The 72,089-nt window shown below is 36.1% G+C and overlaps 1 pseudogene across 1 annotated transcript; it reads left to right on the top strand.

Annotated features, from left to right (window-relative positions):
• Positions 1 to 34,861: 34,861 nt before the first annotated feature.
• On the top strand, positions 34,862 to 68,287 carry LOC145566523 (ATP-dependent DNA helicase SRS2-like protein At4g25120; annotated as a pseudogene). The gene is made up of 29 exons (XR_014095439.1): positions 34,862 to 34,932; positions 35,682 to 36,360; positions 37,146 to 37,187; positions 37,309 to 37,472; positions 38,963 to 39,158; positions 41,190 to 41,246; positions 41,354 to 41,459; positions 41,543 to 41,676; positions 41,916 to 41,990; positions 42,126 to 42,251; positions 42,389 to 42,520; positions 42,609 to 42,692; positions 49,018 to 49,131; positions 49,269 to 49,369; positions 49,481 to 49,547; positions 49,859 to 49,909; positions 50,924 to 51,001; positions 51,124 to 51,333; positions 51,543 to 51,581; positions 59,168 to 59,239; positions 59,346 to 59,432; positions 59,510 to 59,566; positions 61,578 to 61,774; positions 61,996 to 62,089; positions 63,391 to 63,441; positions 65,696 to 65,758; positions 65,903 to 65,962; positions 67,225 to 67,287; positions 67,953 to 68,287. The product of XR_014095439.1 is annotated as an ATP-dependent DNA helicase SRS2-like protein At4g25120 (transcript).
• Positions 68,288 to 72,089: the final 3,802 nt, after the last annotated feature.

Raw genomic sequence — 72,089 nt, 5'->3', positions numbered from 1 at the left:
TAGTTATGTAAGCCTATTCGGATTATTTCTAGTTTTGGAAATCAAAATCACCTTCATAAAATGTTCTTGATGGATGGCAATGTATATGATACAACCTAAGAGTTTTGAATTCCAGAAATTCCTAGAAAGTTTTGCAAACTTTAGAAATTCATTTATGGATTGAAGTAAGCATCAGGGAGTTGGAATATTCATTAGGAAATCAAACAGTTTAATTACCTTGGAAGAATGAAAAGGAATCTTGTAGAGACAAGAAGTTTAGTGGGAGCAATTGGTCTTCTTAGTCTAGTATGTAGTTAACATACATTTCATATGAAATGATATATCAATGCTTGAATAAGTCAAGCAATAGTTAGAAAGATTGTTTATATATGAGAGACTTAGGAGATGTTGAGTACATATTGGGAATCAAAATCCACAAAGTGAATCTTGAAGGATGACTAGACCTAATCAAGAGACTTATGTTGATAAGGTTCTTGACAAGTTCAAGATGCAAGGTTCTAAGAGAGGATCTCTTCCCATGTCTCATGGTTTTACACTCAGTAAAACTCAGTGCCTTAAAAGCTAGTAGAGTTGAGTTGTAAAGGTAATGTACCTTATGCATTTGCAAAAGGGGCCATTACATGTGCCATGAAATGTACAAAGCAAGTTGTTACATATGACTTGTGCATGTGTAGCAAGTTTCAAGCAAATACAGAATAAGCATACGAAAGTTACCAAGAACAAATCCTTGAGTACTTGAGAAGCACTAAAGGAATTTTTCTAGTTTATGGTATTAAAGATAAACAAGTTGTCAAAAGATTTTACAAATGCAAGTTTTTCCAAACAGGCAAGATAATTCTAGACTTTGATCTAGATGCGTATTTTGTCAGTATGGAGAAGTATAGTGAGCTTGAAAAGTTCAAAGCAGAGCACTATTGCATGCTCAATGTCAGAATATGAATATTAAGCTATAGTCGGATAGTTTTAGAGGAAGTTTGGATTAAAATGTCATATGACTAAAGGGTCACCTTTGCCCAAGAACAAAGGAGTCAGGGTCACATCACAAATCCAAACAAATGAATATGAGATATCGCCTCAGTTATGAGATCATTGACCAGCGGGAGGTCATGTTCTGCAAATTTTTATTATGAGTGAGAAATCACTAAACCCCTTCCTTAGACTAAGGTATGAAAGTCATATTAAAGTCTTGGATTGAAGCTAATTATGTAATTTAAGTTGTGTATGTTTGAGAAAACATATTACATAAGAAAATACATCAATTTGCAGAATTATGTTTAAAACAGAAATTATTATTTCTCTTATTTAATTATGATTTTGAAATTAAATAAAATGTCCAAAATAATTATGAATTGATGAGCTCACTAGGTTGATGACCTTTTGAATGAAACCCCACAGGTGAACATAATTCATATATTATTTAAGTTCCTAGTTCGAAATCATTAAAATGGACATAAATGATTTCAATGAATGGACTAGCATGTAAGATTGATTGGATAGCGCAGTTTCATGGGCTATAGGGGCATAGTGATGCTCGGTCAATCACTTGGATATGCATGAATGATGCATGATCGAACTATTGACCTACTTTGAAGTTCAAGTATAGAGCTTCCGTATATATTAGTGGATTCCTTTGACATGAGTGGAACATTGATTTCATTCAATGGATATCATGGCTGTGGTACACTCAAACGTCTGCCCGTAATTGGAGATTATAAAGGGTGTTTCCCGGTCATTTCAGAAGTTGAGTGGGAGGCTTGTTGCCACAAGATTGGATAGAGTCTACCTATTAAATTAGGAAATGTGTCATGGCCGCTTGAAGAGGGAGAATTCAGAAAATACGTGGCCGCGTTCAAATGCATTACTTAGTAATCATTTGGTTTTGTAATTCTAACTCAGATTTCAAGAAACGATTTGTAGATTAATATGATCTCGACATGTGATGCAATCATATTATCAAATCGACATATACATTGACTTAAGGAATTTGAATATTGCACCCTTGTCTCAGACAAGTGGGAGATTGAAGGAGTTATGTCTTCGTCGTGTGCAATTACTAGATATATAATTGGATCAAATTATGGAGATAATTAAGTCCGGACATTTGGGTCGTCGTTTTGCCATAGCTAGAGGTACTTACGATCTTTGGACTAGTAAAATAGGCCAAAGCCCAATTGGACGGATCCTATAAGGTCACACAAAGGGGCTAGATTGAGCATTAGAGGACGAGGCCCATCATGGGCCTCATCACTCTAGGTGGCCGGCCATGTAGGGGCTTTAAGAGGCTATTGGGCTTCGTGCCCTAGTCTAAATATAGTGAGATTATAAATAGACTAGGTGCCTAGGTTTGCATGAAGGAAATTTACTGATCATTTAGATCAAACCCTAATTAGCAAACACGAAACCAACCCCCTCTCATACTCCCTCTCTCACGGCTCTCTCCTCCTCCTAGGCGCCGGTGGTGTCTCGTGGTGGTGGTGGTTCGTGCGGTGGTCAGTTGTCCGAAAAGGTGGTGATCGCGGTTTTCCTCAATCACACGACCAATCTAGTATTGGTGGACGGCTCATTCGAATCTCGTGGACTAAGTAGAGGAGCAACACTTGGGGCTCTATTCTCTCCCTGATTTTCCTGTCGAATAGCTTCGTGGAATTCACGCTTCAAAGGTATGATTATGTGTCTTGTGTGTTATGCATGCGATCCTTGGATTAGGTACTCTATTGAATATGATTCATATATATTATTTCCGCTGCGTAGTACCTATAAACTCCTACAATTACCACGTCCCCGAGACATGTGGTAATATGACTCCCGAGGAGATCGATAACCACCCCCAAAGGGGATACTTCGGGTTTCCACCCGGGTACAATGGTGGTTGGGGCACTAGTGATGCACCGGACTACGGTCATTACCGTAGTTGCCCCAACTATGATCTCCCTCCCTACGTGGATCAACCTTCCTTTTCCGGCGATGTAGACCTCAACTATAACTACATGCCATCGCCGCCTAGGGAGGATGATCGGGAGTAGCCTTTAGACATTTGTTTTTACCGTTCCCTTCTCTTCTTTTCCCATCATGTGTAACACCGAGGCCGGTGTCGAGTTCTAGGTTGGGGGGGGGGATGTTTCTCATTGTGTCCATCTATCGTGGGAACGGTAATCAAATCTCTAGCTTGGGGGAAGTCTTGGGGTCTTTGTGTCTAGGGTAGTTTTCGGTTTTGATAGGAGATGTGCTTTCTTGTGATGCTTTTTGTGCTATGTATGGAGAAGTTTGAGTTTGTATGTGGAATGTTTGGCATGAAAGGCTTTGTCTAGCCTTTGGGACTTGTGGTAGGATTCATATGGTATTATGTTCTAGTTTGCATGCCTATTTTAGGTTGGTTGTTGCCCTTTTCACGTTTTTATGGCATGCCTAGGCTAGAACAATTGCATATTGATGTTTTTTTTTGTCTCACTTCTCCTTATGTGTGTGCTATTTGGAGCATCTTATCTATGGCTTTGATATGATTATGCTTTGGTTGGTTTGCTTATTGGTTGGTATCATGGTTAATTGGCATTGTCCTTGGTCTTTCTTGATGATGATTTGTGTGGATTTATGATGATGGTTTCCCTTAATATCCAAATTTCTTTTTCTTATCCTCTAACCCCTCTAACATCCAAATCCCCTAATATCCAAAACCCTAATATCCAAATTCTTTAATTAGTTTCTCTTTCCCCCATTTTCAGCTTTAAAAAAAAAAAAAAAAAAAAAAAAAAAAAAAAAAGAAAAAGAAAAGAAAAAAAAAAGATTTTGTTTGCCTTTGATCGGTTTGCAATGATGATATTGAATTGTATGTGGTGGATGTTTGTTTTCTTTTCGTAATAAAATTTCGAGCATGGTTTAGATGCCCTTGGTTGAACATAGAATTGGTTAGTTTAGGCTAGTGTGAGAATAACTTTCCCGAATGTGCGAAACTTAAAGTCTAGGTTTGTGGTAAGATGGAGTCGCCCATATCAAAGGAATTTGAACCCCGAAAGGTAGTAATTGACCCCACATTGTTCCCAAAAGTGAGGTTGTAATATTTTTTCAAGCCTACTACATTTTGAATGAGTGGCAAGGATCCTATTTGATTTAGTACCTAGATCGAGAACTTGAGTCCTAACTCCCAAGATCGCGGTCTAAACTACTCTTAGTAATATGAAGGTTGTTATGTATTGTTCATTCGCACAAAGTTAAGGCATGTCATTCTTGTTTCCTTAGTTCAATCTTTAAGTTATTATAAATAATAGTTTGTGATGTAAATGCCCAAGTTTGAAAAAAAAAATGAGAAAGAAAGAAAGAAAAGAAGTGATGAATAGCCACCACCCTAGCAATTTAACAAGCTTGGGGGTGCGTTTTTGTTTCAAGTTTATTCATAGTTTGTAATTTGGGTCAAAATTAGAAACCTCTTTAGGTTTGCTCTTAGTGCTATATATCTTAGCTTGACTTTAATTGCAAAGCACTTCTAGTTTTCTCTATGCCTTAACTTTGTGCCGTAATCCTTGAGTCTTTTAATGTTAGTAGAGTATTGAAGCCATAGACGGTGGAGGGAGTTGGTTTACAAGCATATGGAGAGGGTACTTATCATTGAGATGTCGAGTGTTCTAAACCTTCTTTTGTCTATTTTTCTTCCGGCTCCTTCGAGGAGTCATATGACACTACCATTAGGGGGAATTTGAACTTTGTGTTGGGGACGCGGTAAGATTGGTTGAATGGACCAAAGTTGAGTACATTCGGGAAGGTTAGCTAGGCCTTGGCTAGTCATGACCGTGGTTGATCTTAGGCATATACCTCATGCTCGAGTTTTATTGCTTAAGGATTCTCATATCTATGCATGTGCTTTTCTTTGAGCGAATTGATCTTTGGGTTTGTTTTTGGGCAATGTGAATTGCTTGAGGACAAGCATTTGGCTAGCTTGGGGGGATTTGATAAGTGGTTTATTTGACCACTTATTGTGTAAATTTAAACTCGATTTTGCGATCATTTCCCCTCTTTCTAACCCAATTTTGAATGAAAATGTTTTGTCTCGGCTTTCCCCCTCTTGGTTTGTGTTTGTCCATGTTTTGCAGGTCTATGGACTCAATTTGGCAAGCTTTCGGTGCATGAATCGTGTTTAAGACAAGAGGATTGAAGATTGGAGAGGGCGCTCCAGGGGAGCGGGCGTGCACCTCTCATGGAGCGGGCGCTCCTCGACTTTAGCTACATTCTGCCCATGTTCAGGTGCTTTAGGAGCGGGCGTGCTCCTCACCAGGAGCGGGCGCTCCTCCCTTTGAAGTTGAATCTTCCCATGCTGCTGGAACAGGGGAGCGGGCGTGCATCATGTGAGGAGCGGGCGCTCCTCCCTGACACTTTCAAATCTGATCCTTCATTGAAGCTTTCTGGAGAGGGCGTGCAGCCGAAAGGAGCAGGCGCTCCTCATTGTGGAGCGGGCGCTCCTCGCTGGGAATCCGTTTTCTTTTGACGGATTTTCCTATGTGTTTCGGGGAGTATAAATACTTCCCCTTTAGGTCTTTTAGAAATATAGAACAGTAGCCTAGTTTTCAGAAACCTCTCTTAGTTTGAACATTCCTCTTAATTAATTTAGCTTAGTTTTCATCAAATCAAATCATTGTATTAGTGAAATTCAAGAATTATTCTCAAAGTTTGGCAATTTGTATTCAACATTTGAAGCTTCAATTAGTAATTTCTCCAACCTTTTTCTACTTAATTTCAGATTTTATTTGGTATTTGCATGTTATTTAAATCTTCTTAGTTCTTGGTAATTTGTTATTGGATGATAGTTATTTCAATTGTTAACCACTTTTCCCAAATTATTGAAGTAGTTAGAACCCTAATTGTTGATTGCATGTTGATAAACATGAGTTGTGAGTAGTCTTCTTGCTAGGGGTTGGGTGAAGCTCAACCTTTTGGGTTAGTTATGCAAACGTGGGAGAAACATTGATGTTTGTATTGCAATTAAATTGATTATATGAGATTGCTTGTTAGTTCTTCATGATAGGATTAGCTATCCTTGACTTAGGAGCTTGATAGCATGATATGCCTAATTTGACATGGAAGTGTAAATTGAGTATGTCATTACTTATTGCAATTTGATTATGTATCATCTATTGCTAGACTAATGAGGAATCTAAGTTTAGTAGTGTAAGTTGTTTTCTTATTGCATGAGGTTGATTTTACATATAGTCCTTGCTATATCTTGTCTATTTTACTCCCCGTTTGCCTAATTGCCTTGGTTGAGTGGATCCCATTCCCTAGTGTCTTTAATCCATTGATTTAGAACCATAGTTTGTTTGTCTACTTGACGAACCCCAATTCACCATTGACTTCGAATTAGCTTAAGTGTTAAGATCTTTAGCAACCATATCCCGTTCCTTGTGGACCGAACTCTTACTTGTCATTATGCTTGGTTTGTAAGGTTTTTGTTAATAAATGTGTTTGATTGAGTGTGGAATGAGCGACCGTTCGAACTCCCATCAGACATATATTTTATTTCATGAAGAACATGGATATTACTCAAGTTCAATTTGCTATGAATGGTGAAGAATTATGTCTTGCTGACAGTGCAACTACTCATACAATACTTAGAAATAAAAATATTTCTCTAAATTGATGATGAAAAGGATTAATGTGAGTACCATATCGGGTAGTACAAATATCATTGAGGGCTCCGGAAGAGCCACTATAAAATTGCCTTGGGGAACTGAAATTAAAATAATTGATGCTTTATACTCCCCATTGTCTCAAAAAAATTTATTAAGTTTTAAGGATATTCGCAACAATGGTTATCATATTGAGACAATCAATGAAGAAAATAACGAATTCCTTCAAATCACAAATATAACTCAAGGCACAAAACATGTTTTGGAAAAACTCCCTACATTCTCCAGTGGTTTGTACTACACAAAAATCAATACTATGGAAACTCATGCTATAGTAAACCAGAAGTTTACTGATAATTTTGTTGTTTGGCATGACCGGTTAGGCCATCCCGGTTCAATAATGATGCGAAAAATAATTATGAATTCATGTGGACATTCTTTGAAGAGCCAGCATATTCTTCATAATAATTTTTCATGTGCTGCTTGCTCAGAAGGCAAGTTAATAATTCGCCCATCACCAGCTAAAATTAATTTTGAATCAATTAGTTTTCTGGAACGTATACAAGGAGATATTTATGGGCCCATACATCCCCCATGTGGACCATTTAGATATTTTATGGTTTTAATTGATGCATCAACTAGATGGTCACATGTGTCTTTGTTATCAACTCGTAACCTGGCGTTTGCGAGATTACTTGCCCAATTGATTAAGTTACGGGCACATTTTCCATATACTCCCATTAAGACTATTCGGCTTGATAATGCTGGTGAATTTACATCTCAAGCTTTCAGTGATTATTGCATGTCCATTGGGATAAATGTTGAACATCATGTAGCTCATGTTCATACACAAAACGGTCTGGAAGAGTCATTAATTAAACGTATTCAGTTAATTGCTAGACCATTGCTTATGAAATCCAATCTCCCAATTTCTGCTTGGGGACATGCTATATTACATGCAGCAGCACTAATTCGCATTAGACCAACAAGTTATCACAAGTTCTCCCCATTACAATTGGTTTATGGTCAGGAACCAAATATTTCTCATCTAAGAATTTTTGGATGTGCGGTTTATGTTCCAATAGCTCCACCACACCGCTCTAAGATGGGTCCTCAAAGGAGGTTGGGGATATATGTTGGGTTTGAATCCCCGTCAATAATTAAATATCTTGAGCCTACAACAGGGGGTTTTATTTACGGCTCGTTTTGCAGATTGTCATTTTAACGAGTCACTTTTCCCAACATAAGGGGGAGAAAAGAGAGAGCTGGAAAAGGAAATTAAATGGAATGAATTATCATTATCCTATCTTGATCCTCGAACTAAACAATGTGAACTGGAAGTTCAAAAGATAATTCATTTATAAAGTTTAGTGAATCAATTGCCAAACTCGTTTGCTGACCCAAAAAGAGTGACCAAGTCACATATTCCAGCTGTAAATGCTCCATTTAAAATAGATGTCCCGGAAGGACAAAATAAATTTGCTAATGAGTCTAAACCACGTCAGAAACGTGGAAGACCAATAGGTTCCAAAGATAAGAATCCTCGGAAAAGAAAAGGAGCATTGATTGATGATGGTCAAATTAAAGAAACAATTTCCGAAGGATCTCTAGAAGAGAATTTAGACATGATACAAGAAGAAATTCAGGTACCTGATAATGAAGAAATTTTAAGAAATTATAGCATGTCTAGAATTACATGGAACCGAAATCAAATCGACGTCGAAGATGTTTTTGCATGCAATGTAGCATTAGATGTTATGGATAATAATGAGGATCATGAACCAAAATCCATTGAAGAATGTAGACAAAGAAATGATTGGACAAAATGGAAAGAAGCGATTGAAGCAGAATTAAAATCTCTTGGAAAAAGAGAAGTATTCGGACCTGTAGTCTGTAGACCTGAAGGTGTAAAGCCAGTGGGATATAAATGGGTCTTTGTGCGAAAGAGAAATGAAAAGGGTGAAGTTGTAATATATAAGGCACGCTTAGTTGCACAAGGATTCTCACAAAGACCTGGTATTGATTATGAGGAGACATATTCTCCTGTGGTGGATGCAACTACTTTTAGATTTTTTATTAGTCTGGCAATAAGAGAAGGACTTGACTTACGTTTGATGGATGTAGTCACAGCTTATTTATATGGCCCATTAGATAATGACATTTACATGAAGCTCCCAGAAGGATTCAAGCTGCCAGAAGCAGCAAAATCTAGTTCCCGAGAACATTTCTGTATTAAATTGTACAAATCTCTTTATGGATTGAAACAATCTGGGCGTATGAGGTATAACCGTCTAAGTGAGTATTTGTTGAAACAAGGTTATAAGAATGATCCTATCAGCCCATGTATTTTTATAAAGAAATTTGGATCGGGATTTGTTATAATTGCAGTGTATGTTGATGATTTGAATATCATTGGAACTCCTAAAGAGATTTCAGTGACTGTCAATTATTTAAAGAAAGAGTTCGAAATGAAAGATCTAGGAAAGACAAAATTCTGCTTGGGGTTACAAATAGAGCACCTAGAGAATGGAATCCTTGTGCATCAATCAACATACATAGAAAAGGTTCTTAAAAGATTTTCTATGGATACAGCACATCCATTGAGCAGCCCTATGGTTGTAAGATCACTTGAAGTAGAGAAAGATCCATTCCGACCTCGGGAAAATGATGAAGAAATTCTTGATCCTGAAGTACCATATCTTGGTGCAATTGGAGCACTAATGTACCTTGCAAGTCATACACGACCCGACATATCATTTTCAGTTAATTTATTAGCAAGGTTTAGTTCATGTCCAACCCGAAGGCATTGGAATGGGATTAAACATTTACTTCGTTACCTTCAAGGTACGAAGGATATGGGTTTATTCTTCCCAAAGTTGTCCAAAGAAAATTTGATTGGTTTTGCAGATGCATGTTATTTATCTAATCCTCATAATGGTCGGTCACAAACTGGATATGTGTTCACATATGGTGGTACTGCCATATCTTGGCGTTCCATGAAACAAACCATTGCAGCTACTTCCTCCAATCATTCTGAGATTTTAGCAATTCACGAGGCTAGTCGTGAATATGTATGGTTAAGGTCGGTAGTTCAACATATAAAAAAAGTTTGTGGTTTATCATCTAGGAAAGAGGCACCGACAACTTTATATGAGGATAACGCAGCTTGTATTGCTCAACTTAAAGAAGGATACATCAAAGGCGACAGAACAAAGCACATCTTACCCAAATTTTTCTTCACTCATGATCTTCAGAAGAATTGAGATATAAATGTATTGCAGATTCGTTCAAGTGAGAATTTAGCAGACTTATTCACTAAGGCTCTTCCGACAGCAACATTTAAAATGTTAGTTTATCGTATTGGATTGTGTCGTCTCAAAGATCTTCAGTGATATAATAATGAGGGGGAGTAATTGCGCGCTGCACTCTTTTTCCCTTATCCATGGTTTTTTTTCCCACAGGGTTTTTCCTGGAAAGGTTTTTAATGAGGCAGCATATATGCGCATTAAATCTATTTTAGATAATGTCCATCCAAGGGGAGCGTTATAAAATATGTTAATTATGGATGGCCATTATAGCTTGTAAATATCTCTTTTATGACTACCTTAAGTATGGTAGTAATAACATCCTTGTAACCCTCCATATGTCATTAGGTCTCATTAACCCTCTCATGAATGGACTCTTCATTGTCCATATAGGTTACAATGTTCTATCATGTATATATATATAGGTGACTCATGAAATGGATGAATGGAGACAACACAATTACCTCTCTGCATCTCTCTCTCTTATTCTCCCTTTCCCCTTATTTTATAATAGTTTAGATTTTGATGTTATAGTGGGGTAGCTAAGTTTGGTATTTTTTGTTATCGGATATCAAGTTTGTAGAAGTATAATTAGAGGGTATAGTTATTAACTTTTAACATTAAGGTAATAACTGTTAGTTTTGTTTGATATAACAATAAGATATTATAAGTATAATAAGAAATTATATGTCATTGATTTCATATAAATAATCATATTAAGGAAGTTGGTATATTATGCATGGTAACTGGTAAATAATAAGTAGTATAAAATATTTATATTATTTTATCACATATAATCTTGAATATTAAGGAAATAGATATACTATGGTAACTAGTAAATAATAAGTAGTTTAAAATATTTATATTATTTTATCACCAATAATCTTGATTTAGTTGATATATATTCAAGGGTGGAAAATAAAACAGGAAAAATTTTAACCATAAAGACACGTGTCAAAGTACAGTTCGAGTGTTATCTGTTTATGACAATCTACATTTTTTTTTTTGCTTTTTGACAATTATATTAAAACATTATTTAGTGACTTAATACTCTTAATATTTTCCCTATTCTAGATTAAAATATATTATTATAAATACATTTTAACTGCAGTTGAATATTTCACCTTTTCTCAATTAGTTCGTTGTTTATCTATGTCATAAGCTATAATATAATTTTAATGATCATAAAATGGTTCTACTTATCATTTGAATCTTCATTTTAATTTTAAAAAAAAAAAAAAAACAACTATAACAACTTAAGTTGGTCATAAAGAAGTATACAAGTGTATATCCTAGTATAATAATTAGTTAAGTTTTTTCTCTATTCTCTGTCTAAGTTTTTTCTCTCTAAAAAAGAAAAAGCTTGTTCTCCTAAGTTTAGATTCAATGGTGGATAATTCCCACCCTCCTGATCCTCCTCATATTTCTGATCAGGAAATGACAGATTTGGTGAGGAAGGAGTCTCCTTCTGTTGCTAGTTTTCGTGAGGTGGTTGCTACCTCCTCACAATGGTTTGAAGAAGCTAGGAAAATTGTAGCAACATCGACTGAATGGTCTCAAGATGAGGACTTTGGTCCAGATTCAAGCTTGACTGTTAAATTTGATAAGGTAACTCTAGATCGATTAAGGAAACCATGGAGTTTAACTCTAATGGGGAAATGTTTGGGTACTTCAATTAGGCCTGCTTTTATGCTTAACAGAGCACGAATTATGTGGAAAATTAAAGGCGGATTGGAGACAATTGATCTTGGTCATAATGTTTTTCTCTTTCAGTTTACTATGGAAGATGACTATGAGAGGGCTTTATTTGGGGGTCCTTGGTTTGTTTTTGACCACTATTTGATGATGGCGAAATGGAAGCGAAATTTCAGAGCTTCAGAAAATCCCTTTGACAAAATGACTGTTTGGATTCGATTCACTGAGTTGCCAGTGGACTATTTTGACAAATCTGCTCTTTTTGAAATTGCAAAACTTGCAGGAACTCCAATTCGTGTTGATTATGCCACTGATAGACTTACAAGGGGACGATATGCTCGTGTTTGTATTGAAATTGATTTGAGTAAACCCTTGGTGACTAAGGTGTGGATTGGTGGCGCGTGGCAGCAAATCGCCTATGAGAATGTGACTACATTGTGTTTTACATGTGGAAAGGTGGGGCATGTTCAAACAAATTGCATGCTTAACAAAAAGCATGAGGTGGTAGCTAAATCAACAGCTATTGATAATGTTCAGAAAGCTTCAGAGGAGAATTTGGGTTTGGTTTCTTCTACTACTATAGGAGTTGGGCCTCAGACTGGTTTGGTTAGTGGCTCCCAGCCCACTAATTTAGTTGGGCTTTCATCACAGTCAAACTCTTTTCAAACCTTGGTTGATAATGATTCACAAGGTGAATTTGGTCCATGGACCTTAGTGACTAATAAAAAAAAGTTTACTAAATCCGTTGATAATAACAACAGAAAAAATAATGTGAAAAGTAATGTTTTGGTTGATAATAACAATCAAAAATTAGTGAAATCCAATATTGTTGATAATAACAACAATAAAAAGAAATATAATAATACAAAAGTTAACTATATGTATAAGAAGAAAGAAATTGGTGAATCTAGTGCTGCTAATCAAAAGAATTTTAGAGTGGGTCCAGTTGTAGCAAATATTAATGCTAACTTGGGTCCTAGTAAGGCAGTTCCTGAGGTACTTAAGGATGATTTGGTTATTTCTAATGCTGAATTAGGTGATAATCTTGCTGATTTGGGTGGTGATAATGCTAGTTTAGGCCCTAATTTAGGGGTCAATGAGAAGTCAGTAGTGATTAATGAGATTAACAAAATTTCAAAGGTTAATTGCTGTAATCCTAATAACAAAGAAATTAATGAAGATTTCAATTCATCAGAAGTTATGATGGTGGATAATAATTCAATCACAGCTTTGGAAGGAACAAGTGTCATTAATGCTCATCTGTCAAAACCGAGTGGACACTTGGAGGAAATGCAATTAGATATTCCATCTACACCCTTGATCTCCAATTCTCAGCCTTCTTACAGTGAGGTTGTCTCACACAATCACCCCTCACACTCTGCTTTAAAAGAATTAACTACTACCTCCATTTCTCTAAAAGAAAACCCTTCATCTTCTAGCCATGCAGAACCAAAATCAACCTCCATCCTCTCAAGCTCTACCCATAATTACTTACCAGAGACGCAAGGACTCAGATCAAGGGATGAGCTCGAATTCTCGGGAAAATGAGCCAATATTACAGGGGATACCAGTTCACGAATTGCAGCAGGGATTGGGGTCGAAGTCGAACACGCTCCAATTGTTCCCGACTTCACCAATGATAAAGACTCTCTTGATCAAGCGTCGTCCGGGCTCTCCGACGGAGTTAACAGGGGCGGTGAGACTATTGGACACGTTGAAAAGGAAACAGGAAGCTCTATCTATTCTAAGGGCGGAGGAAAGGGATCGCACGTTCCCGTTTCAAATTCCAAGAAGAATTCCGATTTTTCACTTGCAATTAGAAACCAGAGGTCAAAACATGGCAAATCGCCTTATCGCAACATTCATCTCTCAGGATGCGGTGGTGGGGATGCAATTGCAGATTCGGTATTACAAGTATCTTCAGGGGCCGAGGGAAATTGTGGCTCAGATGACTCCATTGTCATTGGAGGACGTGTTACCAATGGGTATGGACGAGTTTTGGAGGGATTGGGAGGTGTATTACCTTCCTCCGAATCCAGGTCCGAATGATCGCCCTTCGATTACTTTGCAGCGACCTTTACCAAATTTGAAAATGAAGTTTATTTTATGGAACGTAAGGGGAGCTTGCAGGGACGAGTTCATCCCACATGCGCGACATTTAATTAACATTCACCGACCTGCTGTTTTTGTCTTCTTAGAAACAAAACCGGATGATCTTAGAGCTAGGCAAGTTATGCTTCAATTGGGTTTTCATGATTTCAAGGCTGTGGAGGCTAATGATAAACGAGGGGGCATTTGGCTTTTTTGGAAAAATGTAGTAGATGTGGCTGATTTTAAAGAAGATTTCTCATTTTTCCACGCTTTGTTCCATTTTAAGAACACCAACAATGAAGCTCTGGTGACTGGAATGCATGCTCCTTCTAGGCCGAAAGAGAGACATGCAATGTGGAGGGAGATGTAGTTTGATCTTCCCCCTCCGAATACTCCTTGGCTTTTGTTCGGGGATTTGAATGAAGTTACATCACAGAATGAGAAGTCTGGAGGGCGGGGTTTTAGGCACGCTCAATGCAGGGACATGAACAATTTCACTAATGCAGCGGGTATGTTTGATATGGGTTATAATGGGAACCCCTTTACATGGAGCAATGCTAGGGAAGGAGCTACTTTGATCAGGCAGCGTCTCGATAGGGCTCTTGGGAACGCAGCGTGGGTGGATCAATTCCCTCACACTAAGGTTTTTCATCTCCCTTTTACTTATTCTGATCACTCTCCTATTTTAATTGATTGTTCTAATCCTAAGGTGAATGGTACTTTTCCTTTACGTTGTAAAGAAGTTTGGCTTTCTCACCCGGATTTTAATGAATTTTTTGTTAATAATTGGGTGGAACCATGTGATAGTTATATCTTAGGAATGAATAATTTTCAAAATAATATTAAAAATTGGTTACATAATATTTTTGGGAATTTAAAGTACAAAAAAGATAGACTATTGGCAAGAATAGGCGGAATTCAGAAATTTTTAGCCACTAAAAATTCGGTTTTTTTGATAAATTTGGAAAAGGATTTGTTGAAAGAATTAAAAGATATATATGATAAAGAGAGGATAATTTGGGCACAAAAGGCTGGCATTAATTGGCGAAAATATGGTGATTTAAACACTAAATACTTCCATATTTTAGCTAAAATTAAAAAGAGTAGAGGAAAGATTTTGTGCTTAAAAGATTCGAATGATAATTGGATCACTGATGACTCAGTGTTGAAAAATATGGCTACTGACTTTTATAAAAATATTTTTCAGTCCAAATCAATAATGGAGGTGGTTCTGGTTCCTTTTTGCCTCAAAATAAAATTTCAATGGATGATAATTTGTTATTAGCTAATTATAGTCCAAGTTTGGTAGAGGTTAAAAATTGTTTGTTTAGCATGGAACCAATGAAATGTCCTGGTCCAGATTGAGTCCAACCAAGATTTTTCCAAGTTAATTGGGATTCCTTGTGTCATATTCTTCATAAGTTATGTGTGGATAGTTTTGCTAATGGGTCTTTTGATTCGAATATCAATAAATCTTATATTTCCTTAATCCCTAATATCGATAATCCAATTAATCTGACTCAATTTAGACCTATTGGGTTGTGCAATACTGTTTATAAGTTAATTACTAAGTTAATTTCTTGTAAACTTCGTTCCTTTTTGAACACCTTAATTAGTCCCCTTCAATCCAGTTTTATCCAAGGCAGGGGTATTGAGGATAATGTTATCATTATCAAGGAGATGTCTCATATTTTTCATAAAGCTAAAATTGGAAAGAATATCATGGCTCTTAAGCTTGATTTAACTAAGGCTTATGATAGTTTAGAGTGGAATTTTATTAGGGAAACTCTAATTGGTTTTAATTTTCCAATGAACTTTGTCAATTTGATTATGTATTGCATTACCTCCCCTCAAATTTCTGTTCTATGGAATGGTGAAATCACTAGTGAGTTTACTCCCTCGAGGGGTATTAGGCAAGGAGATCCGATGTCTTCTTATATTTTTGTTTTGTGTCTTGAAAGACTTTCTCTCATGATAGAAAACAAGGTTAATCAGAAACTTTGGAAGCCTATAAAGGTAACAAAATCAATTTCTTTGTCTCATATTTTTTATGCAGATGATGTTTTTCTGTTTGGACAAGCTTCTAAAAATAATATTCAGTTAATTATGCAAGTTTTACAGGATTTTGGTGATATTTCAGGTTTAAGGGTTAATCAGAATAAATCCACTGTTATTTTTCCAAGGAAAATGAGCTATAATGTTAGAAAGGATTTAATCACTGAATTTAGTTTCACTTCCACTTCTTCTTTTGGCAAATATTTGGGAGTTGAAATTCATCCTAACAAATTAAAAAAGAGTGATTATTTTGGCTTGCTTGATAAAACTTTTAATCAAATTAAGGGTTGGCAATCCAGATTGTTGAATATGGCAGGAAGGTGCACATTAGTCAAGTTTGTTTTATCTTCTTTTCCTGTCTATCTAATGCAAACTAGCATTCTTCCTTTTGCTGTCTGTGATGATATTGAAAGAAATTGTAGGACATTCTTGTGGAATAAGGTTGATAAATCTAGGTACTCAACAAGAATAGGTTGGAATCACATAACTAAACCTATGGAAATAGGTGGTCTAGGGATTAGAAGATTAAAACTGTGGAATATTGCTTTCATGGCTAAATTGGGGTGGACTATGCTTACCAGACCTGATAAGCTTTGGGTGAGAATCTTCATTGAAAAATATCTTAGGAAATCAGGTTTTTTTGATTGTCATGCTAGTCCTTCTAATTCTCAAATTTGCAAAGATATTCTAAAGGGGAGAGAGCTTCTGGCTTCGGGTTTAAGGGTGGGGATTGGTAATGGTGTTTCTACCTCCTTATGGCATCATCATTGGCTAGGTAAAGGGCCCTTGAAGGATGTCATGGTTGCTACTATTCCTCCTCACATGCTTAATTGGAAGGTGTCTAATATAATTAAAGATAAAGCTTGGTTTTTGGATGATATAGCTCACCTTCTTCCTCAACATGTTCATAATATGATCAAGGCCACCCCTTTGTCAAGGTTTGCTAATTTAGAGGACTTTATAACTTGGGATTTGAGCAAGGATGGTATTTTTAGTATTAGAACTGCTTATCGTTTTCTTTTACAGGGGAAGTGTTTAGTTTCTTCTAATATAAATTCATGGAAAAATCTTTGGAAAATTCAAATTCCATTTAAATACAAAATGTTTTTATGAAATTGTGCTCATTCTATCTTACCAGTAGCCGAAACTTTATCTACTTATATGCCTCTTGTTTCTCCTATTTGTTCAAGATGTAATATGTATTCAGAATCTCATATTCATATTTTTAGAGATTGCTTTGCCTCTTCTATCTTATGGAATGATATCTTTGCCAAGATTTATCTTCCAAAAAACTTCGATTTCGGTATTTTTAAAAATTCTAATGGGAGGTTTGGATCAATTATAATCTTGGTTTAGATAAAAAGTGGAATTTGTTCTTTGGAACTGCCTTGTGGCATCTTTGGATACATAGGAATAATTCTATCTTTGAGGATAAACAAATTGGTCCAATTTCTCTTTTTACAAAATTTTCTTTTGACTATAAAATTTCTGCCTCTTTGTTGCAGGCGAATAATAAAAGGAAGAGTGGGGAATCAAGTTCTTCTATTACATCTTGGGAAGCACCTCGAGAGGGATACTTTAAGATCAATACTGATGGTGCTTGGCTTAATTCAGCAGTTTCTTCTGGAGGAGGAGCAATAAGGAGATCAGATGGCTTGTGGTATGTGGGATTTTCTTGTAAGTATGATGCTGTTTCTCCTCTCCTTGCTGAGTTATATGCCTTGAATGATGGTCTTTCGATTGCTAAGGATTTGAGGGTGAAGAAAGTGATTGTGGAGACAGATGCCAAGATTCTTAGGGACATGCTAATGTCAGCAGGGCCAAATCCACATCATGAACTGGCTGCTGCAATCTGTGATGTTGCCACGGTGCTGTCCAAGTTTGATGTTGCTGTGGTCACTCATATTCCACGAGAAGCTAATGAATTAGCCCATCGCCTTGCTGTTTTTGGAAGGGAAATGGCTGTGGGTTATAAAACACATTACTTAGTGCCGGATTGCGTGTCTGAGTTGTGTGAAGCAGACAAACTCAGAGTTGCTGCAGCAGCAACAAGCTTATAATTGGGTTCTCTGTCTTCTCTTAGCTTTGGATGGACATATCTTTTGGGGTAGTTTAAGGTGGTTATTGGTGGATAGCCTTGCTATGTATATGCAGGATGCTTTTGGGGGTTTTTCATGCTGTACATACTACTCCTTGGGGGAGTTTAATTACGGATGTATCTCCAGCCAAATGTTTAGGCTTTTTTGCTACTGTCAATCGTTTAAGTGCATAAACTTTGGGATGATCTATGTAAATATTAAGGCAATAGCCTTCTAATCTATATATCTTCTATTTATGTTAAAAAAGTGTATATCCTAGTATATATATTGTATTCATCATTTATTTAAGATCGTTTATCTTTATTCTATATTAGGTGCCATAAGCTACACTCTAATATGAGTGATTGTATAATGCTTCTACATATTATTTGCTTTTTTAAAATAGAATCCGGCAAGTTAATGGATATTTTATTTATTATTCTATAGGACTCATTTATCTACTACAAAGTATATATTAAGACTCATATGAGTCATATCATATTCTACATCATATAGATGAATCTTTTACATTAAAATTTTGAAGTATTATTTTGGCATATGTATTATTTTTATGAATATTTTTACTATTAAATTCAAATCTAAAATTGCACAAAGAAAAAAAAACAGAATCAAATAATATGAATACTCTAAAATAATTTACTAAAATCAAAAGTCGAAAAATTGGAATTTCACACAATAATACTTTTATACATTTAGTTATATGTGATAAAATATACTACGTATATTATTTACTATTAATATAATTAATAGAATCACTAACACTAATTCCCTCTAGATTTTCTCTTTGGGAGGGTTTTTTGGTTCCCTCTAGGGTTTTCCCTTGGGAGGATTTTTCTAACCTCCATTGCTAGATTTTTTCTGCTTTTTTGAAGGTTTTCCTTCACACTTTTCCTTTTCTCTCTTTCTCATTCATCTGTTTTCTTCTTATCTCAATTGTAAATTTTTATAGGGGCTTCCACCAGTATTTTTACCGGTGGTAAGCCCCAAAATATTTTTTAATTGCTTTCAGTAAATGGATCCCATCTTTATGATGGTGTTTATTCAATTAGGGTTATTTTCTTTGTTTGTTCGTGTGCTAAAGTTTGAAGATTTAGGGTTTCATCGTCTCCGAAAGTATCTAGAAGGCCATATGAGTTTTTTCACCCAAACAACTACTCATCTGTGGATCTCAAGCCGAATTAGTGTTGCTAACTCACAGATTGTATTGCTTCGGATGAAGTTTTTATTAAGGCGATCGTTGATCGAATTTGCGATGTAACTAGTTCTAAGGTGATTTGTACTTGTGTTGGAATTTTATATTTCCTAGGAATTGTTTGTAAGTGCCATTTGGCTATCTTTCATTAATGAAATCCTTTTTCTTCTCTTCAAAATAAAATAAAATAAAAAAAAAAGATTACTATTCAAACTCTTTTTAATTTATGTAAAGCTCAAATGCCTTTTTTTTTTTGGTTAACTAAAATTAATGATATTATTTTATATGATATTAAATTATTTTATTGTTTATATATACTACCATATTTAGTTATATAAGAATATAAGATAGCCTATAAATTATTTACTGTCAATGTAATGAAATCGTTTAGTGATTATTAGTAATTAAAAAGACCCCTTTAGATTGCAAATTAATATAACAATAAACTTTAGAATTACCATAAGTAGTAGTTTGTAATTAAGCTGGAAAATTTTCATTGTAAGAGCGACACGTGTCAGTTTTAGGTTGAGCGTCCTCTATTTTAGTATTATTATAGATAGATAGATTGATTATTGACTAGTTTTGTGCCCCGGGCATTTCCCGTTTTGTTTATTGAATTTTAGGATAATTGTTTTTTTTAATTCTATATGCCAAATTTTAAAACATATCATTAATACAATAGTGTTATGTATTAGATTTAGGATACTTTGACATACAATGTTATTCAAATTTTTTTTACTAATGGAATAATAATCACTTGACAATCATACTTGTAAAATAAATAATAGTACTACCGTTCATCATAAAGTTGTGAATGGTTTTGAGGAAGAGTTTGAGTTACTTAGTAGCTCCTAAAAGTGACGCAAGTAGCATGACCAAAGCAACTAAAAGAAATCAGTTTGGAGTTGCACCTATTTTAATGTTAAAAGGATGACATTTTTTTTAATTTAATAATAACTGTAACTTCTTTAAAAAAAAACTATGAAGTACAATATAACAATAGTTGTGAACTTTATACTACTGGTACCATTCCAATGTATGTAGCTTCTCCCAACTCACAAATTATATCCACCTTTGCTTAAAAAAACTCAATATTTAAATTATAAACCCTCTTTGTATAAAACCTCCTTTTTGCCTGAAATCTTTCGTATCTAAGTATTCCAATATCCTTCACCATATTGCCAATTTATTAGTCATCTTTAGCTTAGAAACCTACCTTTTTTCTTATTTTGGTTTTATTTCGTCTAAAATTATATTTCATTGACTACTATACATCTCAAAGTGTCACATTAACGCTAATATATCGTGTGCGACATAGTGAGAAGTTAAAGAATTTATAAGATATTTATTGAAATTTATTATTTAATTTATACATATGAAATATTGGAATTTTATCGAAAATGAAACTTTAAACTAACCATTTTATCCTAAAAACCTATCCAACTTTTATCAAAAATATAATTCTAAACTAACTTTTTTATCTTATAAAATCTATCCAATCCTAGGCGAAAAGTTAAAACGCCAAGTGTCGCTTTTTGGTGACTTGGATAAAAGTTTATCTTTATATATTAATTATCAGTTTTGTGCCCCGTGCGATGTCCGGGTTGTTTATTGAATTTAAAATATTTTTTTTATGTAAAATATATATGTTATTTCAATTTTCTACTCATGGATTAATAAAAACTTGACCATCATACTTGTCCTTTTATGGGTATTTGTGGATTAATAATCTCATGTCAATCTACAAAAATTAGAAGTAATAATAATGTACAACCAAAAAGAAAGGTTGTCTAAAGCTATGATCTCTTTTCATTTTTTCTGAAACATCTAAGGAAAGGCTAGTTGCATGTTAAGACTAAAGAGAATATTAATATATAATAACATGTCTCTTCGATTTTTATTTTTTCCTTTTGTACCTATTTGGATCTGTCATTTGTATAAAAAAAAATTGGTATTTCATTGAAAATAAAATTCTAATCCAAAATAAAAACCGGCCCTCATCACTCTTAGCTCCAATGAGCGGCTGCCACGTGGCAGGCCAAGCCGTGGCACCCAAGCAGCCTTGCTGGCGCTTAGTGAGCACTTAGGCCTGCTACTGGGCGCACGCACTATGCGACAGTGCTGCTGCCTCGGCCTCAGCACGCCACGCATTGCTTGCGGCCAAGGGCACTGCGCACCATAAGCATGCTAGCACTGCTAGCTCGATGATGCTGCTGCCCGCACATGCTAGCGCGGCTTGCTTGCCATGTGCTAGCAGCACTGCTAGTAGTGGTGCGCTAGCATGCCGCAGCACCAACCAGCCAGCCTAGGCTCGGTTTGGTGCGCATGCTAGCCACCTTGATATACCAAGTGCCCCTAGCACTCGGTTTGCTCGGGGCATTCTGATGTTAGGGGTATTTTGGTAACTTGTTGATTAATTATTAATTTACTGTCTTGTGTTTTATTAATTCGACTCGACTTGCGACGCTCGGTCTCGAAGCTCCTAGCTCGATTTTCGACGTCTAAATTCATATTACTCGAGCGACTCATTAAGTCCTTTCGAATTAATTCGTCATGTTGGATCGTCAGTTGCTTGGGTGTGACCCGAAGGGTTCAGTTAAGATTAAGCTGTAATATTAATTATTCATTCATATTGACCTTACTGAATAATTAGCTTTCTAATAGCTCCGAACCCTCTATCAAAATAATACACTTGTTCAAAGGATACCATTCCTTTTTATCTCTCACTTGTCCTTCCGGACAAGTGTGCTTTTAGTGTATAACCTTTTTCCTATGTCACTTAATGTCTCTTCATGAACTATAAGGTAAGATTATTCATCATCCTTATTACGTCCTGAAGTGTTTCTCGAAATCCGAGTTTGACTGTCAATAAACAGATGATTTCTAAAATCCGTCTGAGCATGGCCATGCATTTTCACAGTCTCGCTCTTCGAGAGACCTTGTAAACAACAAAGACATGTTCCCTATTGTTAGTAGGGGGACATTCCCAGACTTGTAATGTCAGCTTCTATTACTAAGAGGACCTAGCCGCCCGAATGTTGCTGTTATAATCTCCATGTACGGCAGACGTTTGACTAACATCAAAACGAACTAGTACTCAAACAAGAGAACTCACAATACTCATGGTCGAGGAAAGAGGTTCCGATAGCTATAATGATTTATGACAATCATGTCCTTGTAGCACAAGAAACGGTGTTATAAATCAAACTACACACTAATCTCAAGCGGTCATTAATCGTCCATCATTTAAATGACCTCGATTAGGGATAATTTTCGATTATAATATTCAATGTTCACTTAATAGGTGTTTCTTTATCCAAGACTGGTCTTGATACCCTATTTTGAATATTCTTATAATCGAATGGACTCAATATTTAATTCTAAACCACAATTAAATAGAAATGGAGTGATAAAATTGCATGAAATTAAATTACTCCAAAACCTGAATGGTTCATCTTAGTGTCTTACATTAACATGTTCAAAAATTAATTAAAACACTAAACAGGGAAATCAAAGCCAATCTCCAACATGCCTGATTCTCATTGCCTCAACGTGCTTATTGTGCTTCACTTGAGGCAGAGGTTTAGTAAGTGGATCGGCTACATTGTCGTCCGTTCCAACTTTACAAATTTTAATTTCATCCTCTCATTTCCATTCCCTTATCATGTGAAATTGCCGCTTGACGTGTTTGACCTTTTGATGTTTTCTTGGCTCTCTGGCCTGAGCAATAGCTCCATTGTTGTCACAATAGAGGGCTATTGGACCCTTGATGGAGACCAACGAACTTACTAATCCAAACTGCCTCCTTAGCCGTTTCAGCAGCTGCCAAGTATTCGGCTTCAGTTGTAAAATCTATAGTTGTGCTCTGCTTGGCACTCTTCCAACTAAACGCTCCTCCATTTAGATAGAACACATATACAGACTGTGATTTGAAATCGTCTATTTAGAAGCTTGCGTCGGTATAACCTTCAACAACTAATTCTTCCGAGCCACCATATACCAAGTATTTATCCTTGTTCCTTTTCAAGTACTTTGGGATATTCTTGGCCGCAGTTCAATGCGCTTCTCCTGGATCCGATTGGTATCGGCTCGTAGCACTTAAGGAATACGAAAACATCTGGCCTAGTACATATCATGGCATACATGATCGATCCAATTAGCAAAGCATATGAATCTGATTCATCCTTTCTCGCTCATCAGGTGTCATTGGACATTGCTTCTTACTCAGGGTTATGCCATGTGACATGGGTAGGTGACCTCTTTTGGCCTCCTACATACTGAATCGTTCCAGTACCTTATCGATGTAAGTACTCTGGCTCAATCCAATCATCCTCTTAGATCTATCCCTATAGATCTTGATGCCCAATATGTACTAAGCTTCTCTCATCCAAGTCTTTCATTGAAAAATATTTTCCAAGCCAGGCCTTTACAGACTCTAACATCGGTATGCTATTTCTAATGAGCAATATGTCATCGACACATAAGACTAGGAAGGCGATGTCACTCCCACTGACCTTCTTGTAAACACAAGATTCATCTGGATTCTTGATAAAACCAAACTTATCGATGGCTTCATCGAATCGCAGATTCCAACTTCTACTAGCTTGCTTTAGCCCATAAATGGACTTTTTAAGCTTACACACCTTCCCAGCATTGTTTTGGTCGACAAAACCTTCAAGCTATGTCATGTACACAGTTTCTTCCAAAATTCCATTGAGGAAGGCAGTTTTGACGTCCATCTTCCATATTTCATAATTGTAATATGCAGCAATCGCTAGGATGATCCGAACGGATTTAAGCATTGCGATCGGAGAAAAGGTTTCATCGTAATCAATACCATGAATTTGCCTATAACCTTTTGCTACCAGTCTAGCTTTGTAAATAAATACATTTCCATCTTTGTCGGTTTTCAATTTGAAAATCCACTTACATCCGATAGGTGTGTAACCTTCGGGTAAGTCAACCAAGTCCCAGACTTGATTTTCAAACATGGAATCCATTTCAGATCTCATGGCCTCTTGCCATTTAGCAGAGTCGGTGTTCGCCATCGCTTGCTTGTAAGTTACCGGTTCGTCTCCATCCATTACCAGGATGTCCTGATTCTCGGTTAATTCAACACCAAGATACTTATCAGGTTGAGACCTCGGCCTCTACGACCTACGTAGGGTAATGGACTGAGCATTTGTATTGTCGGTTTGACTTTGGACATATTGAACAGCGTCAACAAATGCTGTTTGAGCACTTTGACTATCAATCTGATTTTGTTGCTCGTCCTCTCGAACTTCATCGAGTTCGATTTTCCTCCCACTTGTCATTTTGGAAAGGTGTTACTTCTCCAAAAAGACACCATAGCGAGCAACAAACACTTTGTTCTCAGATTTGTTGTAGAAGTACCCTTTGGTTTCTTTTAGGTAGCCCACAAAGTAAACCTTGTCAGATATGGGGTGAAGTTTGTCAGAAATTAATTTCTTGACGTATGCTTCGCATCCCCATATCTTGAGAAAAGACAACCTTGGAGGTTTCTTCATCCATAGCTCGTATGGAGTCTTTTCTACAGCTTTTGATGGAGCATGGTTCAGTGTTAGTGCCGCGGTTAGCAGTGTGTGTCCCAAGAAAGAGATAGGAAGATCACTAAGACCCATTGTTGATCGTACCATGTCCAGCAAGGTTCGATTTCTCCTTTCGGATACTCCGTTCCATTGTGGAGTTCCTGGAGGTGTCAATTATGAAAGTATACCCTTTTCTTTCAGATGGTCATCGAATTTCTCGCTCAAATATTCACCACCTCAATCCGATCGAAGGGCTTTTATTATCTTGCCAAGCTGATTTTCAACTTCACTCTGAAATTCTTTGAACTTTTCAAACTATTCAGATTTGTGCGACATAAGGTAGACATATCCATATCTACTATAGTCGTCTATGAAGGTGATAAAATATCGATGGCCATTTCTTGTGGTTGTGCTCATTGGTCCACATACATCGGTGTGTATTAGGCCCAACAAGTCACCTACCTTTTCTCCCAATTTGGAGAATGGCTGCTTTATCATCTTACCTAATAAACATCCTTCGCAATTCTCAAACGATTGTAAATCGAATGAGTCAAGAACACCTTTCTGTATAAGTTTCTTGATGCGTTTGATGTTAATGTGACTAAGACGACAATGCCACAAGTATGTCTCATTTGAATCAATGGTCTTAGCTTTCTTGGTGGTATTATTAACATTATAAACTTGTTTTTCTAACGAAAGCACATAAAGATCATTTTCAGAATGTGCAATACCATATAGAACATTATCGAGATAAAACGAACATTCATTGTTCTTTACTCGGAATTCAAAACCTTTGGCGTCTAACATCGAAATTGAAATAATGTTTTTGGTAATGTTAGGAACATAATAACAGTTTTCAAGTTCAAAAACTAGCCCCGAGGGCAAAGACAAACTGAGAGTCCCTGCGGATACGGCCGCAATTCTGGCTCCATTGCCAACCCAAAGTTCAACCTCTCCCTTTCGCTAGCCTCTTAGTGTTTCTTAGTCCTTGAAAATTGGAATAAAGGTGTGAGCCACATCCGGTATCTAATACCCATGATGTTGAGCTAGTGAAGTTTAAGTCTATAACGAATATACCTGATCCAGAAGCAACGGTTTCGTTCTTCTTATCTTCCTTGAATTTGAGGCAATCTCTCTTCCAATGTCCCTTCTCCTTGCAATAGAAGCATTCGGAATCAGATTTAGAAGATGCTACCTTCTTATCCTTGTTATCTTTGGTAGCTTTTGGCTTAGGCGGAAAGGTCTTCTTACCCTTCCCCTTAAAGCCTTTCTTCTTCTTGCCTGAGCGCTTGAACGACTTGCCCTTTTTTTATCATGAGCATATCATGCTTCCCCTCATCCTTGAGAGTTTTCTTGGCTTGCTTCAATGCACCATGAAGCTCGGTGAGGGTTTTCTCCATGATGTGCATGTTATAGTTCATCTTGAACTGATCATAGCCTTTGTGCAGCAAGTGAAGAATGATGTCAATTTCCATCTAGGTTGAATACCCTGCGTCAAGCCTTTCCATGTTCTCAAATAATCCTATCATTTTGAGTACATGTGGGCTGACCGGCTCTCCTTTCTTGAGCTTACTCTCAAGGATTTGCCTGTGGGTTTCAAACCTTTCAGTTCGGGCCTGCTCTTAGAACATGTTCTGCAGCTCAGAAATAATCTCAAAAGATGTCTCCTTCTTAAAGAAAGTCTTTTGAAGGTCGGGAGACAATGTGGCCAACATGATGCATTTGACATCCCGATTGGCAGTTTACCATCGGTTTAGGGCAGCTTGAGTCACTTCCTGATTGGGAGTCTCGGGCATTTCCTCATCAAGGACATATTCCTTTTGCTCTAGCATGAGAACTATACGCAAGTTCCTTTGCCAATCAAGAAAATTTGGCCCACTCAACTTCTCCTTGTTGAGAATTGAGCGTAACGAGAATTTGTTGTTTGAGTTATTTGCAGACATGGTTCTACAATTGAAAGAATTTGAAATAAAAACCATTCATAATACTTAAATAAGATTGAAATCATGCATAGTTATCAAACTTATTTAAATGTCTTATTCACACATCAAATTGTCCCCATTTGGTGAGAATAAGTCGATTCCAAGATCCAAAGAATCAATGAGTAGTTAAGCATGCTTTGGCTTGTCTTAACACTCAATATTCTAAGATAGAAACTCTTTTCTAATGGCTCCAAGCCACTCTTGGTTAGATAAATCATCGCATCTAATGCTCTCTCAATAATTTATCCACTTTGCCACGACATGTTAGGACTCCATCACTCATATCATTGAGTATAACCAAAACCAACATGCATACCCGGTATGCCTTAGTATCCTAGGAGTAATAGTGATGCCTCACTTTGGCGTAGCCCATCACTACTCTCAATAGGTTGGTAAGTGTTGTTTTGGAATGACAAATTTTACTCAATATTTTAGGGACCTAAGGTTTCTATGTTGGTTGATTTAAGTGAACTTAATTAATCATCGCAACATTCGAAATCCTAAACATGCATCTAACATATTATTCATATATATAATCATAAATATATATCGAAACATAAGTAAAATGATGCATTTGGCAACTAGCATGACCCCTTGAGTCTTCAAGACTTCAAGGGTCTTCATTTGCAATTTCATGGCTTCGTCTTCCAAGAACCTCCGTCTTCAAGACATAACCAAAATAATGCAAATACTAGTATCTACGATTAGGACTAATCTAAATATTAAGGTACAAAAATGCTCAACGGTTCGCAGACTGTAATTAGATTTACAAAAATACATGGCGGAATGCAGTCCGAATTTTCTATCCTAATCGGGCCCCACTAGTTGTCATTTTATAAAACCTATGAGAGAATATACATTTCATTCACCCATTCACTATTTGTGAATGGCCCATGCATTTTACAACGATAAACAAGTAACAATGCATAAACACGCGTAAACTAGTAACTAACTTAGGTGGTCAATCCAATTAACGCGCCTAATTAAAACTAGTCAAAGTTGTTTAACCGGTTATGTAATTAAGCACAATTAAAATTGAAGCTCCCACTAAATTCCGCATCCATCTTAATTAATCCAATTAATTAAGCTAGTAAACCCAAAATTTTGCCAAAATAAAATTTTGCAAGTGCCGCTCAAAACCGAGGCTTAGCCTCCAAAATTTTAATTAAAATTAATAAACATAATTAAACTAATTAAAATAAATAAAACGGCTAAAAACGCAAAATATAGCCCAACGCTTTCATGTGCCTAGAACCAAGCAACAAGGCTTGGTTTGCTAGGCACCAAGCCACGGCAAAGGGGGTTGCGAGGCTGCTAGTGCTGGCACTAGCCTTGCTGTTGTGCTAGGCTTGTGTTGCCTAGAAGCCACGCCCGCACAGTCTTCGCTCACTGTCCTCCCTGATGCACCAAGCAGCGCACGCATACGCTCACGCTCGCCTAGCCGCACATGCCTCCACACAGCCATACACACACACAGTAGCACGCATGGCGCGCACAACATGCGAACTGCTGCTGCGCCATGCTGCTGCTGCCTTGCTAGCCGTGGCGCACCATGCTGCTGGTCAGCAATGCCTTGGCAGCCACATGCGGCCTGCTGTGCAGCCAGGCTAGCCAAGGGTGGTTTTACCTTGGTTTGCGTGCCAAAACCTCGGGATTAATTTCGATTTTTTTTCGTGACTTAATTAAATTAATTCCAAATTAATTTTAGAATTAATTTAATGAGCAAAATGAAAAATTATAACAAGTTTAACTTAATAAATTCATTCAAGTGCACAAAACCAAAATCATTTCCAAGAACTATTCTTTAATAAAATTGGTTCAACTTGATGCAATAAAATGAATAGGGCTATTCTCAACTTTAATTTGACCAACATAAATTAATTATGAGATTTGACAAAATTAAAGAGAGAGTTGGAATTATGAATCCAAAATTCAAATAAAGATTCCAACTTTAACTTGTAAATCCTTGAAAATTATATCTTCCAATATGAAGATAAATTAAAATTTTATCACATGATTGAAACTTTATGATTCCAATCAACTTAACAAATGATTAAATTAAAAAGTTCAATAAAAATTCATGGAATTTAGTAACTCAAAGTTCCAACCACTTAAAACAATTAAAGATTGGATCTTTAGTACTTAGAAGTCTCAAATAATAAATTTTTCACACTTAATGCAATGGATTTGCAATTATGTGAAAATTTAATCAATCTTTTAAGCACTAATTTCTACAAAGTAACCATGCTTAAAGAGGTCCAAAAATGCAGAAACATTAAGGAAGGAACCAAATACATAATCACCATAAATATGCCATTAAGATTTAAGGTTAAAAGATGTATAATTTTTTGTCAAAAACGGAAAACCCTCGAAATAAGGCATTTCTGATCGGATTTTGGCTTTTTCACTTGTCTGAAAGAGGTGAAAACTTTCCAGAACGTTGTTTCCACCAAAAATTCACTATTTTTAGGCAAAAATCTGGGTTCGGGGCTAAAAAATCTCATAAAATGGGATTAAAATTAATAAAACCGAGCTACTAATCTAATTAGTAACATAAAACCAAAAAAATAAAGCCATAAAAACACCTTGAAAATTTTTAGCTATAAAAATAAATGAGCAAGGCTCCGATATCGCTGTTGGGTTTCGATGAGTCCGACTCACCGCGGAAATAAAACCTGAGCCCAAGGAAAAACTCACAATTAAGATAACCAAAAGACATAAATAACAAGATTAGAGAAAAGACTAAATTACCCTTGTAGCGTGCTTCGCTCGACCAACGGAGCTCTTACTTAAGAAAGCTAAGCCTCACAAGCGCAACGGCCTCCGACGATATCCACCCACAACACTACCCCGACCGGTCTCTTACTTAGAGATTAGCCAAGTCGGACCAAAACACTACTCGAGTAATTAATGAGCTTAAAGGTTTTCTCTCAAGTGGAGATGCCTTTTTGAGCTCTTACTCAAGTGAGTTTTCCCAATTTCCAAGTGGGATATTTATAGGGAAACTCAATTGAGAAATCCACTCTCCCATCAATGTGGGAGAGTTGGTAAAATCAATTTTCCCCTTTTATTTTTAAATCAAAAATAAAAGAAAATAGCCAACAACTAATTAATCAACAAGTGACATTCTAAGAAGAGAGGTTAGGTAAAGACCACAAGGGAGGGGGGACCAATACTTGATCTCAAGGCTCGCAAAAAACCGGCCTTCATCACTCTTAGCTCCAATGAGTGGCTGTCACGTGACAGGCCAAGCCTTGGCACCCAAGCAGCCTTGTTGGCGCTTGGTGAGCGCTTAGGCCTGCTGCTGGGCGCACGCACTATGTGGTAGTGCTACTGCCTCGGCCTCAGCACGCCACGCATTGCTTGCGGGCTGCTAGCCAAGGGCACTGTGCGCCACACACTGCTAGCAGTGCTAGCACTGCTAGCTCGATGATGCTGCTACCCGCACATACTAGCACGGCTTGCTAGCCATGTGCTAGCAGCACTACTAGCAGCGGTGCGCTAGCATGCTGCAGCAGCAACCAGCCAGCCTAGGCTCAGTTTGGTGCCACCTTGATATACCAAGTGCCCCTAGCACTCGGTTTGCCCGGGGCATTCCGATGCTATGAGTATTTTGGTAACTTGTTGATTAATTATTGATTTTACCGTCTCATTTTTTATCAATTTGACTCGACTTGCAACACTCGATATCGACGCTCCTAGCTTGATTTCCGACGTCTAAATTCATATTACTCGAGCGACTCATGAATTCCTTCCGAATTAATTCATCGTGTCGGATCGTTAGTTGCTTGGGTGTGACCCGAAGGGTTCAGTCAAGATTAAGCTGTAATATTAATTATTCATTAATATTACTGATCGGAAGCGGCCTCCATCTAGGCATTCCGATCACTTGACCTTACTGAATAATTAGCTTTCTAATAGCTCCGAACCCTCTATCGGAATAATACAGTCGTTCGAAGGACACCATTCCTTTCATAAAATAACTTTTTTATCCTATTCTACAAAAAATATATTCAAATAAATCCTACGTATCATACTAATAATTAATTATTGCTTACGTGGTGCGACACTTCGCGAAAAATTGAAATGCCAAGTGTCACTGTCTCATGACCTGGCTAAAAGTTTAGCTTTATATATTAGTTATATGATATGATATGATGATTGATTCCTTGAAATTGCTATTTCTCATGTTTACTTTATTTCCCTCCAACTAAACAATATTTCATTTTACTAATTTCTAATAAATTCTATTTCCAAGAAAATTGACTTTCAATCAAACAACATCAGTTTTGGAGATATTGTTATATACACCTAGGTGTACGGTACACCTAAGGGTATTTGTTTGCTCATTTGGTAATAATAGATAAATAATCATCGAAATCTATTAACTAATACTCTAATACTAAAAGAAAACATGCTGACATCATCAATCTCCTTCTCTATCCTACATGTCGCTTTCTCATTTAAAAAATTTCAGCCAATTTAATATGTGATGTAATCAATGTTTTTATTTATTTTTATTTATTTTTAATCTACACTTTATACGTATACCTTGGATAATACCAATATAATTTCTTAGTTAAATACGTTAAAAAAAATTATCTTCTTAATATGGCTTCTCCATATCTCTTCCATCTTCTTGATTTATATTTTATTTTGTGTTATTTTTTTAGTTTTAAAATTTTGTGATACTTTTACATAAACTAGAATCATAGTTTTTTTTTTTTTTTTTTTTTTTTTTTTTTTTTTACTATAGTATATATTTTGCACATTGTTCGGTTCATTTATGAATACAAGAATGTAGGAATCATCAATTGCTAGAGTTGTTGAGGTATGTGTAATAGTTCTTCTTCAAAATTTTATTTTCCTTTTGTATATATTATTTGATTTAAATTGTGTATAGTACAAGTACTAAGATTTAGTATTTGCTTAAATTTTCATATTCGATTTGCTCTTCTTCAAAATTGATTAGATCAAAATAGCATTTGCAAGTGCAACTAATAGTTATGTCTCTATAGTTTTCTCATATGAGGGAAATACTAAGAACACATAAAATTTATTTATACCAAAGAATTTTTGAGGGAAGTAATAAAAATACATAAAATTTAGGAAAAATTGTCAAAAATAATACAAACTTTGAGCGCTTTGCCAAAAACAAGTCAATATTTTGATTATTTTTAAAAATAATACAAACTTTGGGGGTGTCTGCTTTAAACAAGTTATGACCTATTAGTGACTTGTTTAACAGGTTATATGGACACGTGTCGTCATTTTATTGGATTGACTTTTTCATCTTTTATAATTTAATTAATGTTTTAATATTGTAAAGATTAATTAATTATCATTATTAAAAAAACACCCGGCCATTATTATTAAAACTCATAATATTTTTTTTTAAAAAACATTATTGTTTTTTGTGACAAAACATTATTATTTATTAAAATTAAAAAAAAAAACTTTAAAAAAAAACCACCCATCACCACAGCCCTACCAACGCAGCCGAACCCCCACCTCCACTGCCAGCCCGCCGCTCGTCCTTCGCCGGCATCTTCCGTCGCCGACCCTCCGCGCCTCTCCACCCCGACGTTGCTGTTTTCCCTTTTCCTCGAAACCCCTCCCATCCCCCTATGCAACCACCATAGAACCCTTTCCCCATTCCCATAAACCTCGAATCGCTCCTTTTCCCACCCAGTGTTTGGGGTTTTTCGGGAGTGGGGGAGGCTTTTTTACGGGAGTTTGGAGTGGTGGTGGTGGCTGGAGTGTGCCCGAATCGTCGCCGATGCTGGCTGTGGTGAATGGATTGCAGCTTGGCTGCACTGGCTTGCTGGCTAGCGTGATTAGGCTTGCTGCCAGGCTGCGTCAGCCAGCGCGCTGCAATGGCTGACTGACTGGGCTTCGGCCTGGCCACGGCAGCAGGCTGCTGACGTGGCTGGGAGCAGCCCAGTCACATCCTGTTTTTTATATTAGGAATTAATTATTTTTTTAACACAAAATTAATTAAATATTTGGTTAGGATTTATTTAATATTTAATTAAGAGTTATATGAGAAATTAACCGTGTTTAAAGTTTTGATTAGAAGTAAATTATATTGTTAAATGATTTTATAAAAAAAAAAGTTAACCAGTCATATAAGTTGTAGATAAAGATTTTTGTTTAAAGAAGACACCTCCCAAAGTTTGTGTTACTTAGAAATAATCAAAAGGTTGACTTGTTTTTGGCGGATAGCTCAAGTTTGTATTATTTTTGACAATTTTTTTAAAAATTTATTTATATCAAAGAATTTTTTTAGGGAGGGATAGTTCAAGTAGTTAGAGTTTCCTTCCCGATCCCAATAGTTCTTGGTATCGATTCTCACCCCTGCCCTTCTGGCTCTCTAAAAAAAAATTATGCATATCGTGCACAATTTCTACCCTACTCCTGGAGTACCGTGAGCATGATACTCCAGGGTCAAATGACGTCGTTCTATTTTTCCCTTCATTCTTCCCTATTTTCCCTTTTTTCTTACTGCTATACTTTGTTTCCTCTATTTTCTTTCAATTTCCGTGAATTCAATCAATCTTTTCTTCCAATTGCAATTTCTGTAAATTAAAAACAATACTAGTTTAAAATAGAAGAACATAAGATATAGTTTATTTGAATATCACATGTTTAAAACAAAATAACAATAGACTTTAAATAGAATAACATCAATTTGTGTACGAAGTAACACAAAATAACACATAACTTGATAACTGAATAACTAAACTTCTACTGAAAATAACAACAATATTAAACAAAAATAACAATAACTTAACTCAAAGGTTAAGACTCAAAGGTTAAGTAGAATAATAAAAGGATACATTAAAATAACAAAACAACACAATGTAAGGATTTCATTAAAATAACACATGATAAAAATAAAATAACATTAGGCTTAAAACACAATATCATCATTTATGAAACAAATTAAAAAATGGTGTTTTAGAAAAACGTGAAGTAGTTCTGCCAAAACAAATCTACTTCTAAAGACTAAAACAAAACATGATGATCAAACCAAAATAACATTAGATTTTAAGTAGGATAACATTAGATATTAAGCAAAATAACATGATTTAAAGAAAATAATAACAAAACACATTTTAGAAATATAGATTTGACTTCACAATCAAAATAACATAATATTCAATGCTGAATAACACAAGCCTAGAAACAAAATTGATCAAAATAACAAGAACTTATCTATAATTTTGTTTTTAAATATGCAATTCTTTCATCTAGTATTTCATTATTATCATTTAATTGGTTTACCATACTTGCTTGTTTCAATTGCAAATTTCATGTTATAAATGTACAATTGGAAAATAATTTATAAATAAAATTAAACAAATACTTACTTCTCTTGATGTGCATTTCAGTAAATTATGTTGTTTTTGGACATGATCTTGAAGTTGAATTTGGCCTTCAATGGACCCCATTGAAGAAAATTGGAGGGCTATTTCAAATGGAGAGAGAGAAAGTGAACGTAGTGGAGCAGAAATTAAATGAAATGATTTGATTTTTTTTCATCTACCTTTCTTTTATATATGGAGTTAGGAGTGCTTCTTGTCGCATAGTCCCTATATGCATTTGTTGCATATAGGAGGGCAAAAGTGAAAAAACACATTCAGAATGGTACTTTTTATAATTTCAGTGTTACATTTTTTGTACTATTACACATGTATATTGTACCATTTATGCCTTAGTAGTACTATTATATGTCATAGTAGTATAATATTTTGATGTACTATTTACATACTTATTTTTACTATTAGCATGATATTTATACCACTATAACATTTAATGGTACTATTTACCTATTAAATGGTACTTTATACTCCAACTACAACTTTAACTTTATTAATACATTGCCATCTTATATGCAAACATTGCATATATAGGAACTATGCGCTAGACCTTAACTTGGAGTTAGTATCATGTTATTTGCTTTTCCTAAGTTATTATTTTGTCAAATTTAGCTTTGAATTATTTAATTTCGTTAATTGGATTTTAATCCCATTTATTAGATTGGGCCTGGGCCCTAGAGTACGGTACTTTAAGAGTACCTAATATTAATGCTCCATTGGACGGGGCTAATCTAGCGAGTTGCGAGTATATAACAATTTCTACCGGTTTTGGGGAATGTCACATAGGTTGACGTTGGCGCTATGTTTTTGATTTAAACTCTCAAACCAAACAAACCACCACCACCTTCCTCCATTGCCGATGCCTTCTCTTCTTCAGTGTTATGCTCTCAGACCATCGCTATGAACAAAGAAAACGATCCGATTCAAGAAGATTCACTGACACCCGAACAACGAGCTCGAATATCTCTCAGGTTCAGAGCTGCCAAAGCCCTTCTTGCTCGCAAAAAGCCTCGCTTCCCCCCCCCCCCCCCCCCCCCTCCTTCTGTCCCACTCAAGTAAGCTTTTTCTTCCCTCTTTTTGCATCTTCCCCTTTTTCTGTTTCCCGTCAATTGCTGTAATTCAGTTTTAATTTCATCATTTCTTTATTCTGTTAGGTTTTATAGTCGGTTTCGAAGAACAATTGTATTAATTTTATTGGGATTATGGTTCATTACTCAGTGAATTTGATGACGACTTCTTAATTCACTTATATTAATCCAAAAGATCCCATGTTAATTTGTTAATCGATTCTAATTTTTGTATCAATTCATAATTAGCAGTACGAGAGAGTGAGGGATAGCTCAAGTGGGTAGAGCTTCCCTTCTAGTTTCAGGAGATTCTCACCCCCGCCCAGTATTTAAGTCGAGATATTAAAGTAAGAGGTTATGTCTCTCGTTTATAATTGTGATTGGGGTCGGATGTATTTTATTTTGTGATACCGAGCAACACGAATGATGATGAATAGCATGATATGGAAAATACTATGAATTGGTTGAGATTGTAGGAAGCTTTTACTTTGCTATTGGTTTTCGTTTAGTCCGTGTGGCATTGCAGTCCGAGCTTGCTGTATTTGTGATTTTTTGTTCCTGAGAAGAATGGTTCTATATACTTGTATGTGATAGTTGCCAGTGTATGTGTATCAGTGTATATATCATTCTGTGAATTTTTGCACTTGTTGTAGGACTACAACTAAACTTGGTAGTAGCTGTTCGACTTGGGTTCCTAAGACTGAGAGAGTCCCACTGAGGGAGTTGCAGAAACCTTTGGAGTCTGTATCTGCATCAAGGGTATCCAACCAAAATGACAACAAATATGTTGGGGTATCTTCGCCAATGCGTAGTTTTGCAGATAGGTTATTGGATAGTTCGACAAGCGAGAGCAATGGATGCTCCAGGGATGAGAGTCTATCTACTCCAATCAATGAACAAGTGCAACGATCTGAATCCTTTAATGTAAATCACTGCTCACCAGTTTCCAGTGTTCTTGATGAAGAGTTTGACTCGTCAATTTTTGAAGAAATCGATTTATTGCTTGATGGGACTCATGGGGGTTCAGCTAAACAATCTGAGAGGGAAGTAGATTCCAGACAGGATCATATGCCAAAAACTGAACCTGATGATGGGAACCACTCCAATACGAGGACCTTCTTTCATATTGAGATTGATAATCTACATGATGTTCAAGGTGATGTTTCATCACCTCTCATGGGGAAAGTAAACATAACACTATCAAAAGAGTGTTCAGGCATGCCAGAATCTTATTCTAAGTATTTGGAGTCACTTAATGAGGATCAACTGGATGCTGCTTCTACTGATGCCTCAACCCCATTGATGGTTGTAGCTGGTCCAGGAAGTGGAAAGGTCAGCCACAATCTTCTACTTTTTACATCTTCAAAGTTATTAATTCTCTTTAGGTGTTCTTTCTTGCAGTTATGCTGATAAAACACTATTATGTCTTATCCTATACATTTTTTTTTTTTTTTTTTTTTTTTTTTTTTTTTGAGTGACTATTATAAGTCTGAAGTATGAGGAGTTTTGATGTTTAAGCTACAACGATGAAATGTTTGAACTGTTATGTACCACAGATGAATAATTGATTGTCTATTCATCCCAAAAATAAAAAAAAAGAAAAAAAGTCAGTTACTTTAAACTATATCATTCCTTGAGTAATGGCCATGTGGATCCAAAAGGACCAAAACTGTAATGTGTTAGTATCTACTCACCTACTTTTAATAGCTCTACTTTTTAAAATTGAACTATATGTTTGTATGAACTAGACAGAAAATATGATAATGTTTTGTTGGCTCTTTGCAAATGGTCTGGTACTAATTTGATAAAGTAGAGGTTGTAGTTTTGATGATCTCTTTTATCTTCGCCATGTCGGAAGAAAAGTTTCCTATTGTTCAATGTATTCTTGCCTATCATGTAACGTCTTGAAATGATACTCCCATAACTATTATCCTTTGTTGTCTTTAAACTTTCTTGATTTCGTTCTTTGAGAATAGGTTCCTTCAAATCCTCTTCCATCAAAGATGAGGACTTATATAGAATGTGGGAAGTGTAGTTTTGCATCCATGTTAGCTACACCACCTACACGCTTTGTGTTTACAAATTACTAGTAATTTTTTCCTGTTTTTATGTATCAGACATCGACAATGGTTGGGCGTATTTAGATGCTGTTAAATCAGGTAATGCTCTCTTATTCCTAATCTAAAACTGATGACTTGTAACAGAACCAGGTCTCAGAGAACTGTTAGGCTGCTCAAAAAAGTTTTTATTTCTTGCTTACTTCTTGGAGGATTTGTTTAGGGCATTGGTCCATCCCACATACTGGCAATGACTTTCACAACAGCAGCAGCTTCTGAAATAAGAGATCGGGTTGGAGTAGTAGCTGGAAAGGAAGTAGGCAAAGCATTAACTATCAGCACCTTCCATTCATTTTCTCTGCAACTCTGTCGTGCTCATGCAGATAAGTATGTCAGAACTGTGTTTTGCTCACATTTCTAAATTGAAGGATTTCAAAATATTTGAATAAAGTTGACTGGTTATTGGGTTGGATACATGATAGAAATTGTTTGAATTTGAAACACTTAACTATCATTTGTTTTTTCAAAAAAGTGTTGTTGCAAGCATCTATAGCATCCTTACCATTTCATAATGATGATTATTTTGGATTACTTATAACTTGAAAGGAAAATATTCATGCTTTATGAAAATTAAAATATTTTTGATAAGACATTGATCTTTTCCATACAGAAGCAGCCTGACTGACTTATTTTCATATGGTAAAGTACTGTTGGTTTTACCTAGTCTTTTTAACTACCTCCATGTCTCCATCAGATTTAATTGTTACATTGCTAGTTCATATTAAAATTTATGCTGCCCTAGTGATATATGACATCATAGGAGCTAGCCTAGTTTGTGGTTGAAATAGAGACATGACATTTAACTTTGCAAATATGTGGCAGAGTAATATGTGGCTGATTTGTAGGGTTTAGGAGCATTCAGGTTTATAGTATCCCCTAACTTGTTATTCTGGCGCATCTGGTAAATTTCTTGAAATTAGAAGAACCACTATTAGTAGTATTGATTTTAAGTTCAATCAAGGAGCTTTAATTTGTGGTAGAAGTTTCAAGGGGACAAATTAATACTATTTTGGTGATTCTTGTTGTAATAGTATGTACTCCTACCTTCTTGAATGTTCGACTCACTTTCCGACGTTCCTGTTTTAGGGTGTTTCCATAAGTTCTATTCACTTTTCACTTATTCAATTTTGGCAAACCCTTTAACTATCTTACCCCTCTTGCTCCTGTCCCACACTATTTATACTTTTCCTCTCACTATCTCACTTTATTCACCTTTTTCTTGTACCACCTGCCTTTTTCGTTATCCAGCCTTTTCTTACACTCATTCATTTATCCATACATTCCTAGATACAAGAGTCTATCAACGTAAGTTGAACTTTTGAGAATTAATGTAGTAGCTAAAAAAATGTGTAGAATTTTCAAAAATTTGAAATTAATTTACACAACAATTTTTTTTATGAGCTATAGTATTAAATCTTGTAAAAGGTTGAGTGCACAAAGTCGGATAAGTTTTCAATCTCCAAATGCTGATATTGACTCGTGAAGCTGTTAATTGGAATTGAAGTAATAGGGCTGAGTGATTTGGTTTATTTTAAAATAAGATAGATTCAACAGTTATGTTTAAAGGTTAAATTGTGTGGTTAAAATTTTTTTCGCTGACTTTCCATATTTTTTAATCAATTTCAACTGCTAGTGATGTATCCTATGTCAACTTGCTGCCTGTGAAGACTTGGTTTTTGTTGTCTTCTTAGGTTATTTGGCTGTCTTAATAAGATTGCTTTGACCTTATAATCATAACTCTAATTACTGTCGATAGTGCTTATATGTTAGTGTGCTCTCATTAGAATTTCTTCTCTATCTATGTGAAACAACTCTAGGTTGGGTCGAACATCAGGATTCTTAATTTATGGGCATGGGCAACAAAGGAGAGCAGTTATTGAGGCAGTCCGTTTAACTGAAAGCAATAGCGGAATACAAATTCTTGATAATTGTGAGAAAAATAATTCTGCTGATGATATAAAGATCCAGGATTTCAAGGAGAAGTCCCAAAAATGGCAGAAATTTGTGACTAAGGTGTGTAAAATTTTAGCTTCTTCTTCCTTCCTTGCAATATTTAGCTACCTTGAAATTTTGAAAGGTTTAAAGCTTTGCATCATACTTAGTTTTGTAATGAGTATGGTGCAAATGGTCCTCGGAGCTTATGGGCATGACAAAGGTGCATGCCTTCTAGATATGAGATGCTCCTTAAGTGCCATAAACCCTATAAACACATTAATAGTATGTTCTCAAATCAACTCATATACGAGATTATAATTTGACAGAAGGAAGCATAAGTGAATTTCATAACACATTATGCCTTTGTTGTCTTTTTTGCGTGTTAAGTCCACCATATACTATTCTCTTTGCCACCATGTAAAGTTTTCATTTCTCTTAGGCACAATTATATAGGAAAGAAAATCTAATGGGGATTTATTGTTTAAAGGTGAATAAGAAAAGAGTTTTGTGGGTATAGTTTAATGTTTTATATGAGATTGATTTGTAGCCCAATGATTCCAATTATCTAGTAACTAATCTTACCTATCTATTTGTGACTTAAGGGCCTAGATTAATTGTTTATATGGTAATAAATGGCCACATAGGCACTTATTCAAAAAGGCTTTGCTTGAAGAGAGCATTAGCTTTTGATGTATGAATATGTGAGATTTCACTCTTTGGTTGAGTCCTTAGTGAACCTTCCACTGTTATAAACTACATTATTCGTGGAAACAATCATTTTTAAAGCTTCGTGTTTTGTTTAATGGCTAGTGCTTGGTTCAATAAAAACAACAACAACAACAAAGCCGTAGTCCAAAAATGATTTGGGGTCGGCTAACATGAATCGTCATAAGGAATCGTCCGAAAAGAAAAGGACGTAACAAGATAACCAATTGAAAAAGTTTGAAAAAAGGTATGTAAAGTGAGTAAAAGGAAGAGCATCCAAGTAGAATGTCAGAGCTTTAGGAGAGTACCAAGAATGAATAAATTTTTTTAAAAAGTTTTAAAGGAGCGGTAATAATGTGTGAGTTAAAAAATAATGGTTTTAGAAAGCTATAGCAAAGGAAGTCAATAAAGTTTATAAAACACAAATTGAGTAAAATAATAAAAGTTGATGTTAAAATAAATTAAACAAAAGTATTTATATAATCATGACACGTTGTTGACGTGATTTTTCTCCTTCCATATCGCCCTATCCAACACCATAATTTCCTCAATTTCCAAAGCACTCATATCACTCTTGATCACACTCGTCCAAGTTTTTTTAGGTCTTCCCCTATCCCTCGCGATCCCAACACTTTGCAACTCTTCAAGCTTCCTTATCGGAGCCTCACTTGGTCTCCTTCTTACAAGGCTAAACTACCTTAAGCGATTCTCCCTTATCTTGTATTCAATGGATGTAACCCTTACTTTCTTCCTAATTATCTCATTCCTTAGCCACACATCCATCGCAACATACGCATCCCCTCCACATTCATCTTCTACACATGCCAATGCTTGTTTAATTGCTTTTATCTCATATAAAACTTACAAAAAGCCTTACAAATCTGAAATTCAAGTTATTTCCTTTCCATGTTTAATGGAAAATGAGGATGCAACATTAGAGTGTCCATAGGGGGTTTTGTATTGAAAATTGATAGTTTTGTCAATTAGAGAAGGGCATAAGCTAAAGAAAAGGCATGAAATGACTTTTGAAATTGCAAATGTTGAATGATGGATGATCTAAAATTCTAAATTATGATGAAAACACAGAAAAATTCCTGTTTTTACTTGTTAGGGCTTGGGTTTCTGTAAGATAAGCAGCCATGTTTCATCAGTCAGCTATGATTAAAGGCATTAGATATTAACCTGCATACTCTGAATGATATGGTTATGAAGCTCTGTCTTTCATAAATATTTGTTAATTGATTTTATCTTAAATTTAACTAATCATGCTATTTACTGAAGTGTAATACATGTATGCAAATGCCATAGTCTGCTACATTGGGAAGCCATTGAAACCATTTGTCCTAATATATGTATGTAAAATAATGTCGTTGCACTTATTGTTTCCTTCAAATTATGATGCAGGCTAAAGCATCTGGTAAGACGCCCGAAGAATGCCGTCAAATGGGTGATCAATTTGGAGTAGGTTCCCTCTTTTATCCTGAATTCGCATGGACATTTTCCTTTTACTTTTTGTCACGTCTTTTGTGTAAAATTTTCCTTAAACTTTTGTTCTGATTTTGCGTCAGGCTACAGTCTTGAGCAATTACAATGACATATTAAGATCTTGTAATGCTCTAGATTATCATGACTTGATCAGCTGCTCAGCGAAGCTGCTAACTGATTATCCTGAAGGTTCTCCTCTTGTCTACTAAAATGGGCAATATAATAAGAATTTTTTTTACAAACATAATTTCTTACTTTTGAACTTTTCTTAGTCCTGGAGGAATGTCAAGCATCATGGAAAGCTATCATTGTAGATGAGTTTCAGGACACAAGTTCTATGCAATATGGCCTTTTAAGGCTGCTAGTATCCCATGGACATATAACTATTGTTGGTGATGATGATCAGGTTAATTCTCTGTAAACTCTTTTTGCATCTTGTCTTCCCCATTTATTTAGTGTTTTTTCCCTTGTGTGTGCATGTGTGTGTGTGTGTGTGTGTGTGTGTGTGTGTGTAATTCTGTATCTTAGTGTGAATTGATCGTAAAAAGGGTGATGCTGTGAATAAGCTATGGTTCTCTGTAACTTTATCTTCCAATTTACTTCAGACAGAAATTGAATTGACACTTGTCAAATTTTCTACTGCAGTCCATATTCAGTTTTAATGGGGCAGACATATCTGGATTTGACTCATTTCGAAAAGATTTCCCCTGCCACAAAGAGGTTTGCCTTGCAATTTTGAATTTGTCTCACGTAGAGTGCATCTGCATATAGGATTATAACTTCTACAAGATTTATTTATGTTTCTGTTTCTCATCTTGGGATATACCTTACATAAGTATGCTGCTTTTACTTCAGGTACGGCTAAAGAAAAACTATCGATCTACTCGCTGTATCGTTGATGCTGCTGCTTCTTTAATTCGGTATAACGTAAAGCGAAGTCAATTGAAACAAGCATTTACGGATAATTCTTCTGGTTCTAAGGTAAATTATTCACCTAGTCACATTTGACATGGGCACGGTGAAGCCATTGCTTCACATCCTCTCTCTCTCTCTCTCTCTCTCTCTCTCTCTCTCTTTCCAGTTTCTGTTTAAACTCCTGAGGGTTTTCTTCTTTTCAGATAACATTAAAGGAGTGTTACACTGAGAGTGCACAATGTGCATATGTCGTTGATAAAATACTGGAAACCGTGTCAAATTCCTCAGAAACTAATTGTTCGTTTGGCAATATTGCAATTCTTTACAGGAGGCAGGTTACGTTTATGCTATCCATAAATTTTTTCTTATTTCACTATCTGCTTCGTTATCTATTGAGAAGCCTAACCCCATAAATTATAATAGGTGTCAGGCAGAGTTTTCCAAGCAACCTTCCGTGGTAGGAAAATTCCTTTTAATGTCCATGGTGTGGCCTTCTACAGAAAAAAGGTTCAACAAATTTATATATTAAATTACAGTTATTTTGGATGTTATCTTTTCTCCTTTTATTAATGTTGGAATTTACGACCTAAATGATATGGAAACATTGATGCCATCTTGAATATAAGTATTTTGGCCTCATGGATGTAAGAGTTAGGTTGTTGATGAGAAGGATAAAATAAAAGCTAACACCTTTCCATGGTAGTTTTAGTGACACTATAATTGCTTGAACTCAACACAAGAAGCATGTCCCTATCAATGTCAGCATGGTATGACTTGAATTTTAATATGAACTCAGTTTATAGTTCAAATTTTAGAGAAAGAAACCAAATCAAACTTGACTCCTTTATCACACGAAGTTAATTTGAACCTCATTCCATTTATCTTATGAAAATGTGCACCAGCTTGACTCGACATGTTCACTATTACAACTTTGACCGTTGATGTAATTTTTCGAAGCAAACACCCTCCCTATCCTTTGAGTGAGATGGGTCAATTCCACATTGGAATATGGAGAAACTTCTAGAACGTGGGATCTTAATTGATCTGGTGTGTCTTAGATTTTCATTATGGGTGGTTTAAGTTATGTGCCCCCATTGTTATAATTTTCGTTATCAACAGTGGTGATTTTAGGTTTTGATTGTGATTTGGTGGTGTTTACTTGGGTGGCTGTGAGTTTGAAGGGAAATAAGAGAAGGTTTTCTATTTGTGGTAAGGAGGAAGGTGGTAACAAAGGCTAGGCGGTGGTGGCTAAGTAGACTAAGGTGGGGGTGATGGTAGGGTGTGGCTAAGGAGAGGGGTAAGTAGGATAAGGGTGGGTAAGGGTATATGTATGTCTTTTTCCTTTCTCTTTCACCTCACCTTTATAGACCTGCTATAGAATTGCATCAAGAGGAAGTATTTTTCTTTAGTAAAACTCAAGGGGTATTCTCATGGTGGTCTTGTAGGTTTGTGTTTTAGTTTTGGTAGACAATTTCATATTATTCTATATATTTTTGAATTTAATTATCATTGGTGGTTGTGTTTATGACTTTACGTGTTATGAACCTTAAAAACGTATATATGAAGCTTTTAAAAACACCACTGTTGATTTAAATAAGTCATGGTGTGTTTTTGAGAAATTCATTGGAGTATGGTTTTTATGACACTCCAATGGTGCTCCTTTGGTCTTCATTTTGCTCCTATATTTTAGAAACTAGATGGAAGCCCGTTTGATGCATGGGTAACTTATACATAAATCAGAAAAGATTATTTTCTTAATTTAACCCCCTATAATTTTATGCAACTTATAATGCGACCTTAGTTCACTGATATTTATGAAAATTTAATACTTTATATAATAAAAAAAAAATTATTAGTATGATAGATATTAGAATAAAATATTTAATATAATGTTAAAAGATGTTTTTACCATGTTAAAATATCTTCATTCATCAGATATTAGGATAATAAAATTTTAAATATGAAAAGATATTAATTTGTTTTTAAAAATAATTTAAATCATAAATCCTCTTCGTACTTTATAAATTTTTAAATAGTTAAATGAAAAATATATACCAAGAGTGTTGCATTACTGAAATTAATCTAATTGAATAAAATTAAATCTTTATAATGAAAATTTCATATATATGTCCTGAATAATAGAGGTATATCGTATATGCATACACTACTACAATATTTTTACCATGATAATACATAGACATCTCTTAAATTAAATAATATTAATTTACAATTAAGTTGTTTAACAAAATTTAATGCCGTAAGTAGTAACACAATTAGATTAGGTAAAATAAAACAAAACATACATCTTAGAAAATAATGAATAACAATCAATTTATTTTGTTTACCATCAATAAGCCTTGATATACTTACATTTATTTTTTCAATATTTTGTTGTTAATCAACGAATTAAACCTGGAAAAAAAAAATTCACACCATGAAAAAGAGTAGATAAATAATATTCACACATGTTTGCGTATTTGTATTATATAATTTTAATGAATTAATGCTCGAATATATAGTGTGGTGGATTGGTTGTGCGTGTGTAGTATATATATAGCGTCTATTAATAATTGAAAAAAAAATTATATTTTTTGAAATGATGTAATACAAATCTTTAATATCATCCTATTTTATATATGTGTGGAGTAGCAAATAAATCTCTTATAATTTTTTTTTTTTTTTTTTTTTTTTTTTTTTTTGAGGAATCAATCAAGATAAAAATTGAACATTATTGTTTCAATTTTTTATTTTTATTTTTATTTTTTTAAGAATATTGGTTAATTATTAATAATTTAATTTTTCTTTTTAAATGTTCTTTTTTTAAAAAACAATGGTTTTGAATGTTTTTTTTTTTTTTTTTTTTTTTTTTTTTTTTTTGTGGTTTATATTGCTCATTTTACTCCAACACTCCCAAACGAAGCTCCAAAGAATCCAATCAATGACCCCACTACAATTCCCTAATCAAATTCCATGTCCTGTGGCATTCAATCATATAAATTAACTCATTCATTCAATCCCAATTCAAGTGAAATCAATTTATGAACCCCCAAATAATTAAAAAAAATTAACTTATCAGCCAAACATGTTTATACAAATCGTTTTTTTTATCTGCCACATGTTTTATCTATTTTCAAATATTTTTTAAAGTGTTTGTATATAATACTTGTATAATTAATAGTTTTTTTTAAAAAAAAAAATGGTAAATCCTAATATCAAAAGATCATCTTTAAAAATAAAAAGATAATTTTTTAGTTTTAAAATAATTTAAATCTTAATAAATCATTATTCGTCGTTTTCACCTACGTGGCAAAATTCTCAAATCTTATTCGTCACTTTTCCTTACGTGGCGAGTGAATTTTTTAATTCTAAAATAAAATTCAAATCTAATTTTTAATTGGTCGAAATAATATATTTCTTATGTGGCGCTCCGAATGCTCTCAAAAAATGCCTACTTATTTATATATATTAAATTTATTTCTCCCAAAAAGAAAGAAGGGAGGAAAAACAGAATATTGCGTGTGTGTAGAGCTCTTGTAGTAGGACACCCTTGTTTTTTGTAGATGAGAAGATAAGTTAGGTGAGAAAAGATCGACAATTTAGTTGCGAGGGTCACAAAAGGCAGTTTAATGCCATTAATCAACTCGTTGTAGAGGGTTCTTATAGATGGGGACTAAAATTCTAATATACTTCCTCCATTCTAAATAAGTTGGCGTATTCCTTTTGGGAAATTTCTTTTTAGTTAACAAGTTTCCATTTAAGGTAAGTTTTATATGTTAAAATGTCAATTTTACCCTCATTGATTTTACTAACTCTTCTTCTCTCGCCTCCATTATAGACCCATAGCTATCAATTCTCCTCACTTTATCACGATGTTGATCTTTCCCTCTCCATCTTCACCCTATCGCCACTGCTACCACCACCGTCACCTAAAATTTGACAATAACCAACACTCTAAATGTTCCCCAACGATTATGTGACTCCCATTCATCTTTTCTTACCTCTTAAAAAATAAGCAGCCTTACTTTAGTGGCTAAAATCTAGAAAGATGCGAAGGATTTGTGAAAATTTATGGGTTGGAGTTCATCAACTTCATCACTGCCAAAGCTTCCGACAAGTTTCATTATTTGAGTCTTCACATTAACTCGTGTTGCTGCTCTCATCTTCCTCAAATCTTTCTCTAGCATCTATGGAGCTTTTTCGAAAGGAGATTTAGAAATCCTAGCCACTCAAGATGACGGTAGAGAAGGAGTGGGAGGGTGGTGACCTAGGTGAAGGTGGGGTTAGGGTAGCTAAGGATTAGACGACAGTAGGGCGATGTTGTTGATGGTTTTGTTACCTTGCTAAGTTGATTGGTTAAGGTGAAGGGTTGGTGAAGGGTAATTTTGTCATGACTTTTTCTCATATCTCACCTAAATATGTGTGCCGAATCAAAATATGTCTACTAATTTGAAACGGAGGAAGTATTTGCTTATATTAGAAATGTTCAAATTGATTTGATCACTTTATTTGCGTTTATTTATGGTTAAATTGTTTTTATTTTGCGATTTAAGATTTTAAGAAACTTCATATTAGGTGAATTGAACATAGCCTCACTTATACTTCACATAAATTTTGCCAAACTCACCTTACTATCTTTACCTTTCTTACCCCCACCATATTTAGACCTTTCTACACTCCTTTACTCTACCTACTCTTTTTTATTACACATACACCACCCCTTTTTAACTCCATTTATCTTATTTTTGTAATTATTTCTTTCACCTACTCACATTTTTAGAAGTTTTTTTTTACCAGCGTATTTAGAGTAAAATTTTGAGTAAATGAGTGGAACTAAAAAAGGAGATAGTGTTACCATATTGATTAAATCTTGAAGAATACACTAATTTAAAACCCTTAATTTCAAATTTTAAATCATTTTAATCTTAACCTTTAAGATTTATACATTCACGGTTGTTTCCTTTTGCACTAGAAGTTAATGTGAGCCATTAATAATAAATAATAGGAAAAATGGTTTTTACTAATCCTAGCTTCGATCGATTTTCTTTAAATAATGTCTACTTTTGATAATTTTGGAATAATCCCAACTTTAAGGTGCGTTTTCTTTGGGGTTAATATTTTTTAATAAAATATTATGCCACATTTCGAATGTTAATTGGTAAAAATAATAAATACAAAAATACAAAAAAGAAAATAAAAAAAAAGCCACCCACCACCACAGCCCCTCCCCACTCCCTCTCTTGCCCCACCAAAAACCACCACCCTTCCCCCAAAACTACCTGCAACCCCACCCCCCTTATTCGGTGGTTCGACCCCACCCTACCCTAGTCGACGAACTCCCCACCCATAATTTTGTCGTCAGTGAATCTAAAGAAATCCAACCCACCCCTAATTTTGAGCACAATTTAGCGAAAATCTAGAAAACCCACACCAACCCTCCTAAAAAACACTTAAAACTCCCCAACCTTGGTTTTAGCTTCGGGGTGAACTAAGGGTTTAGTTTTTGGGGTTGAGTTTCGGGGTGGGTTGAGGGGCGGCAACTGGTTAAGGGTCGGAGGGGCGGCAGGGATAGGTTGGGGGAATGGGAAATGGCTAGGGAGGGGTGGCTGTCGGCGGTGGAGCTGGGGTGAGGGTGGTTTTAATTTTTAATTTTTTGATTCTTTTGATTTTCTTCAAGTTTTATTTATTTTTTCAATTCTTTGATTTTTCTTACTTGGTATAATAGGTTATTAACCAGTTGTTGATTGGTTGAACATTATAGAAGAAAACACACCCTAAAGTTGGGATATTTCTAGAATAATTAAAAGTTGAGATTATTAAAAGAAAATCACCAAAAGTTAAGATTATTAAAACCAATTTTTCCTAAATAATAATGATTCACTAGATACATAAGCTAATAGGAGCTAAAACCAATTATTCTGACCTCTCTCAAGCTAGATGTAAGATGAAAGAGTCTGTTTGAAATTCTTTTGATAACATGATTTGATGTTTAATTGTTCATGCACCTAAAAAAAGAAAGTACAATTTTTGCTAAGTTCCTTTCTTGATATATGATTGGCTGTACCACAGGTGTAGTTTCCACAGGGCCGTAATTAATTTTAAACCTTACTCAGTTCCTAAACAAGAGGTTCTTAATAGCCATCCTCCTTATGGGAATTAGTTGTATAAACATGGAGTGTTTTACTTCATTGAAGTTGTCCTTCTTCCATGTCAATACATCCACATTTTGTTTGCATATTTGCTACCATGAGGTTTGAAGGCCTTATATAATTGACGGGTGGGTTGGGTCAGAGTCGATTACGGGTCGGGTTAAAGAGGGTCACATATTATAAGGCCAATAGCGGATCGGGATAATGCGGGTCACATGTTAATAGCGGATCAAAAAGGGCAAGTCAGCAAACTATCAACTCAAATAAATATTGGACAAAGTCATTATTATTTGACCCTAAATTAACCCTACCCAATAAGGGCCCTGTCTATTTAAGGCCCTGCCCATTAAGAGCCCTTTAAGCTTGACCTTGACCGATTATCATTGGCTACCCTACCCAATAACTAGGTTTACTGGCCACTAGATTCACACTTGTTCCATTTGAATACATTCATATGCTGTTTACTCTTATTTTGAAAGACCTGAATTGTATATTCCTCATTTGTATACACGTGGCTATCAAGGCTGACCTAACAAGGTGGCATTAGTTTAATATCTCTGTATCCAAAAGATGTCTTTCATAGTCCTCAATGTAGGCTACGCCTGTATAAGCTTTATTATTTTGATAATTGTCAACTGATTGATTTCATTCAGTTTAGGAATTGAATATTTGTTGTTTTTGGATAGGTAATAAAAGCAATCTTAGCCATGGTTAAAACAGCTTTGCCTGGGTGTGATGATAACCCTTTTCGTCAAGCATTCAAAACTCTGTTGCTATATGAGAAGGAAGAAAAAAAGAAAGTAATGCTCTTCGTTTCTTTGCTTAACATTTGTTGTTATTTTGAAAGACCTCACATAATTGTTGATTCTGATATTAGTTATCTTGTCGTTATTGTTGATACATGTTGTCCTTGATTGTTGCGGATATTCTTTTCTAGGTAATAGAACACATTGATAAAATATCAACCATAAGGAAGTGCAGCTTTATTTCAGCTGCGTCTCACATATTTAATGCAAAGATATCGGGTACCTTCAAGAGGTTTTATTCACTCCATCGCTCCATGCCTTTGTATCAAATTATTTTGAAATCTACAAGTCCTTTTTATTACTTTATGCTATTTAACGCGATGGATTTTAATTCTGTTTACAGAAGTCAACTTAGCCAAGGATGAAAAGTGCTTCAAACACTTGAGATGATATCAAAACTTGTCTGTCGGGTAATTCTATATCAGCAATGGAATGAAGATTATTCATTTTGCATAGAATATCAATGCAAAGTGGAATTTTGCAACCCATACAATATAATGTCAGGATATGATCAAATTTGAACTTGATTTGTATAATACTCTCAATCCTTGTCACTGTAGTAAGAGGTCATATTGTATATATTTCTGTCACAAGTGCTAACCTTGTTTTTTTTTATGCAATAGCTTATGCTAAGCTTATCTTTTGGGAGAGTGTGTAGCCAATAGCACATTTTAAACTTATTGCTGCCCTCAATTCTTATTTGTTTGACCAATGCTTGCAGGAACAATCAATATCTTCTATCATTACATCTATTGCGAACCTCCTCTCTCAGGTTCTATGTTGTGAAACTTTTGGTTTATCTCTTGTGTTAATTTATTTATTAATTTTTCTTTGATAACTATCATACGCAAAGCTACAGCTAATATATCTTTGAGTAACTTATAAAGAAAAACTAATGTTAAATGGAGTTTGGTGAAGTTGTCTTAAAATTTTTTGCAGCTGTTCTTGTTCTTGTATCAGTCTGCACACTTGTGCATTATTTTTGTGGCTTATGTTGTTAACATTAGTAACCATTTCTCCTTTGTTTTTCATTCGAAATAAGGGAATTAGCAAAAACTTGACTAAAACGTTGCAGAGCTGCTAAATTTTCGTTTATTTACTTTAATTATTGGTATTCCTTGTTTCTTGGAACATAAGTGTCAACGTTAGTATTTAGGCCATCCCATCAAAAGAATGTCACTTTTCAATTTCATTGAACTTATTATGCACCAGTAAAGTTTTTATCTTAGGAATTACTTGCAAAATGTGAAAACAATTATGCATAGCAATGCTTGATGAGCTCTCCTTACATTTCCTAGCATGTTGAATAGATACAAATGAGAATTTCACCAATGTTAGGCATAACCACAAATATATTCTTTGTAATACGAGCTTTTGTTGGTCTAATGAGAGAAGAATTTAAGATCTTGTGACTTGCATTGCTTTATTGATATGTAATAACTCCGTTCTGTATTAATTGCACCAATTGGGTTGGGCACAAAGATTAAGAAATCGAAAAAGGGTAGGCCCACCATATAGGTGACCCAACCTTGTGGCCCAACTTTACTCTTGTGATTAGATGAAAAAAAGAAGAGAGAGAGGCAAATAAACTAGGGCAAGGTCTAACTTCAGGTCTGAAGTGCTTCCCATGAGAGGATTGTTACCATTAATGTGAATCTTCCATGAAGGCAATTGTTGTTATAAATAACGGAGGAAATATTATGTGTATTGACATGTAATTATGTATGAGAAAGTATTTCCAATCCTCACACTATTTGCTTATTGCTCTGATATTTTATTGTCACAGAAATACCTTCTTGAACAGCGGGCAGTAATTAGTGTTGATGGAGGGAAACTACTGAATGAAGACAATGATCTCAGATCTGTAAGCGTGTGCTATATAAGGATCAGAGGAAACATATTGCATTTTAAACAGCAAACCTCTTTATTCTTTGAAAATAGGTTTCCAATATTAATTGCTGATTGTGTTTGTCTGCCATGTTGCAGGTGCTTCAATACTTACTAGATGATGTGAATGATTTTTTATCATCACAATCTGTTCCAAGAAAAACTGTACTGGATGATATTGTGGAAAACAAAGGTTGTATTCACGTTCTTCAGGCTTTTGTGGACTATATATCTGAAAGGGAGAAGGAAAATTTTCGCTCAAGGAGACAAGATAATCTAGATTCAGTCACATTGAGTACCATTCATCAGGTTATTTCCATGTTTTAATGTTGAGAAAAGCACTCTGTTCTCTTTACATTTCACACCGCCATTGGTGACAAAAGATGCAGATAAGAAAGAAGAATTTAGTTTGCATAGTCTGCTATCACCTGCTATATGTTTTGTGATTTGGTTCCATAGTGGTATATTGTAAAAACAAGAATCTCTTACACATTATTTTATCCTTGTGTATTTTGCAGTCAAAAGGCTTGGAATGGGACATTGTGTTCATAGTCAAGGTAATTTAATATGTATATTTTGGCATAATCACCTACGGAGTGAGTGGTTGTATGTGCCTTCATTAAAAAGAATGTCTATGTTAGATTATGAGTCTAGTCAACTTCTTAGTATAGAATTTTGTCATTTGCAAAAGGTTATGCATATTATAGATTCACTTATGGTTTTGGAGCCCATCTATTAATTAAATTCTCTTTCCATTTTTTTATAAGTGCTCTGCTTTCCTAAATCAACCGTTTTTATTCAAGTGCATCACTTCCCCCCCTTCTTTTCTTCATATCTCTCTCTCCTTCGCATCACTAACCTATAAAGGTCATCAAGGGTTATCCATGTATCAGTTGATCCTTCACAAGGGTAATCCGCAATGAGGATTATTTCCTCCTTTGCTCCATACTCCACGTCTAGCATGGGTGCAACACACTAGTTGCTCGGATGCTTAATGCAGTCCTCTCTATTCAAAGAGATTCCCATGGTTTGATCGAGAAGGACGAGAACTATGACATTGAGATAGTCATGGTACAAACAACCATGTGCCTAGCCGTTTGGGACTTGTTTTGCTTCACTTAGCTTACTCCCCATGCGAAGCTAAGCGTGTAAAGTTAAACGCTTATGCTATAAGGTTCCATCGGGAAGGGTTTGTTACCGTTTATCAGCACAATTCCTTAGACATCCCCACCAAGCGCTTCAAGAATTGGTCGTAAACCCCGATTCCAACTAGGGGTGTTCAGATCGTACCCGACTTTTCGGGTACCCGAAAATGCGGGTACTCAGATCTTCGGGTAGTTGAAAAAATGGCCTATGTCCCGACCTGATATCATCAAACTAGACAATAAACATAAATCCACAAAAGATATCCTCAAACTTCAAGGGGTAAAGAAGCCAAAATGAGGTTTCAGACGAGCATACTTTGGGTAGTCGGGTAGTATTAAGGCGATAGAACCACCATGTTTCTCTCATAATAACTGAACGATAACCTTTCCAACTAGCCGAGTCAATCAAACATGAACATGGCCCCAACAACATCCGCTCTTTCATCCTAGAGGTCAATCACTTCCACAGCCTTGGTTGTTACCTTGATTACATTGATTGCCTTTGCCAACTCCCTTGTCCTCTTAACTGGCACCTCACTATCCCTGTTCACCTACATTGGAGACTCCTCGAGGCAACCACATGCATTAGAAACGTTAGTATGGGTGCTTTAGGCAGTGGATTGGACAAAATGCTCCACTCCCTTGGGGAAGGGACGTGTGAGATGAAGTTGCTACTAACATCCTATACCCTATTGCACCACTTATCAATTACTTCGACTTGTCAATCATCCATCTCGAACATCTCGTCAGCCTTAAATGGGTTCCACCACGAGGTCTAAGGGTCCTTAGGGTTGAACCCAAGTTTCCCACAGTTCTCCTTGACAAGGGACTTCAAGTGGTTAAGAGACAACCAAGGATCATTGGAGTACATCACGTCACCAGCAAGATCCCTAAGGTAAGTCATCACCCTAGCTTACAAAGGATCATCATTAAGTAAATCTTCCAACTCCTTGGTAGGCTAAGTGGTGCTTGTCCTCGAAGGAGGCATAAAAGCACTTTGCTCACTAGCATTACAAGGGCGGGGAGGCTCGTTGGCACTGCATTGCTTGATACTCCCTTAGGGATATCCCGAGTGGACATGAGCTTCCTAACAGTAGGGTTTGTAACAATCCATGACGACTTTCCTAAATGAGATGGTTGCCTCATCTTAGTGTGTAGACTTTGAGGGGATCTTTGCCTTTTCGGCACATCGGACCAAATTGTCACGGGATTTTTGTTGATTAACTTTTTTTTTCTTAGAGGTTCCCTTTATGGGCCTAGACAAAGTCTAAACCAGCCTAACAACTCTCATAGAATAAGGATCACGCACACAAGTAAGAAAGTACACAAACACAAGCACAAGTAGGAATACTTTATTAATGTATGGCACACCAATACAAAGAGTTTCTCTCTCTAAAGAGCTCCGAGAATTCTCTCTTCATTTTTCAGCAAATGAATGCCTTTGCCTATTTATAGGCACCGACTACATCATAGTCAGTTAGAATAACTACCCATTACGCCCATTACACCCATGATCTAAGTAACTGCCCACTACTTGCATGGTTATTTGCATGCATCTGGACTTGTCCACGTACCAAGGGAAGTTAGTCACGCTTAGCATGATTCCATAACCATTAGGTAATCGTCGAGTCCCACTATGCCATGCTTCTACATTTTAGAAGGCATGCATCAGCTGCCTATGTGGTGCCAAGCTACTCAATCAGCATAACTACCCAATCCCCCTTAGTGCTCCTATTTTCTAGTTACACTTAGTAAGTGTCGTAATTGCTAAATGTCGTGACATTCCTCTATCAAAATAACTACCCACGTTCTAGGCAATGTCCCACTACTTTGGTGCTCTTATTTTATAGGAACTACCTTAGTATTGGCTTAACCGTATTTCGAATTGACTTTGGTCAAGATTCCGATTAAGGTAACTGTTACTTAACCCACTAACATCATGATCTTATATTTTAGAAACCATTCTTAGTCACGTGCCACCTTAGCACATCCGTCCTTATATTTAAGGGAGAGTGGTGCAATGTGGGTGGTTACCATAACCGCCCACTATCTCCACAACTCGGCCCACCCTAGAATCAAGGCAACCATATGCTATTTCGATGCTTGAGTTAACCATCAAGGAATCCCTACTATCGTGGTCCGTTAAAGGTGTTCATGGTTCCACCATTCTATTTTGCCAAGGCTCTTATTTAGCAACTACCCCATGGCCACGTAAGTCCATGGTTCCACCATAGGGACCGTAGTCATCGTTGACTAGGTTGTGCTTGCTCCTCTATGGGGGAGCCTCCGCAGTCTCCGCTATAGTAGTGACTGTAGAGACTTCCTTACATGATCCCAAGCACATCCCTACATCAAACCACACTCCGTCGGGCTAGCATGCATCGTACTAAGCCATTGGCTAGGCTAGTCCGCCCACGTGCCCCTTAGTCGAGACCATCAAGTTGGTTTGTCATGTCGAGTGTTCACCTTAGCCATCCTTATGTGCTATAGTCCCCATAGGCCTTCCTATGTCCAAGATTATGCCCAAGACTACTAGCCATAGGGCCACCCCTTGCTTAGCGTTTGACCCTTGAGTGAGCACTCGCCCCTATGGAGCTTTATTTTGTTTTGGCCTAGTAAACCTAGTAAACACACAACTGACAATAACACAATAATGGGTTCCCGATCTATTAGGATTCTAATAAGTCCCTTCAATCAATACCAAAGGTTGTTATGGAGTTTTGCTCATCAAAACACTTTGAGGTTCTTTTAGTGCGCGCGCGCGTGCTAGCCACAAGCCAGGCCTAGTTCGCTAAGCACTTGCTAGCACCAAGATTTAAGCAAATGGGGTTATTCCTTACTATCTCACAAGCCTTAGACATGATTGTGAGTTGCTTTAGCCTCAGTTGGCTCGTTCTTCTTGAACCGAGCATACACTTGCTCGCGTAGGAAAGTGAGTCCCAAAAGCCTTGCGTGCCTATGCGGGATGGTCATTGCCCTTGCCTAGGTCCACCTAAGTGACCGTAACAAACCTTCCCCACTAAATGAGGTTGACGCCCTCGTCAAAGATTAAAAAGGTAGATCCTCACTTGATCTATGCTTCCCCAAGCACAATGCCTTCACTTAATCCGGGCTCCACCCATTTTCTCTTTAGCTTGGACTTTATTTTTCCCTTACTCGGGAATTGTCGTGCCCATCACGACTTGCCTTATTGTCATGATGTTGAGCTATCCCATAGCTTCCAATATGCACTAGGCAACATCATAGATCCTCAAAAACCCTTGTTAAATATTCCCTTATAAAGCTGGCACGAGATTCCTTGGACTTGCTTTCGTTTTATACGAAGGCAATCTCATAGGGTTGCTCCATCCTTATGGAGACTCTTGTAAGATGATTTACATCACTCCCAAAGGTTACCCCTCGGTCGGGTTAACACTTCTTTGGGCCGAAGTGATGGCATACCCTCGCCTTCCACTTGCTTGGAAGCGCTCATGTGCCTAGGGATTCACATGCAAGCCATGTCACCAAGACTTCCATTAGTTATTTGCTAACCTCAATGTTGTCGGCAACAATCTTCATTGCTCCCTAACCAACTCACAATCATTTACATTGATTATTGGTCAATAGACCCACTTATTTTTGAGTAATTTCTACCATGCTTTCTCTCTCTTGTTGGGGGCTCAGCACTTCTCATCTTTTCATGGGAATTGGTGGTACCGTGGTAGTAAGGTCTCATCTTGTCCCACCGATTGTGAACATTTTGGAGTGATTCCTGAACTTTCCCTCAAAGTTGACCACTCAAGTTATAATAATGCTCGTGGTGCCTGGGATTACTTTGTTGCTCAAAGCCCTTGTATACTATCACTCGAACAATCCATCATCTGATCTTAGCAACGTTCCCTAATTAGCACTGTAGTATTTTGTTATCGTAGTCAAGACCACTCTTTTGATATCCCAAATCACTCATACAGTGAGCATTTTTCAAGGTGATTTGCATATAATCAATGATGGTGTTGCTAGCAGCAAAACTTGTGGATCCTCCACAACTGTTTGACTTCGATAGTCATCCAAGCTTGAGCAACCAAAAACTCATCCTACCCGATCAAAATATCATCCACATGGCATACCTTTAAAGATTCTAACTCTTGTTCACTCTATTGCCTTGAGCATACAAGCTATCTTGCTTGCTTACTACGCTGGCCTCAAGCCAAGCTAGCGCATCAATGACCTATAAAGGTCATTAAGGGTTCCCATACCTTTGATCTGGGTCCTAAGTAACTTCCCTTGGTATGTGGAGAAGTCCAGATGCATCCAAATAACCATGTGGGAAATTCTTTAGATCATGGGTGTAGTGGGCTGTTATCCTAATTGAATAGGATGTAGTTAGTGCATATAAATTGGCGAAGACATTCATTTGCTGGAGCTCTAGAGAGAGAAACTCATTGTTGTATTGGTGTGCCATGAATTCATAAAGTATTCCTACTTGTACTTGTGTTTGTGTGCTTCACTTACTTCTGTGCGTGTTCCTTATTCTTCGAGTGTTGTAGACTTTGTCTAGGCGCCATCATAGGTACCTCTAAGGTCCTTAACTTAGAAAAAAAAAGTTAGTTCAAAAATATCCCATGACAGTTTGGTCCGGCATGTTGGAAAGGCAAAGATGCACTCAAAGTTTACACACTAAGATGCGGCCACTATCTCGTTTAGGAAAGCTGTCATGGACTTACAAACCCCACCGTTGGAAAGCTCACGTTCACTTGGGATATCCTTAAGGGAGTATCGAGCAATACCAATGCCAACTAGCCTCCCCGCCCTTGTGCTGCTGCTAGTGAGCAAAGTGCTTTTGTGCCTCCTGTGAGGACAAGCACCCCTCACCCTATCAAGGAGTTTGAAGATTTACTTGAAGATGATCCTTTGTATGCTAGGGGGATTACTTACCTAGGGGATCTTGCTGGTGAGGTGTTGTACTCTAGTGATCCTCGGTTATCTCTCTTAACCAACTGAAGTCCTTTGTGAAGGAGAACCATGGGAAACTTGGGTTCAAGAAACCTCGTGGTGAAACCAAGTTAAGGTTGACGAGATGTTCAAGATGGATGATTGACAAGCCAAATTAATGGAAAAGTGGTGCAATAGGGTGTAGGATGTTAGTAGCAACTTCATCTCACATGTCCCTTCCCCAGGGGTGGGAGTGGAGCATTTTGTCCAATCTGTCGCTGAAAGCACCCATACTAACGTTTCTAGGAGTCTTTAGTGTAGGTGAACAGGGATATTGAGGTGCTAGTTAAGAGGAAAGGTAGTTAGATAAGGCAGTCAATGTCATTATGATGGCGGCCTAAAAGTGATTAACCTTTCTTGCCTCCGAAGATGAAGGAGAGGATGCTGCTGGGGCCAAGTCCAATGACTTGGCTTGTTGGAAAGGCTATTGTTTCAGTTATGATGACGGAAACATGGAGGTTCCATTGCCTTAATACAACCCGACTACCCCAAAGTATGCTCGTCTCAAACCTCAGTTTGGTCTCTTTGCCCCTTGAGGTTAAACCTTTATGGATTTAAGTATAGTCTTGTTGTTGCTTATCTATGTTTTTATGTTTTGTTGGGTTTTATTTGTTGCTTATATGCAAATACGCATCATTGTAAATTATATCGTATTAATGAGAAGTTAAGCTTTTAGTTTTATTACATTGCTTGTTTTCATAGTCGTAGTGCGTTATAACTAATTCATTAGCTTAATTGACGAACTGATTTAAGTCGGATGTGTGCACGAGGGTGATCAATAGATCAAGGTGCCACTCTAATTTTTAATTCCAACCTGAAAGCTATGCAATTTTGATAATGCGGGATGTGGGCTGTAAGTTCTTAAAAGCAAAGTTTCTTGCGAACAACACTAAAATTTCGGGAATTCCAACTGAAATAGGGGATGCCCTATGAAGTTGGCAGTTGGAACTGGGCGGCCCAATTCTTAAAGCGCTTGGTGGGGATGTCGAAGGAATTGTGCTGATATAAGGCAATAAACCCTTCCCGATGGTACCCAACAGCACAAGCGTTTGACTTTACATGCTTAGCTTCGCATGGGGAGCAAGCTAAGTAAAGCAACATAAGTCTCATACGGCTGGGCACATTGTAGTTTGATACCATGACTATCCGAGTGTCATAGTTCTCGATTGAACTATGGTAACCTCTTGAGCTGGAAATTTGGTTGCTTCAAGCTTAACATTTGGTGCTAGCAAGTGTAACACTGATTTGTTTTCTTTTAAAAATTAGTAAATTAATCAAGTCAAAACCATTATGTGATAATGATAAAAGTCAAAGTGTAACACTTAATAAAACATGAACGGAATATTAATTTTTTTATTCCCAACAAACTCCACTAATAAAATGTTTTATTACATTTAAATCACCATACTAAAACTATTTCCCGGTCAAACTGATGCACAACAACAACACCACCTACAAAGCCTCAGTCCCAAGAAAAGCCAATGCACTGAATTGGAAAAAAAAGCCCGAAGGGAGTGCGAAATAAACTGATTCACTGATATTTCAAGAGACATGTACCTACAATCATCAAACCCACATAACCTGGTGCTCTCCTGAATTTGACCATGATCTCAACAACAGAATAGTGTTCAATTGAAGTCCAAGGAAGTTTTTTCATATGTTTTTGAAGTGACGAGCTATTAAATTGTAAAATCTTCAATTTTTGTGTTTTGTAAGCCTCAATATCATTAACAAGCATAAATTGACATTTCTTAGATAATGTTATTGGCTTAATGCACTGGACTATATAGAGAATTGTTTTATTATCTACTTGAGCTGGAAATTTGGCTGCTTCAAGCTTAACTATATTAACAGCCAGTTTTGCTGGATATTAAGGCTTCCGATTAATAGTTTGGCTCAACTGTTTAATTTAAAGTTTATGTTAGTTCTTTGTTCTGCAAAATGTATTATATCTTGTATTTTTCCATATAGATATGCATGCTGTTTCTTTGGAAAAGTCGGTAAATAAATCTTAATCTGCATTCCAGGCAAATGATTCGGAGATTCCACTGTTACATGAGCATAATGGTGTTGCTACGGAACATGGAAATTCTCTTGAGGTGGGCACCCTTGTACTTCAAAGTTTTTGCAATGCTTATTGCCATGAATCAGTTGAGAACTATAAAATCCTAACTTGTAAGGTTCTGCTTGATCTGCAAATTGCAGGAAGAACGGCGTCTATTGTATGTGGCTATGACTCGTGCTCGAAAAAAGCTTTTTATGTTGTATGTGACAATGGACTCAAACTGGCAGGTCATTATTTAGAAAAGTGCATTCTTTCTTTGGAGTTTCATACTCCCAGATTTTGACAACATTGAATTTAATTTCAGGTGCTTCATCCTTCTCGTTTTTTTCAAGAGATTCCAACGCATCTACTGGAGGTTCAGGTATATCAGTGTTTATTTCTGTGCTAGAGACAGATATGGAATGCTATATTAGTTCCCGCTGTTAGCTTTTAAAATATCTAGTACCTCTGGTGGCTTGTGTGTTTGAAGGATGACAATATTACCTATGCTTAGCCCTCTAATGTAAGAGTTGTAAATAATACATTAGCAATGGTCTCTAATTCCACAGTCTTTTATACTTTTCTCCCCATTTTTTATTTTTTTTTTCGTTTTTCTTTTGTTGTAATTACTACCCTGTCCATCTGATGTTTCAATTACTCAATTAGCACAGCCCTTACAAAAGTATTATTATGTGGATACCTTCATTTCACCAAATTCCCATATTATGTTGTCTGTTTTGTTAATGATTTGATGCACAGTTCAGTTGAAACAGTAACTTAAAAAATGCTGGGTAGTTTTGGCATGGGTATAAAAGGTGCAAACTCATGTGATACACTGATATCCCTACCTTTTAAAAAGTATGAGGTAACTCTTATGAATAGTGCTTAGACAATAATATCCTTTAAAGTGTTTATTTATTTAATTGCCCCCATTAATGTTAATTAGCTACTTTTTAAACTCTTACGTATAGTGTGTGAACATTTATACCCTTATATCCCTAAAAATATTTGTTTACATATTTTCCCTCATTAATACTTCTAACAACTAAATTTGTGATGTAAAATTAAACCGAAAGACCTTTCCGAATATTACTAGCTATGGCTTGCGCATCGCGCGCGTTACCCACCCTAGTATTTTAAATGTTTTTAAACAGTCAAATTAGTCATTTTTATGAGATAGCAGGAGAGGGAGTCTATGTTATATAATTGTTTTTCGCTTCTTGATATGATTTTGTAATATATGATATGATGGAAAGTAGAATCAGGAACAGCTTTTCTGCTAAGCTGCAGGAGTTCTTAGTAGTGCCAGCCCTTAAGAATAAATTGAGATACCAAGCTATCAATCGGGAGGCTTGAAATACTAAATTTGCTTGTCCAGTCTCACGGTGTGATGATGTGATGTTATCTATGAAAGTGGCTTTTGTTTGTAAGGGAGTCAACTTTGTGGCTTTTTCTTGTGCAGCAGATTTACCTTAAAAATTGTATAACTGGTATCATGGTGCTTTCTTGTATAAAATCTATAAACTGTGTGTCTTTTCCTCTGTGAGCATAGTTATTTGCTGTCCACCTATAGGATTTGGATGCCGCCTAGGAATTTTATTTATTTATTTTTGTAGTCATCAGCATGGGCATCACAAAGGGAAGGGCTTACCACTTCTGTTGGATCACCCTAAGATGATCATTTCATGGATATTGAGAACTAATCAAATCAGATGGTTCTTTTTTTCAATCTTTCTGACTTGCTCCTATGGAACCAAGACCGAAAAGATTGAAAAAATAAGTCATTCGCAACCACTGATGAAGGATTCCTCGCAAAGTTAAGGATTAGTAATCCATTTTAGAAGTCAAACAGATTCGGTCTTATACATACGCTACGTAGGTAATCAAAAAAGAAAGAACTCATCTTCTTTTTTTTTTATCACTTAGGAGCCGAAGGGTCTGTGTTCAATAATTAAACTCTGCTACCTGTAGGAAAGCTTCCTTTTAATTTGTCCAAAATGTAGTGTTAAGTGTTAAAGGTCCATACCCATTTTTGAGTATCAAATATTAATAATCTGACATGGGTAATTAAGGTGAAAGGAAGTGTCAGAGTAACTTGGCACACATCCATGGCTGCATGCCATGTGAACTAGAATAAACCAAGAACGTAAAGTATAATTTATTCTAATTTATTAATCAGCTCGACAATGTGACAGCTCTTGGAAAAAAGAATAAGAAACAGTCAATAGCTGGTAACAAAGGCAAATTGTAATCACTAACAGGAACACAGTATGTATCTCGGTTTATGTTCAAGCTTCTTTAAACTTACTATACTATTGCCGTGTTTCCAGTAACTTTTGCTTTATTGGAGATACAAAACTCAGAAGCTGCATGCAATGTTTCTGTTTTTGCAGGCAGACTTGAATTTATCTGTAAATAAAGAACTATCTGTCAAAATCGAGTCTGAAGCTATGGAGCCATGGGAAGCTGTAATAGGAAATGATTCTCCTAGCGGCAAGATAGACAAAGCATCGGAAGATTTAAGAAATATAGAAGCCTCAGAAGATTTGATAAATATAGAAGCATTAAGTGGAAACAGTTTCTTGAAAAAGTAATTTCCCAATGGCACTTTTATGTCCCTTTTTCTATATCAGACGGTCTGTTATGACGATTCATGTTAGCTGACCCCAAATCATTTTGGGACTAAGGCTTTGTTATTGTTGTTGTGGTAATTGTTCATTTTATAATGGTGCATTTGATGTCTTAGGTTTTATTATTATTATTATTATTGAATTTATCTTTGTAATCTATTCTAATATTACTTGTTTACAGGTTCAATGTTGAAGACCGAGCACTGGTTTCACGAATATTTCATCAATGGGCCAAGAAAAAGGCTTTTCAAGATCCTAAGAGGCTACTTGACAAGGTAATGTTTTGAAACAAAGAATATTACTTTTTGGTCACTAGATATGACATCGACTAATTATAGCTCATCAAGGATAACAATCCTTGATACTTTGACAGTACACTAGGATGATTCAAGGTCCAAATTATAAATTGGAACTAACTTGTGGGCTGTTTTCAAACATCAGTGTGCAATGAAAGGATCTGTTATTGCTGTTGCGTTTTTAGTTTGTTTAGGTGTTTTTACCTCTATTTTCCCATTTATCATTACCCATTTATTGAAAATGTTTCCTTCCCAACTTTGCATAAATGCTGGGATTTTGTTTAGGGTTTGTTGTTGTCATAGGATATGCAATTTGTTGAGCTAAAAATACTTTAAAAAACAGCAACACTGGAAAATGGAAAATGTATGCATCCTTGTCAGCATCGATTTTGATTAAAAATGCGATATGTAATTTCATACTGTCTTTGCTATAGTGGTTTGGTTTTGGAAATCACTATGGAATAAATTGTTTAGCTTGCCTAGTAAGATGCATTATATATGTGGATTCGGAATAAGTTCTCCAGTGTGCACATGACATGCCATGTCGACTTTTGGGATACAACCTTGCAAATTCATCAACCTGTTATATTCAATATATTTATTGGTTTTATATGAGATACCAATTTATAGAATAGCATTGATAAACTTTGTAAAATGAACATCCACATTTTTTTTTTGTTGATGAATAATTTTGATGATAAAATAATTACATTTGCACCTTGAAGATATTTGTAGGTTGGAAAAGATAGGCTAATACTAGGGAAGTTTCATCCAACACAATATATAAGCCTTTAATTTTGTACTTTGTACTCCTATACTTCAAGTTTCTTGTAAATTTTTTTTTTTTTTTTTTTTTTTTTGACTAGATTGTGTTGTTTTTATATACGCAGTGATTTTTGTAAATAACCTAGATCTTGAAAGTTATGTATGCCCTTAGTCTCCAAATAAAAGTCCCATTTCACCCAAAAAACCATTGTCTCTTAATGTCCCATTTCATCTTTTTATTTATTTATTTTTCTTTTGTTTTCTTTTTTGACCAACCAAATCCCACTATCTTCTTTTTTATCTATACACTCTTAATCAATCAAACACCATTATCTTCCTTTCATCTTCACTAAACCCCACTATCTTATTTTATTTAGTCACTTTCCTAAAAAACTTGTGTTACAGACAAACGAGGCTTTTATTTGGGGACAACGTATTACATTTAATTTTTCTTCATTGAAAGTTGATATGCTAGCCTTAATGTTTATTGACTTAAGGTTTTTCATTGCTTGTAGGTGAACTTTGTTATCAATGAACGTTTGAATATCAAGAAAGGGAATAACAAGGTATGCTGATCATATAATCTTCTCATTCATGTAACCATCCTAAGATTGCCTTACTTTTCTTTCCCTTCAATTAAATTTCTATTCTAGCATTGTGGAGTGGCTTTTTTGTTTGTATCTAGTTATGGCTGTTTAGAATTGGAGAATTAGGAAGCACCTATCATTGGGTAGTGAAGTTTAATTGCATCCAAGATGGAAAATGGGATTTCACTTTACTGAAGATAGAAATATATGCCAGTGTTTGGTTGTAATGTGTATAAACTAATGGAAAATTTGCCTTTTGCTACTACTAAAATGCACCACTTTGATTTTTGCTACCTATCTAAAATTTTGTTTTATTTTACTACCACCCAAAACTTAAAAAAACTAGGTTTTTATACCACTTAACAGTTCCGTTACTATTTTGCGTTTGTGGGGTCCCACTTATTCCTCCTTTCTGCTGTCACCTTAACCTCCATCCCACATATTTATTAACCTTCTCCACACCTTCACCCACACAAATCCACTAATAACTCTCTTGCTCCCTGCGCACAGCCACCCCACAAACCTACAGCAGCATCACGTTGTAGCTCCCCCAACCAACTCTACCTCGCACCACCTATTCAAACCAAGCAGCAGCCTAGCCACTGCAATCAGTGGTGCTGCCCTTATTCCAACCCCACAACTCCTGCTCCTCCCGCACATCCTAAAAACAACACCACCCACATTGACCACGATCACCATCGCACCACATCTTATCGTTCAATCTCATTGCCGCCGGCAGCCATTAAACACCAACAATAATCGCCGAACCTCCAACACCAAGGAGCCAGCAAGCCTTCATTTACAACTCAAAAATCCATTGGGATTTGAAGCAGATGCTTCTTGTAATCAAGCGATCGCTCCACTATCATCGAATTATTTCAATTCGAGGTTGCAATTCCTTTAATTAATCTAATGGTTGAGATTACTTGGTGCTTGGTGAGGATGTTGCCCATTGATGGTAATGATTGGTGTTGATGATTGCGTGGTGGGGGTTGCCGGGGAGTGGGTGGTGTCGCCGGAGAATGGGTGGGAATTTGGGATGCTGTGAGGAGGTTCGTGGAAAGAGAAGAAGAAGAAAATGGAAGGAGATAAATGAGTGGGCCCCACAAATGGAAATAGTAACAGAATTGTTAAGTGGTAGCAAAACCTATATTTTTAGGTTTTGGTTGGTAGTAAATTAAAATAGAATTTTACTCCCTCCATTTTTAAATACTTGCTCCATTTCTCCATGCACGGATATTTAGGAGAAATTTGAGAAAATAATAAAATATGGAGGTAGTGGGGTTAGTTAAAGGTAAATTTGAGAAGAGGGAATCTAAAGGTAATAAAATATAATTATATTGGGTCCCACTAGTTGAGAGAAATGAATTAAATACTATAAAAACTTGTCAAATAAGGAAATAGAGCAGGTATTTAAAAACGGCCGAAAATAGAAAGTGGAGCAATTATTTATAAACGGAAGGAGCAGATGGTTAGCAAAAATCAAAGTGGTGCATTTTATTGGTAGCAAAAGTCAAATTTTCCTAAACTAATTATGAGGAATAAATTTCAGTGGCCAACATCTGCTTGTATTATCTTAAGTTTAGTATTCAATTAGGATGTCTTAGCTTTAATTTCTCGTGTGATTGGCCATAAGGGCTCCTATAATAATATTTAGGAAAGACACCCACTAGCTTGTGCCAAACAAAATATTTGTTGTGTTTAGATAGCCATTTTTTGATTTTTTTTTTTTTAAAATCTTTGTACAGGATTTGTGCTATGACTCATCATTACTCTTCATTGAATAGTTATTGCATTAGTATTCTATTAATCTACGCACAGTCATTAGCATAGTTGAAAATTTTTTTGACCCATTAGCAGATGACAATTGAATTTTGATGCAGCTTATGTATGTTGAGTGTTAGTGTACGTGGGTGTGCATGGTCATATTACGGCCTCAATTTACTGATTTATTCTTATATATTTAAGTATCCTCTAATTCTCTATCCACAATTTCTTGTTTCTTCTTGTGCTATTTATCTTCTCAAAATTCTTGATCAATAGAAAAAAAGTTATATATCCCTGTGTGCATTACTTGCCTGGTTTCTTATCCTGAAGAATTTCTGCATTTCCTAGCTCTTTATTTCCATATGACAACTGCATGCCTTACTTGAATTACATGGGTGTTTGACTATGAATTGATCCACTATTGTTGGCCTTGGGGATCTGACTTTAAGTTTATCACGTTTTGCAGGATATTTTGGTTGCATTGAAGTCGTTCCTGAAATGTGAAGAAGCATTTCAATTTGCTAACTATGTAAGCTCCTTTGTTTCTTTGTAGCTGGGTGGGGCTTCTGGGGGTGTAAGAGGAGAGCTAAGCTGTTTTTATTTATAAAAGATCCATTCTTTGTTACTTTGTTTTCTTTACGCCTTTTTTTCTCTCTACAATGTTTGATACTAGGTTATAAAGTGGGAGCAGATACCATCTGAGAAACGTGTGCATTTGACAAGGGAAAGACAGGTAGAGCTTTCTTGTTGTACCTTTTATATGAGAGAACCTTTTCTGCATTTTGATTTAATTAACTGTAGCAATCTTTTGATGCTTTATGATGTGAACAAGGTTCCGTTATTGTGATAAATTGATCTAAACTGTAGATCACTACTAACCTAGATACAGAATGACAGTGACTTTAGCAGATTGAACAGTTCACAAAGGAAGATTTTAACCTAGATATTGTTTTTTGTATCCATCAATTTCATAATGTTTAGAATTATACTAATTTTGGACTTTTAGAAGAAACTCTGTTAGAAGAAGATTCATTTTGTTCTCGCATTGCCTTTCTACAATACATAATGCTTCATTTTGGGAATTCTAAGTCAAAGGGATTGACACTTAAGGAATGTTTTGCAATGAAATTAGGTGAATTGACTAATCAATTATGTGATCCATAAGCTCTATTCTCTTTTAAATCTTTCTGAATATCATATTTCTTGTAGCTTGCTGAATCCTAATTTTATTGATGTCTAGCTTGAGTTCAAAAAATTTGTTTTTTTGGCATGTTTGGCAAAAACTTATTGCAAAAAGGACCTGAACCAATGTTCTTTGTTCTTAATGGTTTCGTGTGTAGATCTTACTATTCTTAAGTATGTTGGTTTAGATGTGTTGGTGGTTAAGAGGAAAATCGTAGCTAGTATGCATGGGGTCGCTTGGTGTTTAGATGGCAATATAAATAAACTCTTTTGAACTCTGAGTATTAGTCGATGTAGGGTTCCTCAGGGTCTCCTTCACACACCAACTTTTCACTGGATGAAGTATATAAGACAGATAGAACAGGTTGGATAAATAGGACCTGAGCCAGATCGCTTTTCTTGCAGTAGTAGTGAAATTTCAATTATTAATTTTCTTATCACTTTGCTTTATATCTCCTTTGTCTGCTGTCTGCCGACTTGCTGGAGAGAGAGAGAGAGAGGGGAGGGGGGGGGGGGGGGGGAATTCATAGCCTCATAGGCAGTGCAAAGCCTGTGTAATTTTTTCTTGCAGTTGCTTCTTCAGTTTTAAAGCTATCGTCTAATTTTGTTTTAGACTTAGCACTGAGAGGAATAGAGGATTACCTGCTCCCCTTGCTTCACTAGCTCTTGATCTTTTGTGTCATCTTGTTTGGATATCTGAATCCCAGTGAGATATCTGGTTCTCTTGGGTTTGGTTGTATTAATTGTGCTTAGTTCTGCATCTTTTATTTTATAATTCCATCCTTTTCATTGATTTGTCCATTATTTAAACAGGAACATTTCCAGAAACAGCGGATGGAGACTGCAATGGGTTCATCATCCCCAACTTCTAAGCAGGTAAAAAATTATTGTGTTGACGCATAAGTTAGCTGTATAATGACATATACACCTCTTAATATATTTAGAACTTGCCTCCCACATTTTTACTAGGGGCTGAAGTGTGAGCCAAATAACATCTCTACTATAGTTGGATAGAAATATAGCTTTTATTTGTCATGTGAAGTGATGGGTATCATAGTAAAGATGTATTCTGCTCTTTTGGTCCTCCACCTTCTGATTGTTTTCTCAGTAGTCAGTAGCATACTTGATGCAATTCCAGCTTTAAAGTCGACATATATTGTTATATAAATGTTGGATATGTAATTACGGTGCCAAGGGTAGTGCTTCTACTTTGGCAAGGAACACGTGCTAAGCTTTGCCTAAGGCTGGAGACATGCCTTTCAGTAATTGATTGATTTTATTTGTCATGCAAGTATTTAAGCTGCTGTGAATACATGATACCGTAAACGCTATTTTAAGGGAGACAAACGACATGGCTCACTTACCTTCTTGTACTAGAAGTAATATGTAATCTGCGAGTGCATCTTTGTTGATCCTAAACACTATTCTTGTACTTGTACATTGTTTACTATGTCTCTATATTCTTTCTAATTTTAGATTTGTTAAATTATCTGTTTTCTTTGATTCTAAAATATTAATCATTTACTATAAACATGTACCAGATTGGTTATCTGCGTAGCTTGGGCTGCACAATCGTCCCTGAATCAAAGCTGCATGCTTCTCGGTTAATAGAACAATACAAAACTCTTTAGGGACTATGAAAATTCACTCACTTATTTATTTACAGGTAAAAGTCCTAATCTTTGCAGCATTTACGTTGATTTTTTTTTTTTTTAAATTAAATTGTTTTCTTTTAGTGCTAGGAAGTTTAGCAAGAATTTTTTGTAATCTTTGATAACATATTTTTGTTGTGAATTTGTATGGATAGCCAATTCATTCATGCCTGTTTCTTGAATGTATCTTTTTGACTGGAAACTTTTCTGAAAATAAATTTTGATGTTAGCTGAAACTCTAATATGTATAGGGTCAAAATATACTAGAGTAGTATTCAAACTCTATGTACTTTAGCAAACTCCATAATTATGTGGTATTAACATTAAGTATGATTTATCTATCTCCTGGCATCTGATTAACTATCACGTCGAGCTCATAAAAGGAGTTTCTTGCTACTGAGATGTTGAACTTCCTGTAATTTGAAGTCATAGTATCCTGCATCAAGGTTACTTGTGACTATGAGGCTATAATTCTGTTCAGAGCTTTCTCATTCTCCTTTGTAGAACTTCTTAGTCTCTAGTATTGTGAGACATTTAATGACTAGTAAAACCTAGTTGGTATTAAAATATGTGTATTGGCTCCAAACAAAGTTCAATTGTATTGGGACTATAATTTTTTTATAGTACCCATGTCAGTGAATCTATGATCTTATGAAGCTTGAATAAATTTGGGATTGACATCTTTGTTAGGGTTATAAATGTTCATTTATGTTAGTAACAAAGTACGTGTTCCCTAAAATAAAAAAATAAAAAAAAAAAAAAAAAAAAAGTACATGTGTTTCTACTTGGAATGATTATTACCAATGAGGAAGTATAAGCCGATACAAAGTGGGCAAAAAATCACTACCAAATAAAGGTGATAATCAATAGCCTGACCCACTAGCTCAATGTGACCCGGTTTGAAAAAAGTGTTGGTTTGGACAAGACTACAAAGAGTACACATGCATTTTTAATTCAAAATTCGAGCCTAGCCCGAAAAAGGTCAAAAAGGCCGTTTTGACCCGATAAACCCGATGCTATTTTGTTAGTTTGGACACAATTTTATGCATAGGCTTGGCCTTGCTTGATTTTTGATCACTTTGCTACTAAGACTAAATTGTACAAAGTATTTTTTGTTATTTAAAAAAAAAAAAAAAAAAAAAAATTCAATTTTTTTGTCTACTGTACTGTATCTCTAATAGAAATAAAAGAAATTCGTCTCTAAAGCTTTCCTCCTTGTCTTATTTAAAACTCAAGTTTCTATAATATGTTGCTTCGTAGATGACTTTTACGAATGAAGGAAAAGACAGTCATGAAAGACATTTCGAAAAATACAAGACAATGATACCAATGATCCAAAGGTCTTGTCAATGCCTACAAGGATGGTGAGTTCAATTGAAAGACAATCATTAATAATCTGACATGCTAACTCGAACTTTTCCATTCCAACAAAAGTGTGGGTTTGAGCAAGCCTAAAAAGTCAACCCGTCCATAATATCCCGCTTTGGCCTAACAAGCCTTACTCTTTTTTGCGAGTTTGGGTATAATGATTCATGTTAAGGCCTAGCATGACCCGAATTTTGATCACCTTTAGTTCAACTGAGATGAGATGTGACAAGAAGATCCACATGAAGGTCAAATCCTCATGTGACTTAGAGATGGTCAACCAAGAAGTGACCTTGAAAACCGTGCAACTAATTGTTGAGGAGGAGTATATGATTTCAAATTTAACTGATAACTTCAAAGAAGACGTGAATGCTGAGAATAGGAGTGAGGTTTTTGTGATTGAAAAATCAAATAGTGATTTAGTTGAATGGTTGAATTGGAATTCGTAACTTCTATGTTATATCGAGGATGATTTCATGGCTCTTGAATTTAATCAAATGCACCCTATTTTTATGTCCACTACCTTTAATTTTTCATTTAAGTTACTCCATCTGTCCCTTAATTACATGCTTACTTTTTTTTTTGGGGGTTCAAAATTACATGTCTATTTTTTTTTTTTAAATAATGTACTTTTTGACTATATTTTCTCTTTTTGATGAGTTATCATCATTTTCTTTTATGTTTTTTTGTACTTTTGACATCACTTTCCAACACCTTCTCTCTATATCTTTTCAAAAATTACCAACTACATTTTCTCTCTCTATATCACTCTCTAACCCCACATGCACATTTGTACTTCTCAATAATGGGTTTTGTTTTGGGTAAAAATACCCTATCTATGTGGACCAATCAGAGAGGGCCACGTGTCAAGCCTGGACAAGTCCACTTGGGCCAATTACCAGTTGACACGTGTCAGCCTCATATATCTTCTGGAATTGCGGCATTCAAGGCCCAAGTCCCTAGAACGCTGTAAAACGGCGCAGCCCACCAAATCTAGGTTAGAATGACCTAAGAGATGACACCTTTCCCAATGACCCTATAAATAGGGAGATATCTCCCCATTTTTGGGGGACATTCAATCATTTATTACACCTACCCTACATTCTCTCATATCAGAGAAAACACCTGATCTCGGAATCCGAGAGGATCCCACTTTACTTTCCATATCTTTTTCATTCTCCTACGAGTTCTAACTTGATCGTCGGAGGCGAAGCTCCAACCAACCGGAGTCTCCTTTGTTTTGTAGGTACAGACATAGTCGGACCAGTCTTCGAGCCGTAACTCTCCCGAGGGACAAAAACACCCAAAACATTTGGCGCCGTCTGTGGGGAGAGTATCTCAAAGATGGTTTAAGAGTTTGTACCACCTCCTGACCCCAAGGATCATCAGCCGGAGGTTTTTACAGACCAAGAGGATGATGATCCTTAAGTCAAAACATATGTGACCAAAGATGGGTCACTCATTTCAAGGCGCATCCGTCCTAGGGATAACTTGGAACGAGGGGACAGCCAGGCGGGTACAAGCAGGCCCCCTGGGCAGCCGAACGGAGAAACCCAGACGGCAAGAGGTCAAGCTTTAGTCACCAGAGACGAGCTCATGAAATTCATGCCCTCATTGCCGTTCTCCTTGCTGAGCGAGACGGCATTCAGCTCCCGGTCTATTTCATTAATCATGTTCTCAGAAATGCTGAACTCCGGTACCCCATGGTTGAAAAATTTTGTCTTGAACGGAGAAACCCAGACGGCAAGAGGTCAAGCTTTAGTCACCAGAGACGAGCTCATGGAATTCATGCCCTCATTGCCGTTCTCCTTGCTGAGCGAGACGGCATTCAGCTCCCGGTCTATTTCATTAATCATGTTCTCAGAAATGCTGAACTCCGGTACCTCATGGTTGAAAAATTTTGTCTTGCCCTCTACATGGCTGTTAAGAAGTTAAAGCCTTACTTCTTGGCATATGCGGTTGTGATCTATACAGATCAACCCCTCAAGCGGCCAGTGACAACCTTGGAGTCATCCGGCAGAATGCTCAAATGGGCTATTGAAATGCAAAGTTTTGAAATAACCTACGAACCAAGAAAGGCAGTGAAGGGTTAGACGTTTGCCGACTTGATTGTCGAAATGACAAGGCCGGTTGCTCCGGACAACCTTGATCAGGTTTGGAAAGTGTATGTAGACGGGAGTTTTACTATGAACGGCTGTGGTGTAGGCATAATCTGTCAGTCTCCGGAAGGAGATAAATATGAATACGCACTACGATTCAAGTTCCCAGCCTCAACAATGAGGCGGAATATGAAGTCTTGCTAGCCGGTATTCGCATGTGCAAGGCAGCAGGAACAACAAAAATTGACGTCTGCTCAGATTCTCAGCTGGTCGTTAGCCAATACCATGGTGATTATGAAAGCCACCCATCAGGTAATGATCAAATACTTGCAGGCGGTCAAAGTTGAGGCCGGGACACTTGAAGAATTTCATCTAAGTCAAGTGCCCAGGTCTGAAAACAACCAGGCGGATGCTCTATCAAAATTGGCATCCTCCGCCTCCTGTGATACGCCTCGGTCAGTCTTTTGGGAAGTTATGGAAAAACGGAGTATATCTGACGATGAGCCCATTGGAGTGCTTGACCGAACTCTACCTGGATGGATGGCATCCGGGCATACCGTAC

This window comes from Chenopodium album, chromosome 11 (genome assembly GCF_948465745.1).
Source record: "Chenopodium album chromosome 11, dcCheAlbu1.1, whole genome shotgun sequence".
In the NCBI taxonomy this organism is placed as follows: domain Eukaryota; kingdom Viridiplantae; phylum Streptophyta; class Magnoliopsida; order Caryophyllales; family Amaranthaceae; genus Chenopodium; species Chenopodium album.
The sequence above is the reverse complement of the archived record's forward strand: the minus strand, read 5'-3'. Positions and strand labels throughout refer to the sequence as shown.